Source organism: Vipera ursinii, assembly GCF_947247035.1.
Source record: "Vipera ursinii genome assembly, chromosome: Z".
Lineage (NCBI taxonomy): Eukaryota > Metazoa > Chordata > Lepidosauria > Squamata > Viperidae > Vipera > Vipera ursinii.
The window spans coordinates 65,978,609-66,050,697 of record NC_139517.1 but is presented as its reverse complement, the minus strand read 5'-3'; the positions used below and the strand labels follow the sequence as shown (position 1 = coordinate 66,050,697).

Genomic DNA, 72,089 nt, shown 5'->3' with positions numbered 1-72,089 from the left:
GGGGCCGGCAGGCTGTGGCTGCTGATAGAAACAGTTGGCTCCCATGCACTCACTGTGTGTAGGGGCCAATGGTGTCAGGCAGCAGCCACCCCAACCCTGCCTCGCCTTGCCTTGCGGCAATGGCAGCCCTGCCCTGCCGCCTACCTTGCCTCACCTCACCCCGTAGGATAAGCCTCCTGCACACTGTCCCACCTGCCAGAGACCCCCTGGATCTCCCCCAACCCTGCCCAGCTCCCACAGGCATCCCTCCCCATGAGCAACATCGAGGTGGCTTGCCTACCCTGGCCATGACCATCCAGTCTGCTATGACCACCACCACCATGCCTACCCAATGGGCCAGGCCCACCCAATGGGCCATGCCCACCCAGTACCCAGTGATACATAAGTGAGTTTTGGGTTGCAGTTTGGGCACTCGGTCTCTAAAAGGTTCGCCATCACTATACTATACAGTAAGTGACTTATGGATGTAAATGTGAAATAGCCTAAATAATCCTTTTCAGACAGTCCATGAGACCATTTCATAACCCAGATTGTTATGAAAGTGAGGTTGTGAGAATGGCTTCTTAGGTATCTTGATCAGGAAATGGAGAAAAACTTCAGTAAAATCAATGAATTTGCTCTTGTCTAAAAATGGGTGAAATTAAACAGATGTTTAAATGTATAATGCATGTGGCTAAACTACAAAAGTGTCTTGTCAATTTTTTGAAATTTGTTTAGAGGTTGAAAGACTTCTATTATAGTTAATTGCTGTCCCTGGAGTTTTCATGCAGGTAACTTCAAATAAAGATAGCATCTGGTTTTAAAATTGAATTAGTTTCCTGATAGTTTGCAGAACCAAGGTGTAAAGCAAAAGCGTGATTATTGTAGCCTCTTTGCTCCATGTCATCACCACTACTACCCCAGTACTTTGGATGGCATATAGGAGCATTCTGATTTTATCATTTTAACCACATTAAGTTAGTGAAAAAATGCTTGCATGCTTGTCAAAAATATGAGCTTACTCCTGCTTCTGCTTCTGCATTCATTTCATTACAATGTTCCATAGCAATACTAACAAGTAAAATTATTTCACTACAGGCAGCATTTTTTTATATTTAAAGACATTTTAATAACTTTCATGTAAATAATGGATTTATGCTACATTAAAACACTAAGAACAAGCTTTTGGTATTTTATTCCTATAGGCTATAATTTAAAATTTAGCTGATTTCAAGGTAATTTATGTGTTTTTTTTCAATGAGCCCTAAGATTTTCTCAAGACTGGAGTCATAAAGGCAGGCTTTAGAATTTTGCTGAGTAGTGAAACATTTCATTGCTCCTGAAATATGGAATTCTGTTTTAAAATATTTTGATCATAACATCTTTGTGTCTTGAAGGGATTCCCTCAGTTCCTGTTACCTTTCCAGAAAATATTTGGCTGAAACACTTAGAACTTTTATTTAGTTACCGTATTTTCCGGCGTATAAGATGACCCGGTGTATAAGACGACCCCTGACTTTTGAGAAGATTTTTAAGATTTTTCGTCTTATATGCCGGAAAATACTTACATGCCAGTTGCCAAGTGTCCGACACAAGCCCGATTCAGATTCAGCCCCGTCTGATGCAAATGGTACAAAGCCACGTGCTCTTCCAGGCCAAACTCTGCAAACAGCATGCCAGAAGCCGCAACCACCGCGGGAACTCTGAGTCCCCGCCTTTCGGCAGCCTGCACAGCCAAGCGCGATTCGGCTTTGAGATAGCATTTGCAGACGGAGCAGCCACCGCGTCTGGAGCCAAGCCCCACCCAGGAGACGTTTGGCCTGGCGGGCCCGGAAGACGCGCTAGAGAGCCGGGCTTGGGGCGGCTATGCCGAGGCCAGCTGGCGAGGCTGGCTGGCGGCCATGCCGAGGCCGGCTGGCAAGGGCCGCTGCATGGTCTGCGGGCAAGAGGGGTGCCAAGTACCGCTGTTCCGCACTCCGTGACCAGGCAAGCGATTCTTCCGGTCAGCGCGGGTAAAACGGTGCCTCGGCAGGAGCAAAGGTGCTCCCTTCCTATGCGCGTGACATTCAGCGGAGCCCCTCTTCGCAGCACACCACACGGGCCTCACCCTCACCCGTCTCCCCATGGACGTGCCTCCCTCGCTATGGGAGCCACCCCCGCCATCCCTGCACTCCACAGACGCAGGCCCACCTCGACTCGTCATGAGCCTGCCTTCCGTGCATCGGCTGCTTCCTCCGACTGTCCGATGCTGCCATGGAGATCTCCCGGCAGCTGGCCAGCACGCACACGTGCAGGACAACTCTGCCGGGTTTTGCCCGGTGCCAGTGGGCTCCGCGGCGTCCATCCGGGCTGCAACGTGCCTAGACACGGTGTGGGCTGGGAGGTTTGGCGCCGATATGCTAGCTGGGAGGCGGCTTCGGAGCGCGTTGCCGGGGACTGCAGATCAGAGAGGTGAATATTTCCAGCGTATAAGACGACCTGGCGTATAAGACGACCCCCAACTTTTGAGACGATTTTCATGGGTTAAAAAGTTGTCTTATACGCCGGAAAATACAGTAACTCTACCATATTACTGGTTTTTCCATTCTCCATTCATTCCCAATACACTTTCCTTTACCCAATATACAATTTTCTATAGCCTTCTAACCATCTAAGGTTCCAGACTCTTTCTGCATCCTGTTGTCTACAATGCTTCCAAGTCATAAGTTGACTTTCAGACAATCATTGCTTAGTTAGTAAATAGGCTGAAGACAGAGAAACCCACTCAGTCACCACAAGCTATTCACAGACAGTACAATCGCCAGAATTTCCAATGCTTTACAAATTAATGAACAGCCATCTTATTCTTCACAAAAGCAAAATCGATGAAGCTATGAGCTATGCCGTGCAGGGCCAGCCAAGATGGACAGGTCATAGCAGATAGTTCTGACAAAATGTGATCCAATGGAGAAGGAAATGGCAACCCACTCCAGTATCTTTGCCATGAAAACCCCATGGACAGTACCAAAAGGAAAAAAGATATGACACTGGAAGATGAGCCCCTCAGGTTGGAAGGCGTCCAATATGCTACTGGGAAAGAGCAGAGGGCTAGTACTAGTAGCGCCAGAAAGAATGAAGCGACTGGGCCAAAGTCAAAAGGACACTCAGCTGTGGATGTATCTGGTGGTGAAAGGAAAGTCCGATGCTGTAAAGATTTTTTCTCCATAGGAACCTGAAATATAAGATCCATGAATCAAGGAAAGCTGGAGGTGGTCAAACAAGAGGTGACAAGACTGTACATCGACATCTTAGGAATCAGCGAACTAAAATGGACAGGAATGGGTGAATTTAATTCAGATGACCATCAGGTATACTACTGCGGGCAAGAATCCCTCAGAAGAAATGGAGTAGCCTTCATAGTCAATAAAAGAGTAGGAAAAGCAACATTGGGATACAATCCCCAAAATGAAAGAATATTCTCAGTTCGAATCCAAGGCAAACCATTCAATATCACAGTAGTCCAAATCTATGCCCCAACCACCAGTGCTGAAGAGGATGAAATTGACCGGTTCTGTTGTGTCCGGACCGGCGACAGATAACACGGAGACGGATCTGGGTTAGAACTGTTTATTTAACTGCACGTGGAGAGAACTGGGCTGGCAAGCCCTGGGAAACCATATATGTCTGGCAGCCGCTGGATGCTAGCCAACCCCCTGGCTGGAATCTCCCGCCTTGCCTCAGGCACCCAACCCGGTGTCCAGGGATTCCCGCCAGTTGGATTAGCCAATCCGAGGCTGAGCAGCTATGTACAGAACACCCCTTCCCCCCCAATTGTGGAACCATTGTCCCCCCGGATTCCCGGGTCCTTTGATTATTTCCTTACATAGTCCCTTGGGTATGCCGGAAGCTTATGTTCCCTGACAGGGTATCTCCCAGGTGGACTGTCCAGCCTAGTACCACTCTCCAGGATTGGCCTAGTGGTCTATTGCTGTTCCCCCCCTTGCAGGTGGCCCTCTGGTTGGGGTGTTCCTGTGAGATCCCTCGGCACTGTCTCTGTGGCTGCCTCAATAGGTTCCGCCCTGCTCGGGGGTGACCTTGGGGGCCCGGCCACTGGTGGGTTGACCAGGCCCTATGGGTTAGGTTGGGTTGCCGGCGTCTGGTATGGAAGTGGTTCATATTGTGTGTTGTTTTGCAGTGATTGAGTCTCTCTGGGTGCCGGTGGGGTGTTCTCAGGGGCCCTTTTCCTGAGTTGGTCAATGTGCCTCCTGATCTGACGTCCCCCTTCCCCCTCTATGATGTACGATAGCGGCCCCAGCTTGTCTATTACCACTCCCTGTGTCCACTTGTCCCCTTGGCCATAGTTCCTGGCCCACACTAAGTCCCCGATGTTCAGCGATCTGGCTGAGCAGTCCTGTTCAGTTTCAACTGTCAACTTATCTGGGTGGAGCCTTTCTAATTTGGTTGTCAGCCTTCTGCCCCACCTCATTTCTGCTGGGGTTTTCCCAGTTGACGTGCACGGTGTTGTGTGCTGTGCCAGCAAAAACTGGGCCAGTCTTTGGTGCCAGTCCCCAACAATAATTCTTCGCAGTGCGTCCTTAGTTGTCTTCATATTCCTTTCAGACAATCCGTAGCTGGAGGGATGGAAGTGTGCCGATGTTGCGTGCCTAATCCAGTTGGCCTTGAGGAAATCCTGAATTTCATTAGATGTGAATTGAGGGCCATTGTCAGACACAACTACATCAGGTAACCCATGAGTGGCAAAGAGTCCCCTCAGGACCTGTATTGTCTTTGCAGACGTCATGCACTTAACAGGCACTACTTCTAACCACTGGGAATAGCTGTCTACAACTATTAAGAAGGTCTGGCCCTGGAAGGGTCCCGCGTTACAACCCCCGACACACAGGGGTTGTGTGTCGCCTCCCACCTGTGTACTGGTATGTGTGTTTGTTCTGGCCTAGACTTCTGGCATTGGTAACACCCTCCTACCCTATCCTTGATTGCCTTGTCTAGCCCTGGCCACCACAGGTGACTCCTGGCCAGAGCTTTCATGCGTACGATCCCTGGGTGCCCTTCGTGTAGCTCGTGGACGACCTTGTCCCTATGTTTCTCTGGCACCACTACCCTGTTTCCCCATAGTAGACACCCTAAGTGTGATGACATTTCATCCCTTCTCCTGTAGTATGGCAAGAATTGTGGGTCTGGGCTTTTCCTTGACCACCCCCCTTGGACCCATGCTGCTACTCTGCTTAGTACTGGATCCTTGCTGGTGGCAGTGGCAATGTCCTTGGCCGTTAGGGGGCATTCTGGGAGTTCTTGTAGTGTGAAGATCTGACCCGCTGGTGCTGGGTCCGTGTCTGTGACCGGTAGGGGTAGTCTGCTTAAAGCGTCTGCATGGCCCATTTCCTTTCCCGGTTTGTGTTTGATGGAAAATGTATATGCTGATAAGAAAATTGACCATCTCAACATCCTTGGTGACATTATCTGGGGGGTCTGTTTGTCGGTTGTGAACAGACCTAAGAGGGGTTTGTGGTCTGTGAATTTTGTGAAGTTCCTGCCATAAAGGTAATCATGGAACTTCTTTACACCTGCCACAATTGCTAGTGCTTCTTTGTCGATTTGCGCATAATTCCGCTCTGCCTTGGTCAGAGTTCTGGAATAATATGCAATCGGACTTTGCTCCCCATTGCTATCCATATGACTGATCACTGCCCCCACCCCATATGGTGATGCATCGCAAGCCAGGTATATTGGCTCCCCCTCGATGAAGTGGGTTTACTGTGGACCTGCTGGACAGTATCTCCTTCAGAGTTTGGAAACTCCGTTTGTGTTGTTCCTGCCACTGCCAGGTGTTGTTTTTTTGTCAAGTAGCCTGTGTAGTGGTTCAGCTATGGCCGCTTTATGTGGTAGGAATGTATGATAAAAGTTTATGAGACCTAGGAATGCTTGGAGTTCTGCTTTATTTTTGGGTTCTGGGGCTAATTTGATTGCTTTTATTTTCCCCTCAGTTGGATGTATGCCTTGAGCATCAATCCTGTATCCTAAAAATTCAGTGGATTTTACCCCAATGGAACATTTTTCCTTTTTTAATTTCAGCCCAGCAGCTCTAAATCTCCCCAGTACCTTTCCCAATCTCTCTGCTAGGACTCCCTCGGTTTTTCCTGCTATCAACTCCAGGTATGCCCTTTAAGGTCCTCTCCATCACTTCTTGGAAGATGCCTGGGGCTGCGGCAATGCCAAATTGCAAACAGTGGACTTGGAACGCCCCCTTGTGGGTAACTATCGTCTGTGCGTCTGCAGCTTCCCAGGAAACTGTGAGTTGCAAATACGCCTGCGCCAAGTCGAGCTTGGCAAAGATGGCGCCATCCTGGATCATTGCAAGGACCTGCTTCACTGTGGGGACTGGGTAAGCGTGCTGCTTCATTGCTCGGTTTAGTGTCGCTTTATAGTGGGCACAAATCCTCACGTCCCCATTAGGTTTAAGGGGGGGTGACGATGGGTGTCTCCCAGGGGCCCCCTTCTACCGGTTCCAGTACTCCCTGGCCTACTAGCTTGTCTAACTCTGCCTCAATTTTTTGTTTGAGTGCAAAGGGTACCCTTCTGGCCTTAAGCCTGATGGGGTTTACTGCTGGGTCCAGGTTAAAGTTAATGGGTGGCCCCCTGTACCTCCCCAATGAGCCATTGAAGACATCTGCATAGCTGTCGCAGACAGATTTTAGGGTTCGGTGTTGTATAGTGTTAATTCCCCCGACCCATATGCCTAAAGGACCGAACCAGTTGAGGCCGATTAAGCTGGTTCTCTGGCCCTCGGTGACTAGGAGGTCTGATGGCCCCTCAAGGTTGACTCAGCCTTCCATCCTTCCGAGGTAGGTAAAATGAGGACCCAGATTGTTGGGGGCAATAAGCTGGCTTTGTAATAATGCCGCTTGGGTTGTGTGTGAAAGCCCTAAAAAGCAGGCATATACATAGAATGAAGGCTACTGCTAAGCTTGTAAGCCGCCCTGAGTCTTCGGAGAAGGGCGGGATATAAATGTAATAAAAATAAAAAAATAAAATAAAATTAAACCCCTTAAAACAGACATCTATAGTGACCTTTCCCTTTACACTGATGGGTGTCCTCTGGAAATCTGCTAACTGTATTTGTGTGCGATTTATGGGTACACGCTGCCCGCTTCTAGCTTAGATGTATGCTAGCGTATCCCCCGAAATGATGGACACTGACACCCCTGAATCTACTTCCATTCTGCAGGGGATGCCCTGCAGTCTGACCTCGATTTTTAGTTTGGGGCTTAATAACTGGTTGATGACCACCCCCTTCCCCCGGCTAGGGCCCTGTGCCTGTGGCCTGTGGATCTCTTTGCCACTTTTGTGGGGGGTTACCTTACCTGTGGCCCAGGCATCGATGTCGTGGAGGTGATTGTCTCGCAGTCTGCCTCTGCAGATTATTTGAATGTGGCCGGTTTTCCCACAGTTCCGGCATTTTGTGTTTTGGAACCTACAGTTGGCACGGGGCTGGTTTCCCCCGCAGCTTCCACACTTGGCTTTGGGGTCTCTTTGTCTGTTCGGGCCCTCTCTCGGTGATCTGTGCGGTTGCGTTGGTGGTGGTCTTCTGGGGCGGTTGGCGCTGTCCGAATGGTTGGTCCTCGCTGGGATTTTTCCGAATCTCCGGGTGATTTTGTCAATGTCCATTTCCCACGGGTAGTCCTCCTCCCCACCGTCCACGTGGCACTCTTGGTTGATGGCTCCCACTGCGCCATTGCTGTTGTGGGGGGGTCGCGTTGCCCTGTGGCCTTGTACGTGAGTAATTCATCCAGAACTTCTTGTAAGTTTCCGGTGGGCTTTGCGATGATTCTGTTTTGTAATTGTTCATTGCGTAGCCCTAGGACCACTCTGTCCCTGATTTGCACCTCCAGATTGTCATATTTACAATGGAGTGCGGCTTCCCGTACTGCGGCCACAAATTCAGTTATGTATTCACCCGGCTTCTGGTTCCTTTTCTCAAAAATTCTCCTCCAGAAGAGCTCCAATCTTTTTGGGGTGAAGTGCTCTTTGAGTTTCGCTAAGAGCTTGGTGTAAGACACGCTGGCAACAGCGGCTGGTTGGCACAACCCGACGGCGATCCGGTAGACCGGTGTGCCACTGATCATTAGTAGTGCGGCAGCCTTCTTCCGGTCTTTGGTTATACTTCCTGCTCCATGCGCTTCTTGCTTACGTGCCTTTTTCTCCACTGTTTTGCCGTGATCCCACCTTCGTCGCCACTGTTGTGTCTGGACCGGCGACAGATAACACGGAGAGGGATCTGGGTTAGAACTGTTTATTTAACTGCACGTGGAGAGAACTGGGCTGGCAAGTCCTGGGAAACTATATACGTCCAGCAGCCGCTGGACACTAGCCAACCCCCTGGCTGGAATCTCCCGCCTTGCCTCAGGCACCCAACTCGGTGTCCAGGGATTCCCGCCAGTTGGATTAGCCAATCCGAGGCTGAGCAGCTATGTACAGAACAGGTTCAATGAAGCCCTATAGCACCTTATAGAACTAACACCAAAAAATGATGTCCTTATCATCATGGGGGATTGGAATGCTAAAGTAGGAAGCCAAAAGATAACCAGAATAACAAGCAAGTTTGGCCTTGGAGTACAAAATGAAGCAGGGCACAGGCTGAGAGAATTATGTCAAGAGAATATGATGGTCATAGCAAACAATCTTTTTCAATAACTCAAGAGATGGCTCTACACATGGACTTCACCAGACGGTCAACACAGAAATCAGACTGACTATGTGCTCTGCAGCCAAAGATGGAGAAGCTCTATACAGTCAGTAAAAACAAGACCAGGAGCTGACTGTGGCTCAGACCATGAACTTCTTGTTGCAAAATTTAGGCTTAAACTGAAGAAAGTAGGGAAAAGCACTAGGCTACTCAGGTATGGAATAAATCATATCCCTGATGAATATACAGTAGAGGTGACAAATAGATTTAAGGAATTAGATCTGATAGACAGAGTGCCTGAAGAACTATGGATGGAGGTTCGCAACATTGTATAAGAGGTAGCAACTAAAACCATCCCAAAGAAAAAGAAATGCAAGAAAGCAAAATGGCTGTCTGAGGAAGCTTTGCAAACAGCTGAGGAAAGGAGGGAAGTGAAAAACTAGGGAGAAAAAGAAAGATACATCCAATTGAATGCAGAATTCCAGAGAATAGCTAGAAGAGATAAGAATGCCTTCTTAAATGAACAATGCAAAGAAATAGAAGAAAACAATAGAATAGGGAGGACCAGAGATCTTTTCAAGAAAATTGGAGAGATGAAAGGAACGTTTCATGCAAAAATGGGCATGATAAAGGACCAAAATGGCAGGGACATAACAGAGGCAGAAGAGATTAAGAAGAGGTAGCAAAATTACACAGAAGAACTATACAAGAATTTGCTTAACGTCCCTGATAACCACAATGAGGTGGTCACTGATCTCAAGCCAGACAGCCTAGAATGTGAAGTAAAGTGTGCCTTAGGAAAGCTGAATAACAATAAAGCTAGTGGAGGTGACAGTATTCCAGCTTAGCTATTCAAAATCTTAAAAGATGATGCAGTAAAAGTGCTACACTCAATTTGCCAACAAATTTGGAAAACTCAACAGTGGCCACAGGATTGGAAAAGATCAGTTTACATTCCAATTCCAAAGAAAGGCAGTGCCAAAGAATGTTCAAGTAAAGTTATGCTTAAAATCCTACAAGCTACACTCCAGCAGTATGTAGATTGAGAACTACCGGAAGTATAGGCAGGATTTTGAAGAGGCAGAGCACATCATGAGAAAGGCAGGGCTAGATGAATCAAAAGTTGGAATTAAGGTTGCCAGGACAAATATCAACAACCTAAGACAGGGGTAGGCAACCTTGGCTCTTTTATGACTCATGGACTTCAACTCCCATAATTCCTGAGCCAGCATGGCTGGCTCGGGAATTCTGGGAGTTGAAGTCCATGAGTCATAAAAGAGCCAAGGTTGCCTACCCCTGACCTAAGATATGCAGATGATGCCACTCTAATGGCAGAAAGTGAAGAGCAACTAAAGAACCTCTTGTTGCGGGTAAAGAAGGAGAGTGCAAAAGTTGGCTTGAAACTTAACATTAAGAAAACCAAGATCATGGCATCCGGCCCTCTCATTTCCTGGCAAATAGATGGGGAGGAAATGGAGGTAGTGACAGATTTTATTTTCCTGGGCTCCAAGATCACTGCAGACGGGGACTGTAGCCAAGAAATTAAAAGACGCTTGCTCCTTGGTAGGAAAGCCATGGCAAATCTAGACAGCACACTAAAAAGCAGAGACATCACCCTGTCAACAAAGGTGTGTATAGTCAAGGCTACGGTCTTCCCAATTGCAATGTATGGCAGTGAAAGTTGGACCATAAGAAAGGCTGAGTGCCAAAGAATTGAGGCCTTTGAACTATGGTGCTGGAGAAGACTCCTGCGAGTCCCTTGGACTGCAAGGTGTTCAAACCGGTCAGTCCTACAGGAGATCAACCCTGACTGCTTTTTAGAAGGCCAGATCCTGAAGTTGAAACTCAAATACTTTGGCACCTAATGAGAAGGAAGGACTCACTGGAGAAGAGCCTAATGCTGGGAAAGATTGAGGGCAATAGAAGAAGGGGATGACAGAGAATGAAGTGGCTGGATAGAGTCACTGAAGCAGTAGGCCTGAGCTTAAATGGACTCCAGAAGATGGTAGAGGACAAGAAGGCCTGGAGGAACATTGTCCATGGGGTCACAATGGGTCGGACATGACTTTGCAACTAACAACAACTATCGCCAGAATTTCCAATGCTTTACAAATTAATGAACAGCCATCTCATTCTTCACAAAAGCAAAATTAAATTAATAAATATAAGGCAACTTCCCTGAATCCATGTATTTGTTTATAAGTATCTATGTAGATTTGACTACCAATACACAAAACCATATTTCTCAATAAGTTCCTGTAAGGATGGTTTCAAAAGAACTTCAGTTTTGAAAATTATTAATGAATCATTCAGAAGCTTCAAAAGTCACCACACTAAACTATATAAAAGTAGCATTTTAGCATTTTGTACAAATCTTATTAAATTTGAGAGTGTTGCTAGGCATCAAACCTGTGACAGTACATGTCGGCAAACTGAATACTGTATGAGAAATTTTCCTTTACATACACTGAGTGAAATGCTAACTAAAAGCTGGGCAAAACACATACTAGAAACAAAAAATAAAATAAGCAAGAAAATGGTAAGAGAACACCTATCCAACCTTGATGAATATAAATCACCGGGACCCAACAGATTACGTCCCAGAGTTCTGAAAGAGCTGGCAGATGTTATCTCAGAACCGTTGGACCACATCTTTCATAAATCCTGGAGCACCAGGAAAGTACCTGAATATTGAAAAAGGGCTGATGTGGTTCCCATTTTAATTTAATTTAATTTAATTTAATTTATTGAGATTTTTATACCGCCCTTCTCCCGAAGGGACTCAGGGCGGTTCACAGGGCATAAATATAAACACCAATACAAACATTAAAAAATAATTAAATTAATGCCCAAGTTAAAACCAGAATACTAAAACAAACCAATAAAAAACCCAAGTACCCCCATCAGGCCAGACCCGCTAGTTCAAATAAATGGGTCTTCAACCCGCGACGGAAGGATCGGAGGTCTGATGCCATCCGGAGCTCGACCGGCAGTTGATTCCATAACGCCGGAGCACCCACAGAGAAGGCCCTCCCCCTGGGGGCCACCAGTCGACATTCCTTGACAGGAGGCACCCTGAGGAGGCCCTCTCTGTGGGCGCGCACAGGGCGGAGGGGAGTCGACGCCGGCAGCAGGTGGTCCTCGAGGTATCGCGGACCCATGCCATGTAGGGACTTAAAGATCATAACCAAAACCTTGAACCTTACCCGGAAGACAACTGGCAACCAATGCAGCTCACGGAGCAAAGGTGTAACATGGGAGTACCGGGAAACTCCCAAGACAACTCTCGCGGCCGCATTCTGTACCAGTTGGAGCCTCCGAGTAGTCTTCAAGGGAAGTCCCATGTAGAGAGCGTTACAGTAGTCTAGGCGAGAGGTCACGAGCGCATGAGTGACCGTACACAAGGCCTCCCGATCCAGATAGGGCCGCAACTGGCGCACCAGGCGAATTTTCAAGAAAGGGAAAAAACTGACCCAGGAAACTACAGACCAATCAGTTTAACATCAATACCTGGGAAGATCTTAGAAAAGATAATAAAAAAACAGATCTGTGAACAACTAGAAGCAAACAAAGTCATAACCAGTAGCCAGCACGGATTTGTTAAAAACAGATCATGCTAAACCAATTTTATTTCATTCTTTGATAAAGTGACTAAACTAGTAGATCAGTGAAATGCTGTGGACATAGTATATTTAGATTTCAGCAAGGCATTTGATAGACCACAATCTACTCCTTGGTAAACTAAAGAAAGGTGGAATAGACAACATCACCACCAGATGGATCTGTAGCTGGCTGACAAACCATGCTCAATGAGTAGTCCTTAATGGCACTACATCCACAAGGAGAGAAGTAGTGGGGTACCACAAGGTTCCATCTTAGGCCCAGTGTCAACGCTGCTAACATCAGATGTTTTTGCATTGACAACAGATGGAGATACATCCATTTTCTTCTTTTTGCTTTTAGAGTTAGATGATACTAATCTCAAGAGCTAGTGGGAGAGAAAGAAAAATTTGACTTTTGAATATGTTTGGCTGCAGGGAGGTTGAACATTTTGAACACTTGGAATGTTATGGATTACAACCTTGCCTGAATGATAATTTTCAGGATACTTAAGACAAAGGATTACTATAAAATATTCCTATTAGGACTGGATTATAAAGACTATATATAAAGACCAGAAAACTAGGGGAAATTCTGTTCTACTCTTACTGAGACTGGTGATCTATCAGAGGGGGCAATATCTGTTTAATATACTTGTTTCAATATGATTAAAAGAATGGATGACCCTTAGATTTTCATAATGGAAGATATGATTTAGAATTAAAATAGCATTTTTATATGGGAAATTTGAAAATAAGGGGAGGACTGGTGTGAATAAAAAAATTTAGTTATATAAATGTAATTAATATTGAGGAAATCATAACTGACAAGGTACTTTAAATATTGATGGGAAATCAAACTTTAAAAAAACAGGATATTGATTTGTGAATTGATATTGTTATTTCTATATCAGTAAAATATGATGAAGATGTTTATACCTAATTTTATATATATCTATAGTATTAAGAATTGTAATTGTTTAATGAGGAGAAAAGGGAAAAAATATGGGGAAGAAAGGAAGATCAAGGAAAAAGTACTGGATTGTGCAGTAGTGAATAGATTTATATTGAAAAAGTTAATATTAAATATGTGAACCCAGACAACATGTTGTTTACTAAGTTTCAAAGATTGTAATTTTAAAAAATTAATAAAACCTATAAAAAAGAAGAGGGGGGTCAACCTATTCTCCAAAGCACCAGGAGGCAAGACAAGCAACAGATGGAAACTAATCAAGAAAATAAGCAACCTGGAATTAAGGAAAAACTTCCTAACAGTGAGGACAATCAACCACTGGAACAGTTGCCTTCAGAAGCTGTGGGTACTCCATCACTAGAAGCTTTTAAGAATAAACTGGATAGTTACTTGTCTGAAATGGTATAAATTCTCCTGCTTGAGCAGGGGGTTGGATTAGAAGACCTCCAAGATTCCTTCCAACTATGTTATTCTTTTACTAATTGTAACACTGTCAGGACCCACTTCAAGCCTACATCTTAAGAAAGCAGAACTCTTGGAAACAATTTCTTCCAAGCAGGAACTTTTATTAAGAGTAGGTGATAGCAGGCATAATAGACAAGATCTGAGATTTCCTGCCCAACACAGCAGATTATAGTGTCCCCAAGCAGGACTCCACTCCATAGATTGACTGCCTGATGTGGGATAGCTAATCCCCAAGTGTTAAGTCCATTGTGGGAACCTGGGAGATAACATCAGCCCATCTCCAGCTCATGCAGCAAGCTTTCTCTGAGAGCATAAACATAAACCGGGCACTGAGGTTACATTCCTTATTTCCTCCTTAGTTCTTAACTGACAGTTTAAAAGATAGAGTTCAGAGAGAGAGAGATAATGCAGGAAACAGGATACAGACCCAATAAACACAATAAAGGATTACATTTTAGTGAATGGAGGAAGTGAAAGTAATAGCCCTGCAGGCACATCCCCCCTCCCCCTTGGAAGTATGGCAAAACCCAGGAAAGGTGGGGTGAAATAGAAATGAAATAAAATAAAATAAAATAGGAATGGGTTTTGACAAACACTATGGAAAAGTGTAATTCTGTAATTCATTGTAATTCTGATCATGATGTTATTGCTCCAGCTGCTTGCTGCAAAAATCTCTCAATGCCTTTAAAAGCTGTAACTCTAATAGTTATTTACTTTGCATCAGTTTCTTCTATATATATATTTGTCTACATGAAAGTAAGAGAATTGTGTGACTTTGAAACTTACGATATGATTTGGAATATTTATATCATCAGTCATAGGAAATGTTAATGGTAAAAACAATTTTTAATGTTTTAATCTGGTGACAGGCAACATGGTGTAATTGTGAGATAGACTGATCTGGGAAATCCAGTTCCTTCATCCATCTACTCTCTCTCAGCCCAGTTTTTTCCACTGATTTGTTGTAGGGGATGGAAGAAGGAGTAGTAACTATGTTCCCCTGAGTTCCTGAACTAAAAGACAGGATGTAAACCCAATCAAACTATGAATAAGCTCTATACTATTGATTGTAACTTTCCTGCACACTATGAACTGTACATATTTCATAGTGTACAGGTGCCAAATGCTGAACAAATACTGAATTGCCAGGCTTATACAGGTGGTGATTATGGTAACAAACATTTGTTAGTGATCATTCAAAATTACAGTGGCACTGAACAAGGGAGGGGGAAGGGGATTTACAATAAGCTCCAAGCATTGCAGTATCCCCACAGTTACATGATCACAATTCAGGTGCTTGGCAACCAGCTCACAATTACAATGATCTCCATTTGCAACCTTTCCTGCCACTTCTGACAAGCAAAGTCAGTGGGGAAGCTGGCAGGACTTCCCAAAAGTTGCTTCTGCTCCACTGTTTCTTCTGAGGAGCCCCTGTTGGCATAGGGGTTGCCCACATCCCATAGTGTTTGCCTACAACACCTGCTGATCTGCACACACTTCATAGAACCAACCTGAAGCATCTGCAAGCCTGTCCACACTGCCTAGCACCCACCCACTAACCCACTTACTTCATCTGAAGTAAGTAAATTGATCACGCTATTTATATTTTGTTTTGTTTTTCTTTTTTTAAAAAAAGCATTGTTCAAGCAAATGTAGAGAAGGAGCTAAGGCAGTTATTGTTGTGTAGTGGGTTCTTCAGCACAGGAATGAAGATGAGGCAAGTGAGTTCAGGAAAGCTCATAGTTTATTGCTTGCAAGATCTGAACTGAGAATTGGGCTGTAACTAGCCACGATATATAGTCTAGCCCCTAGGCAGCAGCCAATAGGTATGAAGCAACCATTGCCACCTACGGACAGCCAATAGCAGCACTGGAGACTTGTAGTCTGGGTTGCTGGAGAGCCGTTAGCTGCTCCAGCAACCCACGTGGTATTACCATTGAGCCCAATACATAACAGTTATAATTATGTGTTTTTTGGTTGATGGATTCTGGTTGTCTTTTTTCATGAGAAATTGAAACCTGTTAAGGGCAGGCACTGTGACTGAATGAGATCTTCCATAAAATGTCTAATACACTAAAAGTCAAAGCTGCATATGTTTAAACAAGTAATTTCATTGTATACCTGTGAGTTTGATAAAAGAAATGAAAAATCTACTACTTGTTCTCATGAGAAAAATAACTGAAAAAGAGGACCAATTCTCAAGCATAAAAGAATTTGCTTGCACATTTAAATAAAATGAAAGCGTATATTTTGGTAATTTTAATTTTAAAACAGTGAATGTTAATAAAACCAATGCTTAACTGCAAATAAAAACAATTTTAATTTTAAAAATCATATGGATTATTAATTTTATATTTTCCTAGCATTGACACTGAAAATTAATAAAGCAAGAAGTAAAATGTCCTTTTTTGTGTGCTTCAATTGCAAATTAGAAATTAAATATGCTGCGCAAAATATTGCCTGTGAAACATTGGGATTTTTCTTACTACCTTATATGAAAAGTAGCTTGTTCCTCACCTCTTGTCTAAGATATATGTATGGCCTGTGCATTGAAGGACTATATTAACCTATTATGGCAGTCAAAGTACATTATATGAAACATGTTTAGCACATTCCTTCTAAATAATTTTTGAAGTATGTACTGTATAGCCTTACTATATAACTATGGAAGCATGTGTTAAATGTAGAGACTTTGGCATTTTGGGAATCATATCAAAGCAATCACTTCCAAATATAACCAAAACAAACAGAGCCTCAACAGTCAACAAAGTATAAGGTAAAGGTAAAGGTTCCCCCGCACATGCGTGCTAGTCGTTTCCGACTCTAGGGGCCAGTGCTCATCTCCATTTCAAAGCTGAAGAGCCAGCGTTTGTCCAAGGACGTCTCCGTGGTCATGTGGCTGGCATGACTAGATGCCAAAGGTGCACGGAATGCTGTTACCTTCCCACTGGAGTGGTCCCTATTTTTCTACTTGCATTTTTATGTGCTTTCGAACTGCTAGGTTGGCAGAAGCTGGGACGAGTAACAGGCGCTCACTCTGCTACGCAACACTCGGGATTCGACCCACCAAACTGCCAATCTTCTGATCGACAAGCTCAGCATCCTAACCCACTGAACCACCGCGTCCCTTGCATCTTAATTACTACTCTACAATCCCCTTACAACCAGTAAACTGGAATTTTATGAAGAGAAGGATGCAGGACAAAATTGAAAACCAAGGATCATATTTCTGTATATTTTTAACATAGTATATTTAATGCTAACTGAATTAGTGTGCTTAAATTATATCAGAGAGTTGCGTAGAGTCTAAAAGGTAAAGGTAAAGGTTCCCCCGCACATGCATGCTAGTCGTTTCCAACTCTAGGAGCCGGTGCTCATCTCTGTTTCAAAGCCAAAGAGCCAGCGCTTGTCTGAGGACGTCTCCGTGGTCATGTGGCCGGCATGACTAGACGCCAAAGGCGCACGGAACGCTGTTATACAAATGGGATAAATAAATATATGGAATAAATACATAAAAATAGTTATAGTTTGAATTTTATTCATTCCTTTTTTTAACTAATTGCCTCAATTTTCTACAATATATGCCAGCTGAACTGGCAAGAAATAATCTCCTGGATAGACATAACAGATGCCAGCTTAAGGTATATTATTAAAATTGTTTTCTGTTGTTAATTAAAGGGAACTGTTATATTGTCTGAATTAACATTCTTTCTTAAAAAAAACTTTTTTTTTCAAAAACTACCAGAAACCTCACTAACATTGTAGTAGTTTTACCACTCAACAGAACAAGAATCTATAAATCACCCTCTTAATTCATATATCAAAATATGAACTTTTTAAAAAATAAAAGCAGATTTAGAATATTTGCACAGTATTAGCTAGCAGTGAAAAATGAAACTATTCTTATAAACATCCACCAAAAGAAAAATATATTTCTGACAGCTGTATAATAAATGGTATAATAAAATTATAGGGTGAATAAAATAAACACAGAAGACATTGGCAAGAGAATGAAATATCCCACATAATTTCTCAGTTCATTAAAGAATATGCATTGGTCCCTTGACAGTGTAGCAGCACAAAAACATTCACTTCTGATCAATGCTATTTTCGCAAACTCTACGGTTTTATTTTCAAACAAGGTTTGTAAAAAAAATCTAGATACTGATGTACTCCACAGAGCCCCTTCAAGTGTCTGGGGTTTGGGCTCTATGCCAAAACATTTAAATAGGTCAATTTATAACTTTTGGTCCTCAGTGTGTGCCCCCAACTGTTTTGCAGAATGGTTTGTAGTGTTCAAACTAAACACTGTTTTATAAATCAACATGGATTTTATAGCAAGGTGGATTAACGCTATGTAATCTTGTATTAAGCTCATGGACATCAGAAATGGAAGATATTGTGCTATTATAGCCAGAAAAAAAGCAGTTAAGAGGTTGTTTTAATTGATCTCAGGGTCTCATAAAAATGGGGAATTTTGTTTTCTCCAAGCATGTTATTAATAACATCTGTAGAAGACCGATGTTGTTTCTCAATCCATCCTTTATACAGTTAGTTCAGCATTGTCCCTGAGGAAAGCAAATCCATCACTTGGGGACTCTCCTGCAGTTGCTCTTCATCCTGTATCGGTAGCCAAGAAGGTTTTTACTCGGAGGTTGCACTGGCTTTGGCCATGTGTGAAAGATCTTGCAATAATAAAGCCTAGTTACATCATCACCAGTCTTGTTTTGCGTAGGAATGATTTTAAAAATCATTTGAAAATTGCATTTGGTACAGGCACAGGGCCCTGCATGTTAATTGGTGGTAGATACCATGAATATATTGTAGTTTTGTTGTATCTCTTTCATATACTGGGACAGCACTGAAATAGCATTGATCACACTTGATAATGACCTTTGGAAGGTTTGGGGATGGGGATGGGGCACTATTCTGGTCCTCCTGGACCTCTCAGTGGCTTTAATACCACTGACTAGATATCCTGGTGCTGGGAAAGATTGAGGGCAATAGAAGAAGGGGACGACAGAGAATGAGGTGGCTGGATGGAGTCAGTGAACCAGTAGGCGTGAGCTTAAATGGACTCCAGAAGATGGTAGAGGACAGGAAGGCCTGGAAGAACGTTGTCCATAGGGTCGCAATGGGTGGGACACGACTTCACAGCTAACAACAACAGATATCCTGGACCAGGTTCAGGGACTGGGAGTAGGAGGCATTGTGTTCCTTCGTCTACAGCCATTTCCAGTTTTTGGTGGAAGGGGGGAAAAATCAAGATCCAGGCCTCTGCAGTACAGAGTTTCTTAAGGCTCTAGCCTTTCACCTCTCCTTTTTAATATCTGCATGAAACTGCTGGGGAAGGTCATTTGTCAGGATGAGGTGCAGTATCAGTATGCAGATGATACCCAATTATATATCTCCACCCCTAGCTGCTGTGGCTGTGCTGGTCGAGTCCTTGGAGGCTATATGGATCTGGATGGGGAGGAATTAGCTTCACTCTACCCTGGCAAGACAGATTGGGTCTGGGTTTGTGGTTCCCCAGGTCCATGTGATATTCCATCTCTGACTCTGACTGAGGCACTCTCCCAATTGTCAGTAATTTGGGGGTCTCCTAGATTTACAGTTTCTGCTCAAGAACCAATAAGGGTGCCTTTGCACAGATTTGTCTGGTGCATCAATTACACCCTTTCCTGGACGAGGAGGCCTTGCTCATGGTCAGTCATGCCTTGGTACATCCTATTTGGATTACTGCAATGTACTCTACATGGAGCTGCCCTTGAAGACCACCCAGTTATGGAGCACACAGTGATGAAAACCTCCAGTGATAGAGTACCACAACTTCTGGAGGCAAGCCATTCCACTGGTTAATTATTCTCACTGTTAGGAAGTTTCTCCTTAGTTCTAGGTTCCTTCTGTCCTTGATTAGTTTCCATCCATTATTTCTTGTCTTGCCTTCTGGTGCTTTGAAAAATAGGTTGACTCTCTTCTTCTTTCTGGTAGCCCCTCAAATATTGGAACACTGCTGTCATGTCTTCCCTACACTTTCTTATAATCAATAGAAGGGCACTATAAGAATTTTTATGCATTATTTTGGTTTTATGTTAATGATGCAAATTATGTTTTACTTACATTATTATTCTTTTTTTAAAGCTTTTATTAGTTCTTTTTTCCTTACATACATATGTTAGTTTTTCAACCAGCGTGCAGTCTGGATTCAAAAGCACTAATACATAGTCAAGTCCTAATCTTTGGTTCTTTCCTCTAGCCATTTGTAGAATGACTCCCAGGTTTGGTTGTATTCTGTTTCTTCTTTATCTTTCAGTCTCATAGTTAATCTGTCCATCTCTGCGCATTTCAATATTTTTTTAATTACTTCTTCCTCTAGTAGTATTCCTTTATTTTTCCAGTATTGCACAAAAGTTATTCTTGCTGCTGTTGTAATATGTAAACCCAAATATAAACTTTGTTTATTATTCTTTTCTGGTATTATACCTAATAAAAAAAGTTCAGGACTAAATGCTACATGTTCTCCCAGCATTTTTTTTAACCAAGCATGTATTTTTTTTCAATAAGCCTTTGCTTTACCACATGTCCACCAGATACATGCCTGACTTATGTTTATATTTCCAACATCTATCTGACATATATTTAAACATTTTTGCTAATCTTGCTGGTGGCAGGTGCCATCTATAAAACATTCTATATAAATTTTCTTTATATGCAGTTGACAGTGTCAATTTATAATTTCTCTCCCATAATTTTTGCCATTTTTCTAGTTCTATATTATAACCAGTTTTTCGCCCATCTTGTCATTGTTTCTTTAGTTTGTTCACTTTCCATCTCCAAAAATACATTATTATTCTTATCACTGTTGCTTTTTTCTGTAAAATGCTGAGAATCATGTGCTTACAGCTGTTTAGAAATCTAATAGACAGAGAGACTCTGAAACACAAATCCTACTTGTGCAGATTGCATATTATTAGCTAATTTTATCTGATTTTATTGTTTTTATTTTAAAATTTTAGGTGTGGTTGTGTCCATTTGTTTTCTATTTTCTCCTTCCCTCCACCCAGTCTCCAAGATAATTCTTTTTATATTTATAATATTTTATTAGTTTTCTAATTTTATAATTAAACATTTAAAAAGCAACAGACATACATCTTTAGTACAAATCTCAAGTTACAACATCAGATATTTCCTCTCTTTTTCCCTTAATATCTACTATCTCATATTAGGCTAATACAGTTCTTATTGTTATCAACTAAGTAAAACCATTTTTGTTACATTTATCAATAATTTTTAGCTTATACATATCTTAATTGTGTTTGCATTCAATCCTTATATACAATCAGTGTCCTGTTATTGCTTTTTTCCCAAGCTTTAATTTCCCTTCAATATTCAAATTAACATTTGGTATTTATAATTTCCAAGCTTTAGGTAACCATAGTTTCCCTTATTTCAACTTCCTCCTTTTTTATAACAAAATCTAATATTCTAAATACACATCTCAATTATTTACATATAGTCTTGTACTGTTTTCTAAAATTTATCTATTTTCCACCATATTAAACCAAAAGTCCATTAGTCTTGTCACACATCTTACCTATTCAATTATAATGTTACTTTATTTTCTAAAAATTATCTATTTTCCACCATATTCAACACTCTAATCAGTAATATGTAATCCCCTCTAATAGATCAAAATCCTAGTTTCCTTCAGCCTTGCTCTGGCTTTCTTCCTTTGCCAACTAACTTTCCATGTCAGTACTTCTGAATCATCAAACAATTCTCCCTATATTATTATATACATTATTTGAAATAACAAAGACCATTTGGTTACAGTTTTTTTGGAAGAACTAGACCATTTGTATTCATTAGATCGCCTCATTATTCCAATTTCCCACAATTATCCTGATAGGTTTATCTTCCATTCAATCTGTTCTTCCTTTTCCTCAAATTTCTTCTGATTTATGTAAAAAGTCATTTCCATTTTCAATGTTGTCACTCCCTTTTCTGATTTTTCTGTTGGCTGAATCTGTTGGTCAATTGAGTCCTCTGTCTTAGTGTTTAGTTGTTCCACTTCTCCTGTTATTTTCTGCATTGTTAGTTCTTTGGTTATAGTCAAGATCTGGGTTCATATATCTAAGCTGGCATCTTGTTCCTTTATGTTGCATTTTATTTTGTCACAAGCTGAAAGAATAGTTTTGTGTATTGATTTCAACATAGACAGGATTTTTTCCAGATCTTTATCCATGTTCTCTTGATAATGTATTAAGTTGAAGACTTTAAAATCAAACATTAAAAATAGTTTTTTTGTTTTTATAACTGGATATGGGACATTTATTTCATGTGTTGTAGGTAGTCTTTATAGTGGAAATTGTTTGCCAAGTAAGAATTTATAGTCCAAAGTGTTCCATCATCTAGTGTAATAACAGACACTTCTCATGTAAAGAATAGGAAAGCAATTCCCCACATATAACTCTGAAAATCAGTAAAGGTTTACATTAATAGTTCAAACAGGCCAGATATGCAGCCCAGAAGTTCCTTCTTTACAGCTGAGTTTTTCACAGGTGGCATCTGCCAAGGTCAAAAGAGTTTTTTGTAGAGTCTGGGCTTCAAGCCAAGTCTCTTTTAGGCAATAACAAGTTGTAATACCATACTTCACCACAAGATGTCAACAATGCCATTTAAAGCTTTTTAAGTCCCAAGTTTTTATGATAGTTTTTCAAGGTTTATTTTTTTTAGATACAAACAAACATCTCCAGTAAGAATAGGAAAACTTTTAGTCCCCAATTTTAATAATAAACCTTTATTGTCAAAGTACAACATGTGTACATTGAGATTAGCTGAGCCTCCCCCCAATTTTCAAAAGCATATACATCCAATTAGATTAAAATTGTTCGTATAGTTGCTCTGTTCCCCTGAGTAGTTAGTCGCCACTGTTCTTAGAGGGTGGAGTAGAAATTCCCTTCCCTCTCTCCTCACAGGGAGAAAATACTTTGGGCTGCTTTTACAGGAAAAAATACTTAAAGTCTTAAAGAGAAGATCAAATCTCACCCAGTTTCATTTTTTAAAATATTTTTATTAATTTTCTAATATTGCAATTAACATATTTGAAAAGCAACATGGCAGATGAGTACAATAATTCCATTACATTTAATGTATCAATACAAATCTCAAAATATTACAACAATTAATTCCCTCTCTTTCCCCTTTATTTTTACTGTCTCATATTCAAGCCAACAAAGTTCTTATTCTATCGATCAAACAGCAAACAGCTTTCTGATATTCATCAAAAATCTTCAATTTATGTATATCTTAATTAATTTAACATTTCATCTTTTAGACAGTCAATGACGTAATAATTTTTTAAATTCTGATTTCCCATTAATATTTTAAAATTAACATTTATTCTTCATCATTTCAAATTTTAAGTGACCCCAATTTTTATCACAATTCCCCTAGAGTATGAAGTTCTGAATACACTTCTTATCTATACAAACTTCTCACTGCCTAAATAACCAATTAATAATACAGATGCTATTCTTATTTTCTAGTAATTCTCAGGTTTCTTAAAATCTCCAATTTAATAGCCAAGACTACTTTTTCCACACTTATTTCATCACAATATCTTATATTGAAATCTTAATTGTTTTTAACATTCAACCTTTTAACACATCAGTGACCTAATAAGCCTTTCCCAGTTTTAATTTTCCCTTGATATTTAAATTTAACATTTAATATTTATTTTTTTCCAAATTTTTAATTATTCACAGTTCCTTTATCTCCATTCCTCACAAAATCTAGTATTTAAGATACACATCTAATACATAAATTCTTATCATCTACCTTAACAAATTAATAAAACAATATAAAATTCTTATTTTAATATTTATACTTCTGAATTTTGCATAACCAAAATTTTCTTTATCTAACACCACTACAATGTTTTATGTTCGGAATACATATTTTATCTATTTCTATATATTCTACTTTAGATCTCATGTGTAAATCAAAACCCTATTTCTTTTCAGTCTTATTCTAGCTTTTTTTTCTTTGCCAAATCATCTTCCATGTGTTTGCTTTTAAGTCATCAAGCAGATCTCCTTGTAGCTATTGTTTGGCATTGAAAGGACCATCCACTTGCCATTTTTTAAAGAGGCCTAGCTGATCTAGCAGGTCAGCAAGTCCACTAAATGAAAAAGAGAGCTGAATTTATTCCAGCTGGTGTTTCAAGGTTGAATATATCTTATCTCTTCTCTAAGTTGTCAACAAGTCGCTCTTAGACAATAACAGGTTAAAATCTCAAATTCAGCCAGCAGATGTCACCCCAGAGCTATTTTGATCTTTTCAGTTTTTTTCTTCTTTTTAAAAGGAAAAATCCCCAGATCGTCAGTAAAAATAGGAATAAAAATCAGAGAGCAGTATAAAATAGAAAATTAAAAATCTTATAATCCACCAATTTTAGGAAATACAGTTCCAATTAGGATCCTAGTATTTTTTCAACATTTTAAACTCCCCTGGGTAATTGATCACTATTTCTGGAGGGAGGGCTAAAATCCCCCTTCCCTCACCACAGGGGGAAAAATACTTTAGCAGCTTATGCAGGTAAATACATAATTAGGATGCAAGAGGGTTAGATCTCACCCAGTCTCTTCTACGCTGCTTTAAGAATGCCAGATGATGATGATGATGATGATGATGATGATGATGATGATGATGTTGGAAGGGACCTTGGAGGTAGCTGTGACTTTGGCTATCTGCAGCCTTGCGGCAGATTATATCTCTATGGTTGATATTTCATCTGCAGGTTTGGAGGGATTTGCTGGCTCTACCAGGAGAGTTGCCACTCTCCCATGATCCAGTGATGGCCTCTCCTTGATGGTCACCTCTACAGGGTGACTTTTGACCCTTTTCACAGTCCCCCAGCGATCCGAATCTGGACAGGGGAGATGGAGCTCATCTCCCAGGCATCCATGGTGGCTGTGTGGCAAGCCGGAAGCCAGATCTCACCCAGTTTCATCCATGTTGCTTTAAAAATGCTTGGTGGTGATTTTGACTTTAGCTGTCAGCAGCTTAGTGATGAGCCATATTGCTATGGCCGGTCTTTCCCCTGCTGGTTTGAGGGCTGCCCTGGATCAAGCAAAAGGGCTGCCACTCTCCCACAATCAACCGGAGGTACCCTTCTTGTTCGTCACCCCTGCAGGGCGACTTTTGACCCTTTCCAAGGTCCCCCAGCAGGACGGGTTTGGACGCAAAAGACGGAGCTCATCTTTCAGCATCTGTGGTGCTGTGATAGCAAACCGGAAGTCCCCTAGATAATTCTTTAATAACTGGATATGTGGCTATGTGGCTTTACTTAAACTTTCTTTACATAACATACATAACCACTTTGTTTATGGGGTTCTCTATAAGGTTTTACTTATATTCTGTGTTTTTGAGCTTTGGAGAAGAAAAAATAAAGATACCTATTACGTTTTCCTCCCCTCCCCCTAAAACTAAAGGGTTTTTCTACTGCACAGAAAAGAAGTGCTAAGAGTAGTGGGATTCTGCAGTAATTTGATTTCAGAAAAGAGACCTTAATAAAATATGAAATGTGACATTCAGTCACACAAAATGTTTAATATTGCAAATGAGAATGTTAAGTTAATATTTACTATATTTCGATTGGAGATAACAGCAAAAAGTATCTTCTATGAGTGTTGATTCCAAACAGAATTAAAATGATAAAAACATTACAATTTTTTTAAAAGAGAGAAAGGGAAGAAAGCGTTAAATTGTTCAAAAGTAAGAAACTTCTAGTTGTGATTAACCACAGTTTTAGTATACATTGTACATTTATAAGTGCATAAATCCTTACACTTTATAGAATATTGCATAATAATCTTACTACCCAAAAGCAGTTTCAGCAAAATAAATGAAAAATGGGGCTTTTAATGAAAAAGGCAACTGTAAGCAATGAGAATTACAAGGACAGTTTCTTTCTTTCTTTCTTTCTTTCTTTCTTTCTTTCTTTCTTTCTTTCTTTCTTTCTTTCTTTCTTTCTTCCTTCCTTCCTTCCTTCCTTCCTTTCTTTCTTTCTTTCTTTCTTTCTTTCTTTTTTTCTTTTTTTGATTGGTCTGCAAGCCAAGAAGAAATGCCCCATCTGGTTGTTTACGTTTTCTGAAGAGTGGTATGAGAACATTTTAAAACAAAATAAAACAAAAACCCTTGTCAAACAGTTTTAATAAATGAAATAGCCATGCTCATTATGTTTTTTAGACATTCATTAACATTGAAGAAAACTACACTGTTTAATGTTCATGCTGCAATCATAGGGCTGTGAGCATGAAGATATCTAGTACCTCAAAATATAAAGCTATGAATAAGCTTAGCGATCTTTACAGGGGTTCTAGAATGATAATAAGTCTAACATTTTGCAAAACTGGTGGAGTTATAGAAGATTCTTTCACTGCCAAGGGCAAGGTGAAGCAAAGCACTCTTGAACAGAGTTTTTGCCATGATTCATATCACATTATGGACAATTGAGGGATTTCTCTGGGCCAGGAAACCTGACATGCTGGAAGTCTGAGGAGGATTTATGTCTTGATTTCTCCCTAGTGGATTTCAGTGATAAAAAAAGGCATGACTCTAACTTTATCCACAGAGATAGGCTATTAATACTAAAGCACTTCTGTCCTACTGCCTTCAAAGAGTAATTATTTATTTTAACATTAATCTCAGTAGCAAAATATTTGTGTGCTATTTGAAAAAAAAGTTGATAAATAAAATACTGCAGTATGCATTTCCTCTATTTTATATTGCCCTGAGATAAGCAAGAAATGACATGTGACTGTAGAGGGATTCTTCTATCTATGAAAGGATTTTTTTTATCCCAAACTGGAGCCAAGACATGAATAACAGGAAGCTAAAACAGATACAAAGGTATTCATGTAATTAGCAACTTTGGGACAAGTTTTAATAACTAAAACATGTGGGAAAAATGAATTAGGTTATCCCACTGCCATCAAAATTGTCATTTTTACTCTGGATATGGAATTCAATACAAGTTCTTAGGATACACAATTTCAAGACTTTCAAGGAAAATAGACATTTTTTTCCTTTTCTCACCCTTTCTATCCTCTCCAATTGAAAAATGGAATATTTGTTCTGTTCAGCAAGATTCTCCCTAGAGAAGAAAATAATTTTATAAATGAGATTCCCTGGTGATCAGCTAGACTTGGAACTGCTCTTGATTAACCTTTTTGTTATGGTAGCTTGAATAGCACTTCCTGTGATGCTTTGTGCATCCAGTTTAATTCTTTCCTTCTGAACTCACCATGATTTATAAGTGTCTTTTTTCCCCTTTGTATGTCTGAAGTTATCCTTCTATTAGCTTTAATTGGAAAGGTATATTTTGTTCCCCCAGAGTAGTCTTGCACTAAGCACTGAACTCCCTAGTTTTAAATTTCTGGAGTAGCAAGTTTTCTGATAGCTAAAGGCTTAAAGATAGATAGATAGATAGATAGATAGATAGATAGATAGATAGATAGATAGATAGATAGATAGATAGATGATAGATAGATAGATAGATAGATAGATAGATAGATAGATAGATAGATAGATGATAGATAGATAGGCCAAAATTATGGAAAACCTTTGGGAAAAGTGTACATTTGAGGTTTGATGGCTAATAACATGACTTTTTTTGAAGTATATCCATAAAATTATATATCAGTGGAAAGATAATTTAATCAAGAATGTAAGGCAACAAAGTTTGTTCAGTTATCTGTATTCTATGAAAGGTTATAGCCAAATAACCAGAAAAAGGAAGCTTAGGTTGATATCAGGTAGCTTTCCTTCATCTGATTGTAGCCAATGAGCATGAGTGTTTAGAGAGCCAATCAGGTGTCATCTTGTTTTGGCAATGAGCCAATCAGATCACAGTAGGATTCAGTTATTGATATCATGTATTGAAGCTGAGAGGAGGACATTTGTTAGTGTGTTATGTGATCACTATCAAGTTGATTGGAGTTTTTTTGTGTTCTTTCATTTAGTGAACTTGTAAAATGTAATAAAATTAAAGTAATGGTGCAAAGAGTTCATTGGTCACCCAGAAAGTGATGTAAAATAGTATTATTAAGTGAACAAGGCTACAATTATAAAGAAATTAGAAGAAAAAATGGTGGAAACTTAACCAAAGGTGGCATTTCTAAGTTTTTGAAGAGGTATCAGGAGACTCAGTCACTACCAAACCACACTGGTAAAGGCAGGAAAAGGTGCACAACAGCAAGTGATGATAGAAGAATTAAGAGACTGTGCCTACATGACAGAAGAAAATCATCTGGGTGTATACAAGATGAAATGGTGCAATGCAATGTGAAGTTGAATGCAAGGACTGTTCAGCGCAGACTGCAGGAATTTGGCCTAAAATCTAGAATTCCATGAAAAAAGCCACTTTTATCTCTCAAACAAAGGTTGAAAAGATTAAACTGGGCTAAAACCCATGTTACCTGGACAGAGGAACAATGAGACAGTGTTATTTGGAGTGATGAGATCAAGATCTCCCTGTTTGGTAGCGATGGCATAAAATACATAAGGAGAATAAAAGGAGAAGATTTGCATACTGATTGTATTACGTGTACTGTGAAACACCCAGTCAGTGTTATGATCTGGGGTTGTATGACATCAAAAGGTGTGGGCAGAATTTGTGTGATTAATGGGAATATAAATGGCCAGAAATACATTAATGAAATACTTGAGCCCAAACTGAAGCCTTCCGCATATGATCTTTTCTTTTTCTTTCTTTTTTAATAAATCTTTATTTACATTTCGTGTTAAAAACACACCATACACCAACAAAGATAAAAAAACATTTACAATATACAGAAAATGAAGAAATCAAAAAATTGAAAACCATTTCAAAAATTTCAAATTATATCTACTTCTAAACAAACAATTATATTCCACTCAATAAGTCTCTTATAACTATCCAACTCCAAAGCTTATTCATTAAACAAAAACTATATTAAGTAACAACAGCTGCCTGCAATCAGTGCAGGTTCGCATCCCACCAGGCTCAAGGTTGACTCAGCCTTCCATCCTTCCAAGGTAGGTAAAATGAGGACCCAGATTGTTGGGGGCAATTAAGCTGACTTTGTAATAATGCCGCTTGGGGTGTGTGTGAAAGCCCAATAAGCAGGCATATACATAGAATGAAGGCTACTGCTAAGCTTGTAAGCCGCCCTGAGTCTTCGGAGAAGGGCGGGATATAAATGGAATTAAAATAAAAAAAATATATCACTTCATTTTTTACCAACCTCCAAGCCACCCTCATTTCTTTAATCTTTTATCCATCCAAATATACCATTTATTCCATCATAGAAATGCTGGTGTCTCTTCTTTACCCTTCAACGTCTTGGTCAATGTGTCTGCTTCTGCACAATCAAGTATTCTCCTAATTATAGCTTCATCCGGCGGAGTATGATTTGCCTTCCAAAACTGAGCATACACCATCCTTGCTGCCATTAAGATACGTAAAACCAAATACCATATTTCCTTCTTAATATTTCCAGGCCTGGAGCCAAGCAGATACATCTCTGGTTTAAGATCAACTAAACACCTTGTGATTTCCTCTATCCATTTTTGGATCCTCGTCCAATATCTAACCACTTCCGTACATGTCCACCATAAGTGATAATATGTGCCAATCCCTTTACCACACTTTCAACAATCAGCCGACAATCTGGGGAACATTTTGGAAAGTCTAGCCAGAGGGAGATGCCATCTATAAAGCATTTTGTATATGTTCTCCTTATATGACATGGAAACCACCAGCCTCATATTAATTCACCAAATCTCTTCCCATTTCTCAAGTGGAAGTGCATAACCAAAATTCTTCCCCCAGGCAATCATCGCGTCTTTTACCACCTCCTCCCCTACTACCCTTGTTAGCAACAATTTATAGCACATAGATATCATCCCTTTCTCCGGACCCAGTAGAATCTTATCTAATTCCTGCAGATTCAGATAAATACCCCTTCCTTTCTTATCCTTCTTATACCTTGACTGGATCTGCAGGTAGGCCCACCACTCCAGTTGAAACCCTTGCTGAGCCAGATTTTGTCGGGTTTTGAGTTCTCCCCCGCTATCTAAAAGTTCTTTGTAAGTTGGTCTTCTTCCCTTCTTGAGTAGGGTCGGATGGGTCAAGGCTTCCAAGGTTGATAACCAACACGGAATTTGCACATAGTACTTGGCCCTTATCTTATCCCAATTCCGAATCAGTATATCCCTCATGTAATGGCAAGTAAACTGTTTGCTTGGAGGAGTACCTTCCCACCAAAGAGCTGCATGCCATCCCTGCAGCAAATCAAATCCTTCCAAACTCAACAATCGATTATTCCTTAAACGTATCCATTCCTTGCCCCAAACTAAGAGGGCAGACTGATAGTAAACTTCCCAATTCTGTAGGCCAAGGCCCCCTCTTTCCTTAATTTCTTGCATCATTTTTTTCCCAATCCTGGGCCGTTTCCCCTGCCATATGAATCTAGAAACTACCCCCTCTAACTCTTTTAAAAATTTCATCGAAAGTTTAACTGGTGCTGTCTGGAAAAGAAAATTCCATTTAGGTAAAACATAAGATTTTACCATGGCTACCCTTCCTAATAATGACAACTGTATCCTACCCCATTTTCCCAAGTCCATTTTTGTTTGTATCAGTAATTTATAATAATTATCCTCCCTAATACTTGAACATCTTCCCGTCCACCAGATTCCTAAATATTTCACCTTCTTCACAATTTTAAACCCTGTAATGTCCTCTAACATCTGTTTACTTCTATTCAACAGATTTTTCGTTAATATATTCGTCTTATATTTATTTACTTGTAGACCAGCCACGTTTCCAAATTCCTCAATCCTTTTTAGTAATTCCGTGCTGGATTCCAGAGGGTTTTCCAAAACGAAGACCATATCATCTGCAAACACCTGCAGTTTATAAATTTGGTCTCTTATCTGAAGCCCAGTAATCTCCACATCTTTCCTTATTATTCTCAATAGGGGTTCTGCTGCTGGAATGGCCTGGGAATAGCCCAGACCTTAACCCAATTGAAAATCTATGGAGCCGACTAAAGAAACTTGTTAGTCAGAAGTGACCCAGCAATAAAACCCAGTTAATAGAAGCAATCATTCAATCTTGCTTTCACATTATAATAGGTGCAGAACTAAAGGACTTAGTTCACTCCATGGGAAGATATTGTAAGGCTGTAATTCATGCTAAAGGTTACCCAACTAAGTATTAACTGACATGGTGATAATTTTTGTATATCTAATTTTTTCTATGGTGATAATTTTTGTATATCTCATTTTTTCTATGTATTTCACTTCTTTATAACTGCTATTCTAATACCAAATCCTTCATAAAAGTTATTGCATTACATTCTTGATTAAATTATCTTTCCATTGATATATAATTTTATGGTACTACTCTAAAAACAAGTGGTGTTATTAGCCATCAAACCTCAAATGTACGCTTTTCCCAAAAGGTTTCCACAATTTTGGCCTCTACTGAAGATAGATTTATATGCAACTGTGTGTCTGTATGTAAAAACCTACAACTTAGAATTAGAAGTTCAAAGGATAGTATAGCTACAGATAAGCTTGCCAACTCTACTGGAGGTCACAGAATGAGCAGGAATAATTGAGAACTGATGGTATTGCATATATAGTGATTTGTCCCTGGGCAATAAAGGGCTTTCATAGGTGATAGAAAGGTGATCCAGAAGCCTATAGGAAACCAGTGAAGTTCATATACTGTATTTTCCGGCATATAAGACGACTGGGCGTATAAGATGACCCCCTACATTTCCTGTTAAATTATAGGGTTTGGGCTATACTCGCTGTATAAGACTACCCCTCTTCCAACGCACACCAAATAAAAATTAAAAAACATCAGATTTGATTTTAATATGGTAATTTTAATTCAAATGCTTATGACATGCAGGTACTTAGGAAAACTGTCACTTATAAACATAAGGCTGTTTGTCATCAAACATGTAAACATAAAATAGTGCAAGTGGATTAAACTTTAATAATAATAATAATAATAATAATAATAATAATAATAATAATAATAATAATAATAATTTGGAAGGGACGTTGGAGGTCATCTAGTCCAACCCCCTACTCAGGCAGGAAACCCTATACCATTTCAGACAAATGGCTGTCCAGTCTCTTCTTAAAAACTTCCAGTGTTGGAGCATTCACCACTTCTGGAGGCAGGTTGTTCCACTGGTTAATTGTTCTAACTGTCAGGAAGTTTCTCCTTAGTTCTAGGTTGCTTCTCTCCTTGACTAGTTTCCATCCATTGCTTCTTGTCTTGCTTTCAGGTGCTTTGGAGAATAGCTTGGCTCCCTCTTCTTTGTGGCAGCCCCTGAGATATAGGATCACTGCTATCATGTCACCCCTCACCCTTCTCTTCGTTAAACTACACATACCCAATTCCAGCAACCGTTTCCTATTTTCCTAATTCACTTTTTCACTTTTCCTAATTCACTCTAAAGCTTTCCCTGCGCAGAGCCTTAAGTAACACCAGCTGCCTGCAATTAGTGCAGGTTCTCATTCCACCAGGCTCAAGGTTGACTCAGCCTTCCATCCTTCCGAGGTAGGTAAAATGTGGACTCAGATTGTTGGGGGCAATAAGCTGACTTTGTAATAATGCTGCTTGGGGGGGTGAAAGCTCTAATAAGCAGGCATATACATAGAATGAAGGCTATTGCTAAGCACATTGATTTGTGCTTTAAATTGTAAGCCGCCCTGAGTCTTCGGAGAAGGGCAGGATATAAATGGGAATTTAAAAAAAAGACCAAATGGGAGATCCGCTCCAGGTTTTCAGCCAGCCCGCCCAGTTCCTGAGTCAAATGTGTCCTTAGAGCTAAGCAGCTGCTCTGGCTACAGCATTCCCCACCTGCCTTTCAAGTTGCTCTTGCATTCCCCACCTGCCTACAGCTGCTCTTCAACTTTAGAAGGAAAGACGCCCAGACCCCAGCCTGTAAAAAATCACAGACTGCAGCTTCTACTCCAATTGGTCCCGCTTTCCCTGCACAGACTAAATGGAAGATCCGCTCCAGCTTTTCCAGCCAGCCCTGTCCCTAAAGTTTCAGCACCCGGTGTATAAGACAACCCCTGACTTTTGAGAAGATTTTCATGGGTTAAAAAGTCGTCTTATACGCTGGAAACTACGGTATTTTGATGTTACATATCCAAACTGTATTATATCTATACTACTCACACCACTACATTCTGAATCCTACTTCTAAATAGTTTTAAGGTCACCCTCACAAAGAATGTTCTGCTGTAATTTAATTAGAAGGAGACCAGAGACACTCTTGGCCAAGGCTGCTACCAATCCTTCCAGCAAGAGCTCAGAGTCCAAGAGAACCCCCAAAATGTACACCCATTCTGTATTTGGGCATGAAACCCCATTCAAAAAACAATGGAGAACCTCCAAAACTTGAGGCTCCTGAAACCTATAGCCACTTAGCCTTGTTTAGGCTGGGCTGCATATAGGGTTTCTTGCCTGAGCAGGGGGTTGGACTAGATGACCTCCAAGGTTCCTTCCAACATCATCATCATCATCATCATCATCATCATCATCATCATCATTATTATTATTATTATTATTATTATTATTATTATTATTATTATTATATTGATCATTGCACACTCAGTCAGATGTTCAGACTGGATTTGGCATTTTTGTCTACCTATCGAGTCCTTACCAAGGACATGGAATAGGCAGATGTGGATGTTTGATGGTATTGCAAATATCATCACAGGATGGAAGCAGTTCCTAGTAAGGCCACCTTTTGCAATTGACTAATGGCAAATTTGTCAATGCCAATGATGTTCAAGTGGTGCTCCACTTGTTTTGGGATTGCACCCAAGGTGCCTATTACTATTGGTACTACCCTTGCTTGCCTTTGCCACAGTCTTTCTATTTCTATTTGTAGGTCTTTGTATTTTGTTATCTTCTCCAGTTCTTTCTCATCTATTCTGCTGTCTCCAGGCACTGCCACGTCCACTATCCAGATTTTTTTGTCTTATTGACAATTGTTAAGTCTGGGGTGTTATATTGCAGGTGTTTGTCTCTTTGAATTCTGAAGTTCCAGAGCAGTTTAACTTTATCATTTTCTATGACTTTCTCTATTTTATGATCCCACCAGTTCTTGTTTACAGGCAAATTATATTTCTTGCAGATCTTCCAGTGCACCATTGTTGCTACTTTGTCTTGCCGCTGTTTGTGGTCAGTCTGTGCGGTCTTCTTGCAGCAGCTTACCAGGTGGTCCATTGTTTCTTCAGCTTCTTTGCATAGGCGGCACTTACTGTCTGTTGCTGTCTTCTCAATTTTGACTTTGTATGCATTTATCCTTAAGGCTCAAGACCCCCTTGGTCTCTTTCTTCAACTTTCCTACTCTTAGCCATTGCCAGGTATCTGATTTTCCAGCTATTCTTTTAATGTACTGGCTATTTAGTGCTTTGTCTTCCCATGCCTCTATTCTGTCCGTCATTTGGGTCTTTCTTGTAGGCCAGTTATTATTATTATTATTATTATTATTATTATTATTATTATTATTATTATTATTATTATTCGCACAGTCAGCCAGATGTTCAGACTGGATTTGGCATTTTTGTCTACCTATCGAGTCCTTACCAAGGACCTGGGATAGGCAGATGTGGATGTTTGATGGTATTACAGATATCGTCACAGGATGGAAGCAGTTCCTCGTAAGGACGCCTTTTGCAATTGAATTATTATTATTATTATTATTATTGTTGTTGTTGTTGTTATTATTATTATTATTATTATTATTATTATTATTATTATTATTATTATTATTATTATGTTCAGCTCCGGTTCCCAAGTGCCCTTTTTTGTTGTAATGTATTTGTTTAGCAGTAACAGTTGTGTATAATTAGTCTTATTTGTTAAGAAAAATATATTTTTACAATGCCTTAAGGAAGTATACTTTCTTCTTTCGCAAGTATAGAAGCAAAGGCTTACAGGGTACAAAATTCACAAAAAAATTCCAACAGATGGCTTTGCAAGTGTAAATATTTAAAGAGAAGAACCCAGTAAATTACGTTTGCATACTATACTTGTTTTCTAAATCAAAAGTAGGTGCTGATGTAATTGAGTGAGATTCCTATTTGTAATGCTTCTCCTTTGGGCCCATAGCCTATTGAAAAGTAGTATGTGCAACATAGGATTTAATTTATTATTGTGAATGTTTTTGCATGAAAGGGGCCGTTTTGATAATAGCAACTATTTTAAGCTGAGAAACATGGCACATCTCAGTCTAAGATGCATAATGTTTTCCATATCTAAGGATTCTTTATTCTGAATAGTTTCATACAAGTTGCTTTCTTAATCTCTCCAGTAGATTCTGTATCTAACAGAAAGAGGCATAGCTTTTTTGAATAGATGCATTCTGTATTTTCTTTTGAAAAAGTCAACCGGGCACAGAGAAAAGAGAGGTTGAGGATTGCCTTAGCCTTTACTTTTTAAAGATTCTTCTTATGTATAAAGCATTTGGTTTTCATTTGTGTAAAACTGTTTGCAACTGTATAAAAGATCAAAAGAGTTTATATGAGGAAGTAGCTGGTTGTCTTTAAACAATAGAAGGCTTTTGCAGTTATTGCTGAGTTTTAAAGAACAATCTCATGCATCCAGTTAGAAAAGTAACATGGCACAGATTTTATTTAGATTTGAAAAACAAAAACAAAATCATAAGCAGTATTTTAAGCAAATTATTAGTACAAAAAGGTGGACTACACTGTATTTTACCATTATTCCAACACAGAGAGGAAAGAACTCTCTATAATCCATCAGCTGTTTAGAAACCATCGGATTTTTTGTACTCAAGATTTAAGGATACAATCTTCAAGTCTTCAAGTCTATTTAGCTTTCTTAGCTTTCTGTCTCATCTTGTGGGGAGTAAATTTACCAATCTAATCTCATCTTAGTCTCAAAATAAAAGGCGGATTGCCTACTATAATCACCATTTTGACAGAGTTTCAATAGTGGCAAATCTAAAAGCAGTCCTTAAATTTTGTAGTGAGAACTTTTACTTTCTTTACTTTTACTTTCTACAGCCCATTTACCTAAATTACAACCATGTTAATAATACTCCAAGAAACTATTCCATAAAATATAATGATATCCTTGAATATAGAATATGGCACCCTATTGTGTATATTATTGCAATGTGCAAATATGAGTAATTATTTAAATTATCTATTCCAACATTTATTTGAAAGTTTACATTCAAAAGTCAAATTACTCCAAAGTGTGTATACTGAAGAAACATGTTTTACACCTTTCAAGTATTTTGATAAACAATGGGCAGCTAGCTTATGATAAGGATAAATGTCATGCCAATAAATGTTGCTTCTTATTATTAAACCTATGACCATAAAAATCCAAAGGCTTTATTGAACTTTATTATAGGCCATTTAGTTCAGAAGTGCTTTGTGCAGAAAAAACTGCTTTACTCTCTTCATTGACCTGACAAAGGCACTTGACACAGTAAACAGGGATCAGATGTTATGAATGCCCCTGGAAATTCATGAAGTTGATTTAGTTACTCCACAACAACAAAATTACAGGAAAGGTTCTTTACAACAATAATATGTTAGCTGCATTTGCCATTTCCAAAGAGGCAAAAAAAGTTCTTTGCGAGTCCCTGTCAGACCCCTCAGATCCTTATCAGGATGCTGCCATTCTGTTGGGACGGGGGAATCTTTGAGCTCTCAGGGATGTGTTTATTTTGCTTTATTTTTCTGCTTTGATATATCTCTTTGGGTGGGAAAGGGGGAGGGATAGGCCTGGGGCCATCTGCCTTATCTCTACTCTGGTGAGGAGAGGATGTAATGTTTGGGAACAGTGCTTTATCGTTCTCTCAGCCTCCAGTTCCCATAACAACTTCGCACCTTTGAATTGGCTGGAAATAGACTGGGCATTTAGGCATTGGGGGGAGGGGTTGAAGAGAGGGGCTTAATGTAACATTTTTACATGGGAATATTCAGATCTTGTCTTGTCTCTCTGCTTTCACTATCTTTCAATAAACGTTCCTTTTGAAACAATGCCAGTTTCAAGGGAGAACTAGTTGAGGGAGGGCCTTACATTAGGCAAGATCTGCAAAGTGGTCAACCCAGAGTGGCAACAACTCTACCATGTGGGCCCTGCACACAATGTCCCACCAGGACAGTGAGCAGGAGTGCGGACAGCTGGGGGAAAACCTCCACCAAGACTCACCCCAATGAGTGCCTCTCCGAATGGATGGAGGAAGCTGCCTTCATGGAATATCCCTCAAAACCAAGATAGTCTGTTGGCATTGGGGAAAAGGATGACTGGGAAGGAAGAACCCAGAGGGTCACTCTCAGCCATGGCAATTGGAAGCAGGGCTGGAGGCACAAAATGGAACTACTCTATGACAACGACGAGCTGGGGGAAGAGCCAAACCAAGCTGACTGGTTCATGAAATGAGGCACACATTTCATGATGGAAGCCTTCCAGAACCTGAAGGTGCAAGAGATCATGGGTTGTGGGGAAAAGAGTGAAAAATGGCCAGAGGAAACTGCATGTGAAGGGAGGGAGTCCCCAATCCCAGAGACATCAGCGGGTGCTGTTGGTTCCACAGAGGGCAAAGATTGTACCAGCCATCCCACCTCAAGTTGCCCCAGCTGAGATGAATGCCCAAAGAGCTGGCAGAAGGGGAGCCCAGTGGCTGGAGTGGAAGGCACCACCCTGGGTGTTAAATTTGATGAGGACTGATAGCTGATAGCTGCAGTTTTTCCTCGCTGATGTCCTCATGTACATGCAATAATGCAGGAAGACCTCTCCAGTGAAAGAGCTAGGGTTAGGGTTGTCACCCTGGCCCTAGAAGGTGCCACGGCCAGGTGGATGGTGACCCTGCATAATGACGGTGCACTGGAGCTCTGAAACTTTAGTGCTGAGGCAGCACTTCAAAGACCCCCTGGCCAATTAGAAGGCATGAGACTGCATAAAAATGGTGAAGTAAGGCCGCTGCCCATTAGCCAAGTACATGGAAGATTTCCAAGACCTAGTCTGCCATTTCAACTGGCCAGAAGATATCCTGGTGAGTTGCTTTAAAGATGGGCTTAACAACAACCTGCACCATGCCTGAGGAGCCCTTGCTCACCTCCATGACTAATGCAACATAGCTGAAGAGGTGGAAATTGACCAGGCACAGAACCAGTACCACTCAGGCAGAATGTGGAGGCGATCCCCACCAGAGATGAAAAGGGAGGCAGCAAGACCCCTGGTGGCACCGCCACATGGAAGCACTTTCTTCAAATGTGGAAAGAAAGGCCACTGAGCTGTGGAATGCCACACGCAAACCCCCACAAAGAAAGGAGAGTGGCCATTGGGGGAAAACCACCCAAGCCTTTCCAATACCACAAAGACACAGCCCTAAAGAACACTGAAGTTGTAGAGTTTCGTCCCTCCCCAGAGATGGGATAGGGAACTCCGACTCCACCAAAAAGGACCAGGGGACATCTGACAGCAACTATGATGATGACGCCCTGGTAAGTGGGCCAATCAAGCCAGTAACCATGCCCATAGAACTGTTAGACCCAGGCATGGAGGAGAAAGTAGCCCTAAAGCCCTCATAAAGGACATGCTGGCACACCTCTTTAAGGGGAAGGTGTTTTCCAAGCTGGACTTATGGGAGGCTTATTACCAGGTCAGAATTATGGAAGGAGACGAATGGAAAACTGCTTTTAACTGTCCCCTAAGTTGCTTTCAATTTAAGGCGCTCCCATTTGAATTATAAGGAGCCCCTGCAGTGTTTATGCAGTTGATAAATGAAGTGCTCTATAAGGACCTATATAAAGGAGTTTTGGTGTACCTGGATGATATTTTAATCACTTGAAGATGATCTTGAAGTCCAATCTCAGTGGAGGAAATGCCAGAAAAATAATGAACACCTGGGCAATTCCGGTCACTAGATACACCGCTGAAATAATAGACTGAACCCAAGCAGAACTAAAAGCACTAGATAGGAAGAACAAAAAAATAATGCAAATGAATCATACTCTTCATCCATGAACTGATGTTGATAGATTCTACTTACAGTACCAAAGAGAATAAGTGGGGGTAGAATGTTGTAAATACACCAGACCAATGAAGAAATAAAAGGGCATTGGAAGAATATCTGAAAGACAATGAAAAAGATGCACTGAAGCTGGTATATCAAAAAGGCTTACTGAGTACTGGACAGACCAAAATGGTCTACAAGAAAGATCAAATAAAGAACCAAAAAGAAGAATGGCAAGACAAATATTACATGGCCAGTACATAAAAAAGTAAAGCCAATAATAATAAGACCTGGCAATGGCTAAGAGCAGAGAAGTAAAAAAAAAGAGACAGGCACTAATCCTGGCTGCACAAGATCAGGCCTTAAGAATAAATGCATACAGAATTGAGAAGACACAACAGACAGCAAGTGCTGCCTTTGCAAATAAGCTAAAGAAATTGTAATGTATTGGCTTGAATGCTGGGTTAATTTCACATGTATTTGTTAATTGCTGCTCCTTATTGTATGTATGGGATAACGGTTACTGTCTGGGCCAGATTGGCTGTCTACGAGGGCAGAGCCATAGGTTGAGGTGGGGAATGCCTCCTTCAAACTTATTGGCTGCCGCCTAGTGGCCAACTGCATAAATAGCTGCACAGCAGCTATTGCTTTGCTTCTGTTCCTGTTATCTTCTAAATAAACCAGTTCCTGTTTGAAACCACATCTCGCTTACTGCCTAAAGAACTGAATAAACAACATTGGTGATGAGGATGGGATCGTGCTGCTTCCTCTTAAGAGCCTGAAGTCACTAGCGGGTAAGGCCAGCACAGAGCCTGGCAGGAACCACATCCCCCCCAGTCTGCCTAGCAAGCCATGCTAGAGAGCACCCTGCCTAAAGGCCTACGCAGAAGCCAGCAGCACAAGGCAACGTGAGAGAAAAGAAACTAAGAAGGCTACTCACCATGGTGAAGATTGGCAAGCTGGAAGAATTTGATGTAACACACCCAGAGAGATGGGCGTCCTACATCTCATGTGTATAAAACTACCTCCATGCCAATCAGGTTGCCGAAGATGGACTGAAGGCTGCAACACTCCTCCGTGTGTGCGGCCCAGCCACTTTCAATATTTCTGAAAATTTGGTTGCACCAGCGCAGTTGGCGTCCGTAACTTACGCAGATCTGAAGAAGCAGCTAGGAGACCATTTTCAGCTGAAACTGTCCTTGATCATGTGGAGGCATGCTTTCAAACAATGTGAATAACAACCCGGTGAGTTGGCAACAAAGTTCATCACGGCGCTGCGGCAAGCATCTTGTCTGTGCCAATTCACCAATTTGGAAAACAGACTAAGAGACTGCTTGGTCTGTGGACTCCAGAGCAGAGAGCTCCAACAAAAACGTTTTGTGAAGGAGACTGCCTTGCTCCAGGAAGCGGTGAAAGAAGTTATGGCAGTTGAAGCCACTGGCGGGACCATTAAAGCATTGTGGCCCACCAAATACACATTGTACACTGAAACAGTCCACCACAAGGACGTTAAGTGATGGGAAGACACCAATTCTGACCACAAAGTTGACAAACTACAAAGGCACCAGGAAAAGGGGCCGAAAATCTCTGAGAAGGCAGTTCCATTCGTTAGATGTATGGGCTGCAGAGGCCGCCATCAACGTGTAGATTCCCATTTTAGGACAGCCACATGCCGGATGTGTGAAAAACCAGGCCACATTGCCATCATCTGTTGAGGTCACCAAAAGGATCGCTCACCAGACAAGCCAGTCAGGAGAGGTATGGGGGCCCCGGGGCAACTCCGAGTTGAGTTCTGCTCTAGCCATAGAAGTGTGTGCCGCACAGGAGCTCACCAGCCTTTAAAACAAAAATTTTGATTGCAAGTCGAGCTTCAAGTTATTCTGTGTAAAATGGAACTGGACACTGGTTCAGCTGTGTCTATTATTTCTATAGGAACCTTCCGGAATATTTGTAGCTGTAGCAACAAATGGGTCAAACTCTGACCATCTGACATTGTATTAACTGATTTTCAGAATTCCAGGGTGGGTGTCAATGGTGAGGTCACTTTGGCCGTGAAGTTCAAGGAGTTTTCAGGGCCTCTCAATGTTATTGTGGTGGAATGCCAGCGAATGAACCTTATTGGGCTTGATTGGTTTGATGCATTAGGTATTCAAGTAACCGGTATTCACCGGACTCAAGTGGCCAATTTGGCATCAGTCTGCAAGGAGTTTGCAGATGTTTTCAGTGCAAGCCTGGGAGAGTACAAAGGCCCTCTGATAGCTTTTAAACTTGACCCTTTGGTATCGCCAATCTGGGTTAAGTCCCGTCGTGTGCCTTTTGTGTTAAAGCACAAGATCAATGCAGAGCTGGATAAGATAGTCAGTCAGGGGGTATTACAGCCCATAGACAGTGGGGTGTGGAAGACCCCAATTGTAACGCCACTCAAGGCCAACTGTGTGGTGTGAATATGTACTGATTACAAGTGTACCATTAACCGGGCACTCCAACAGCACTCGTACCTCGTACCTGTTGTCAACCATATTTTGGCATCACTGCAAAGGGGCATTGTGTTCACTAAATTAGATTTGGCACAGGCCTATCAACAACTGCCAGTGGACAAGGAAACAGCAGCAGCCTAAATGATTGTAATGCACAGGGGGGCCTTTAAGGTCAAGCGCCTGCAATTCGGGGTTAGTGTAGCCCCAGGAATTTTTCAGGGAGTAATGGAGCATACGCTCAAGGGTATTCTGGGGGTCTGTCCCTACTTTGATGATGTGCTCTTCGCCAGAGAGTCCCCAGAGGTCCTGGTTGGGTGCCTTAGAGCCATTCTTCAGCGGTTCCTCACAACGGGCCTCAAACTGAGGAAGGATAAATGTAAGATTGGGGTCCCATTGACTGAATTCCTTGGGTTCCATATCGATGCCAGTGGCATCCACCTGGCAAAGTCAAAACTGAAAGCGATTCAGCAGGCCCCTAGTCCCAGGTCCAACGGAGAGCTCCAAGCCTTCTTGGGCCTCCTTAATTTTTATCACAACTTTCTCCCCAATAAGGCCACAGTGGCAGAGCCGTTACACTGGCTCTTAGACAAAAACACTTCTTGGAAGTGGATAAATGTTCAGGAGAAAAGTTTCAAGGCAGTAAAGTCTCTACTGTCCTCAAACTTAGTGTTCACGCACTTTAATGAAAACTTGCCAATTTGTATCCGCATGTAGGGGATATAGCTGTGGAAATGGCAGCAGACAAAACTTTAAGTCGGGTGTTGTCCTGGGATGGCTGGAAAATAGCCCAGGACCGGAGTTCCAAATCCATTTCCTGCATAGAAATGAGCTATCAGCTCATAAGGGGTGCATCCTTTGGGGCAGTAGGGTTATGGTTCCCAGTTCACTCAGGCCCAGAGTTCTCCAGTCTCTGCATGAAGGCCATCCAGGAATAGTCCGGATGAAAGTGTTGACAAGGAACTACCTAAGGTGGCCAGGGCTAGATAAGGCTATCAAGGCCCAAGTACACAGGTGTTACATATGTCAAAAATCCAGACTGGAGATGCTGCAGGCCCCTGTCCACCAATGGGAGGAGACTCATACACCGTGGTCTAGAATCCACATTGATTTCACTGGGCCCTTTCAGGGACAGCTATTTTTGATAGTGGTTGACAGCCACTCTTAATGGTTGGAAGTAATTCCCATTTCCACTATGACTACTGCTAGGACCATCCAGGTGCTTAGGAAACTTTTTGCTACACATGGGCTTCCAGACATCTTAGTCTCCAACGACAGAGCCCAGTTTCACTGCATCCGAATTTCAGGCCTTCCTATGGGCCAACCTCATAAGGCATGCCACATCAGCTCCCTTTCACCTCTAAATGAATGGGCAGGCAGAACACATGGTGCATACAGTGAAAGAATCCCTTAAACGCATTGTTTCAGGGGACTGGCACCACAGGCTGGCTGATTTCTTGCTATGCCAGCACACTACGCCATGTACAAGTACGGACAAAAGCCCAGCAGAGCTTCATTGGGGCAGAAGACTAATCACAAAACTGGACAGGCTGCACCCTGACTGCATTGCTGCAGACACCACACGCCCAAAGGCACCAAGGAGGATGCAAGTGCGTGATAAGCTATGGGCATGGGGCTTTGTGGGTGCCCGCTAAAATTCTCAAGGTTTCAGGATCCCTGAAACGAGGAGTCTTACAAGGTGGTCCTGGAAGGTGGGTGAGTCATTCACTGGCATATTGACCAGCTGCGGTGGCAGCTTGCAGAGCAGTCACTAACAGAGGACTCCCCAGAGGGTTAGCAACAAGGTCCACCAGTCAGCGGTCTAACAGAGCAGTTTGCACGTTCTGAAAACTCATTCAAACATTACAATGGGGACGTGGCCGTAGAAGTAACCCCCCCAGAAACTCAAAGTGTGTCCTCAGATGGGAAAGGACAGACTAAACTGTGTAGCAGCCCAGCTAACATTGCTACACAATTGGACTTTGGTTTGGGCCAACCGGGAATTGCCAGCCAAAGGGAGTCGAGTCACTTCAACTCAATGGAACCGACAAGTCCTGGTCTACCCAGTCTGGAAGGCAAGCAGGTAGACCGGGGACTCCCGGCAACCCCCAGGCGATCCAAATGGTCACGACAACCACCAAAATACCTCCAATAATATGTAAACAAATAATATATACTATCCAGGGGGAAGGGGTGTAATGTATTAGCTTGAATGCTGGGTTAATTTCACATGTATTTGTTAACTGCTACTCCTTATTGTATGTATGGGGTAACGGTTACTGTCTGGGCCAGACTGGCTGTCTACGAGGGCAGAGCCATAGGTTGAGGCAGGAAATGCCTCCTTCAAACCTATTGGCTGCCACTTAGTGGCCAACTGCATAAATAGCTGTGCAGCAGCTATTGCTTTGCTTCTGTTCCTGTTATCTTCTGAATAAACCAGTTCCTGTTTGAAACTATATCTCGCTTACTGCCTAAAGAACTGAATACGCAACAGAAATGGTGGACCACTTAGTTAGCTGCTGCAAGATGACTGCACAGACTACCTCTGTCTACAAACAATAGCATGACAAAGTAGCAACAGTGATGCACTGGAATATTTGCAAGAAATATAGTTTGCCTGTGAGGGACCACAATTTAATACTAAATAATAGAAAATGAAGCAACTCAACTCCTCTGAGACATAAGAATTCAGACAATAAGCACTTGCCACTCCAAAGTAAACACTGTCAATAAGAAAGACAAAAACAATCTGCATGGTGGATGTGGCAGTACCAGGAGACAGCAGAATAGAGCAGAAAGAACTGGAGATAATCACAAAATTTCCCAAATCACAAAAGACCTGCAAATAGAAATAGAATTATTGTGGCAAAAGAAAGTAAAGACAAAAATAATAGTAACAATCTCACACACCACTTGAATAACATCAGCATTGACAAAATCCGCATCAATCAATTACACAAGGCAGCTGTACTTGGAACAGCTTACAGCTTGTGACAATACCTCTAACACCATCAAACAACTTCTGCCTATCCCAATTTCTTGGAAAGGACTTGATAGATGAACAAAAATGGCAAATCCAGCCTAAATAAATGGCTGACAGTGCGACAACCATAATAATAATATGCTTACAGGCAATGAAATTCAGAGTAAGAATTTATTGGGGGGGTGTCTAATCTTCTATCTTGTTTTAATAAATTGCGCCCTCTGCTGGATTTTTGTTTAATTTCACTTGTTGAAAAAATATAAATTGCTAAAGTAGACAGTTTAAATTTGAGTTCACATTGCATGTATAGGGAGATTCTGACAAGATTTGCTGCAGAAGTTGCCACTGAATAAATCTTAGCATTCCTAAATCATCTTAGGCACATTATAAATTTAGATTCGTGTTTGGATCTTTTGCAACTTTTGATGACATTTAAAAGAACTTTATTCTCAATGGGCCATTAAATGAATGATTTGAAAGAGCATGCAGTGAATGATTTGAAAGCAAAAAAGTGAAGGGAAATATCTTAATTCATACTGATTTCAGCAGAAAAAATACATACAACTAACTAAGCCTTGATAGAGCCCATATTATTCTTTCATAAACATTTCTGTTTAACATTTTCAAATGTCAGAATTCTTAGACCAATAGCTGGCTTTAGAGATACAAAAAATATTCATATAGATGCATAAATTTTTAGTGACCAGTTTGGAATCCTCAAATCTCACAAGATGTCAGTGTGTCCATTTGAAATGTTATAGGATCAAAAAAAAGCAGTGCTAATATTTCATGAAATCTTAAACATGAATATTTATTTATTTATTATATTTGTATACCGCCCTTCTCCCGAAGTAGAATGAGAAACCTGGGTGATTTGTTAATTGTATGGTTAGGTTGTTGTTCAGTTGCTAAGTCATGTACAATTCTTCGCAATACGCCATAGTACACCAGGCTCCTCCACTGTCTCCCAGAGTTTGCCCAAATTAATGTTCAACTGTATGGTACATATTATTTATTTATTTTAAATTTATATGCTTCCTAAATAATAATAATAATAATAATAATAATAATAATAATAATAATAATAATAATAACAACCACAATAATAATAATAATAATAATAATAATAATAATAATAATAATAATAATAATAATAATAATAATAATAATAATAAAGTTGGAAGGGACCTTAGAGGTCATCTAGTCCAACCCCCTACTCAGGCAGGAAACCCTATACCATTTCAGACAAATGGCTGTCCAGTCTCTTCTTAAAAACTTCCAGTGTTGGAACATTCACCACTTCTGGAGGAAGGTTGTTCCACTGATTAATTATTCTAACTGTCGGAAAGTTTCTCTTTAGTTCTAGGTTGCTTCTCTCCTTGACTAGTTTCCATCTGTTGCTTCTTGTCCTGCCTTCAGGTGCTTTGGAGAATAGCTTGATTCCCTCTTCTCCATGGCAGCCCCCTGAGATATTGGAACACTGCTATCATGTCACCCCTCGCCCTTCTCTTCATTAAACTAGACATACCCAATTCCAGCAGCTGTTCCTTATGTTTTAGCCTCCAGTCCCCTAATCATCTTTGTTGCTCTTCTCTGTACTCTTTCTAGAGTCTCAACATCTTTTTTACATCATGGTGACCAAAACTGGATGCAGTATTCCAAGTGTGGCCTTACCAAGGCATTGTAAAGTGGTATTAATACTTCACGTTATCTTGATTCTATCCCTCTGTTAATGCAGCCTAGCACTGTGTTGGCTTTTTTGGCAGCTACAGCACACTGCTGGCTCATATTTAAGTGATTGTCCACTAAGACTCCGAGATCCCTCTCACAGTTACTAGTATTGAGCAAGGTACCACCTATACTATGCCTGTGCATTTGGTTTTTTCTGCCTAAATGTAGAACCTTACCTTTACTCTGTTGCAATTACTCTTGGCATAAAAAGATAAAAAAAATCATACAGAACTATTAAAATTATGAAACATTATATAATGACTAAAAACCAAGAAGATATGTGACATGCGGGTGGGGATCTTCTCTCTATCCCGTTAGCCATCTCCAGTATAGAGCAGCCTTATTGGAGCTCCAGGCCATATGGTAAGGCCAGATTTTAAGGCTCTTCTGGAATACCAGGAGTGTGGGGGTTAACCTCACCTCTAATAGGAGAATATTCTAAAGGTTGGGGGGCACAGGAGAAAAAGTTCTTCTCTTGACTCCACCTGCCAAAAACTTTTGGCAGATGGGATCCAGAATAGGCCTCTTCCATTGGAGCAAGTGGGACAGGTCACTTCTGCTGGGCAAGATAGCCTTGTACCTATTCCATAAAGGACTTTAAAGTAATAACTAACACCTTGAAATGGGCCTGGACCTGGACTGGTAACCAGTGCAGCTTGCACAATAGTGATGTTACATGTGCCAGCCCAGAAGCCTCCAGAACTATCTTCACTGTTGCATTCTGTACCAGTTGTACATTCCAAGTACTCTTCAAGGAAAGCCCATGAAAAACGTATTACAGTTATCCAACAAGAGATGACCAGAATATAAGTATCTGCACACAGGGTCTCACAATCCAGGAAAGAGTGCAACTGGCACACAAGAAGTTGGGCAAAGGCTGTAAAAATACACATACACACATGCACATTATGCATATACCTGTACTGGGAATCAGCTCTAATATTTTTTAGAGCCAGTCTGATTTAGAAATTAAGACACCAAGCTGGAAAGCAGAAGACCATGAGTTTAAGTACTGCTCTAGTCAACTGGGTGACCTTGGGTCAGTCACTCTCTCTCAGTCCAACTCACCTCATGGGGTTGTGATTGGACGAAAAATAGGAGAAATATGCATTGAGTATGTTCGCACTTTGAGTTATTTGTAAAAATAATAAAGGTGGGATACTAATATATATACATACGTACGTACGTACGTACATACGTACATACTGTACATACATACATAAATACATACATACATACATACATACATACCATGAACAATCATTCAGAGTCCTTGAACAAGAGATTAGGAACTACTGGCATAATGGATTTCCTTCTATAGTGAAACTTCAATATTCATTTTTGTTTGCAATGGAACAGCAGTGAACCAAAGCTAGATTAGCTATCAGCCTTGATTTGTATTTTTGCTTTATATATTTCATGCAACCACATGGATTTTAATTAGTCTAATTATAGAAGGGAAAAAGTTTCCAAGAATGTATAGGAAGTGAAATCTCTTGGCTATATCAAATGTATATCATCCAGTTTAAGTTACATGCAGCTGAAGGTTACTGAAGGTTATCAATATTTCTTTTTTCTTCTTTTGCTTGAACCTTTGAAGAATGATTAATTTAAAGTGAAGACTGAAGTGACAGTGGCTTTTTTAAAATATTACAACTTAAGCTATATGTCCTTGAACTGCTTCTTCAGGCATTAAGGATGAGCATTATATCTACCTGATGTGCAGGAGCAACCTTATAGTTATCTGTCTCTGGCTTTATATCTCTTTCAGGCAAGAGTCACATCAGGTCTTCTAAAAATGTAACAAATACTGTGCACAAACAGCAGAACTGCCACAAGTGGATTATCATAGTAGTAGAATGTCCCTTCTCGTACCGCCTATTTCTTAACTAAGTCCCACTCCAGGTGTGTCTTCCTGAGGCAAGGTGGCAAGATGCTGTTCGGGAAAGAGACACTGGTACTTCCAACTTCAGAGTGCATTCTCACCAAACAACGTTGGTGCTATATTATGGCTTTTTAGGAACTCAGTGAAACTATTTTTATTTTCCTAGGAAGTTAATATTAATATGTTGATGTTGTATGTGCATGTGTATGTGGAATAGAGGCTAAGCAGTTTTCTGCTGTTCTTTATTACAATCTATTTTAATATTTTAAATCTATTTTAAAATTTAATTTTTAATCACCTTTTAGACTTTTTTAAAAAATAACATTTTAATGTGTTACATATATCACCCTGAAAGACTTTATTTTGAATTTTGGTAGTATTCACAATTTTAAAGCAAAAAATAAATGGCAGAAAAATAGTGACAGAATTTATGTAGATCAATATGAAACAACCAAAGGTGATAATACTATCACACCATATAAATTTTTTTGAATTTTTGAATGTCAGCCTTCCCAGGTAGAACAGACCAGATAAACAAGGATAAACCCAGGAAACACAACCAGATAAACTAATTCTACTTCATGGAAAGACTACATTAAAAGAATCTTGCAAAACTGAGTACGAATCTCTTGTCATCACTTTTAGAGCTGGAGAAGTTATAGAGGTTCTTTTCTGGGTGTCTTTGCCTGCTCATTACGCAGCTGTGGGTTCTACCCTCTCTTCTGTAATCATCCTCTAGCCACTATCCTTCCCTCCTCTTCTCCCAATGCCATTCCTACATACCATTACACTGAGACAAATAAAGAAAATTATTGGAATTTTAAAGCTATATAATGCAGAAAAATAAGCTCTTGGAATATTGTATGGCTCTGTCCTTGGAAGCATGTTCTTAGACTGAAGAGATGCACTGCAAAGACAATGTCACCATCAACAAGAGCCAGTTAATGGACTCAGATTATGTAACTAAATGACAATATTTATAAATTTAACCTATTCTCTATTAGTTTCTCCAATCTAGTTTGGCTTAGGTTCATTTGGATGAGTTAGCATACTATTGTGAATTCATTTTTTTCACAATGCAATAATCTATGTAGCTGATGTTTTTCTCAAGCAATAAATTCATCACAGTTCATTTGTTTGTTCTTCTGTTAAACAAGTAGCAGTGACTCAACAGTGACTCATTAGTAATACTGCATTCTGACTTTGAAAATTATGAACAGAATTGCTTTCAGTTAAAGGATTCTCACACAATTCCTCATTATAATCTTAGAATGATTTAGTGCTTAATATAAACTGCAACAGCAAGCATTTGAAGTCAGTGTAATGATGTTGTTGGACTGAAAAATAATTCAGAACAGTATGGAAACTTCTTTTCATTGCAGTTTAGTTGGTTAGGTTTATATCCTGATTTTATCCTCTAGTAGCTCAAGGCTGCATTCATAACATTCTCCTTTTCTAACTTTTCACAATGTCCATTTGAATAAGTTGGAATGAAAGAGAGTGACTGGTTTAACCTGTCCCACAGAGGTTTCATGAATGAATTGAAGCTAGATGTCCTTGATCCTGTTCTAATATCTTAATTGCAACACAAAAGACTGCAATTTCTCTTCTGTGCACCAGATTACTGGGGATCTGATGTTCATGATAATTCATCATCTGAACTGCCTATGATAAAGTGCTGCTGCCACTGTGCCTATAATAAAACTCTTCTTCTAGTGAATTGATAATATAAAATACAAATAGGAGATCAAAGAAAGAGAGTAGTCTATAGCAGGCCCCAGGCCATGGCTCACTATCATGGTCTCAGTGGTGGGATTCAGCCAGTTCACACCAGTTCGGTAGAACCTGTAGCTAAATTTTGCTGAGTTCGGAGAACCGGCTTAATGCACAGTGCTTCCAGTTTAGTTTAGTTTAGGCCTTGGAGGTCTGGAGAAGGCCTCCCAAGCCTCGAACAGCCTGCTGGAAGTGCATGGATGCCACTTCCAGAACTCCATTCTAGGCCTCAGAGGCCTGGAGGCCTTCCAAGCCTAGAATGGCACACCAGAAGTCAAATGCATGCCACTTCTGGAAGTCCATTCCAGGCCTTGGAGGCCCTGGCCTGCATCCAATAAGAGAATCAGTTGTTCAGGTATTTGAATCCCACCATTGCATGGTCAATTTGCAACTAGGCCGCACAAGCAGCGGGCTGCCACACTCACATATGCGCAATTCGACATGCAAGTGGTACTGGCACACGTGCACATGTGCACACAGCTCAGCTCGTGAAAGTTGAGCTGCACGTACATTTGCATGTGTGCCAGCCTGCCACTCACATGGCTCAGTTCCCCTCTCCCTCCCTGCCCAACCACCAAGCCACAAAGGTTGAAAACCACTGGTGTATAGATCCTAGCAATAGAAAAGAAATGAAAACAGCAAGATATGGAATACAATAGGATAACTCAGGTCCTCTGAGTTCCTAGGAAGAGAGTCAGGATCCCTAACTAAAAATATTGTGTTTCTTGGAAAACAATATCAAAATTTATATTTCTTTCAAGTCTGATTCATTTACTATCCTTTACTGCTTTCTTGTCTTGTTTCTTCACCATAAGATTTGTAGTTTAGTAAACTACATTAATATATTAATTATTGCACTATACTATCTATTCAGTAAATGAGCCTGTTATGTCAGTAGATAGTTGCAAACATGTAAATAGCAGGTTGCAAAGAAGGTTCTTTGAAGCGGGAGATTCTGGTGCAACTATTGGTTAAAGTTGTAAAGAAGCGGGAAAATAGTGACTGATGATTGGATACAGTTTAAACAGTTCTAGTATAAAAGCCTGAAACATTTGACAGTTGTCAGTTGACTTATGTGTATTGAATAAACTCTTTCCGTTGTGAACCACTCTGAGTCATTGTCTACCTGAACCAAACAACTGGCGACGAAGGTGGGATAGACGGAGGACCAGAGAAGGTTCAGCAGAACAGCTGCGCGTAGGCGGCAAATTTGAAAAGAAGTCACAGTCAACCACAAGCGGCCGCGGCGGAATCAACAATCCTCCGAATGGCGCAAATCGGGTCCGTGAAAGAATTCGACCCAAACTTCCCAGAGGACTGGGAAGAATATGTTGGACAGGTCGAAGGGTTCCTGCTTGTTAACGGGATAACAGATGACCAAAAAAAGGCGGCAGCTTTACTGACCATATGCGGCACACCGGTGTATCGGATCGCTGTAGGACTTTGTCAACCACAGCCGGTCTCAAGCGTTCCATATGCCGATCTGTTAGCCAAATTAAAAATGCATTTCACGCCAAGGAGATCAGAACTCTTTTGGCATCGCATTTTCGAAAAAAGAAATCAGAGACCGGGCGAATCGATCCAAAGATTCGTTGCTGCAGTCAGAGAAGCCGCAGTACGATGCAAATATGACAACTTGGAAATAAGGATCCGGGACCGAGTGGTACTAGGCTTGCGAGATGAGCAACTACAAAATAGAATTATCGCCAAGCCCACCGGCGATTTGCAAGAAGTACTGGACGAACTCTTGACTTATGAATCCACCGGGTATCGCGACCCCCCCCCACAATAGCATGGCTGCGTCTGCCGAAATTAATCAAGAAGGCCTTGTGGACTGCGGGGAGGTGGACCAGCAATGGGAAGCTGACATCGCCGAAGTCACCAGACGGCTTGGAAAAATGGCAGCAAAACCATCCCGAAGCGACGGCCCTGAACCAAACCGCCGATTCCAAACCACAACACCGCAATGACAAGCAACCGCAACCCAACGACAACTGAGAGACACTGCAACGAGACCGCGCGACAACGACAACCGATGTGGCAGCTGCGGGGGCAATCATCCCCGTGCAACTTGCAGATTCCGTACCGCCAGATGCAGATTGTGTGGGAAGACCGGCCACATTCAAGCCATTTGCAGGGGTCGTGCACGCGACAATCGCTTACATGAAGTCGACGTTTGGCCCGAAGGTAAGGTAACCCCTTACTATAGTGGCAAAGAGACCCCTAGACCGAGGGCTAAATTCCCGAACCGCGGGGAGGTGGCGCGAGTCAATCATACTAGGAAGGGAAAAATTAACAATTTTCCGGGTGAAAAATTAAAAATTATAGTCCAATTGCAAGGGATTCCTTACAAAATGGAAATAGATTCTGGGGCCTCAGTGTCCATAATATCTAGTGAAACCCTTAAAAAAATTGAACAAAAAAGTGGCAGAAAGATTCCACTTAGTTCAACCAAAATCCAATTGACCGACTTCCAAAAAACCCCAATAAAAATTAAAGGGAAAATTACCCTTAGTGTTAAATATAAGGGGTTTAAGGGAGCATTAGATTTAATAGTTACTGAAGGCCATAGAACTAGTTTAATAGGCCTTAACTGGTTCCCTGCCCTGGGAATTTGGATAGGGGGAATAAACACAGTTATTAAAAATAAGACCCTCGAATCAGTCTGCGATGAATTCACAGACGTATTCGATGGGTCTTTAGGTAAATACAAAGGGCCCCCAATTAAATTTAATTTAGATCCGTCGGTTAAACCCATCAGGCTTAAGGCCCGAAGGGTGCCTTTTGCCCTTAAGCAAAAAATCGAGGCTGAGCTCGATAAGCTTGTAGGCCAAGGCGTCCTAGAACCAGTCGAGGGTGGTTTGTGGGAAATGCCGATCGTCACACCCCTTAAACCTAATGGGGATGTGAGGATCTGCGCTGACTACAAAGCCACCCTGAACCTTGGAATGAAAAAACACGCTTACCCGGTCCCGACGGTGAAGCAGGTCCTCGCCACGATACAGGATGGCGCCATATTTGCCAAGTTAGACTTGGCGCAGGCGTATTTGCAATTAACTGTTTCTGAAGAGGCTGCTGAAGCTCAGACTATAGTTACCCACAAGGGGGCATTCCGAGTTCACAGACTGCAATTTGGTATTGCAGCAGCTCCAGGCATCTTCCAAGAAGTGATGGAGAGGACCTTAAAGGGCATACCTGGTGTATGCCCTTATTTTGATGATGTTCTTATAGCTGGAAGAAATGAAGAAATATTAGCTGAGCGTCTGGAACAGGTATTGGAAAGGTTTAGGAGGGCTGGACTAAAATTAAAAAAGGAGAAATGCTGTATTGGGGTTAAATCCACTGAATTTTTAGGATTTAGGATAGACAAAAATGGAATTCATCCTACCCCTGATAAAATCAAGGCAATTAAATTGGCACCAGAACCAAAAAACAAGGCTGAATTACAAGCCTTCCTTGGATTAGTTAATTTTTACCACACATTCGTGCCACACAAAGCTGCTATAGCAGAACCTCTACATAGACTTTTAGATAAAAAAACCCCGTGGCAGTGGCTTGACAAACATAGAGTCAGTTTCCAAACATTAAAAAATATTCTTTCTAGCCAATCAACAGTAACCCATTTTATTGAAAATAAACCAATTTATTTAGCATGCGATGCTTCACCTTATGGTGTGGGGGCTGTTATCAGCCACTTGGACAGTCATGGTATTCAAATTATTCCAGGACGCTTACTAAAGCAGAGCGGAATTATGCACAGATCGATAGGGAAGCATTAGCAATCGTGGCAGGAGTAAAAAAGTTCCATGATTACCTTTATGGTAGGAACTTTACCATACTCACTGACCATAAACCATTATTGGGACTGTTTACCACTGATAAACAGACACCCCAAATAATGTCGCCCAGGATGCTGAGGTGGTCAATTTTCCTCTCAGCATATTCATTTTCCCTTCAACACAGACCTGGCAAGGAAATGGGACATGCAGATGCCCTTAGCAGACTGCCATTAAACAACACTGAGGAAGACCCTGCTCCTGTGGGACAAATTATGTCTTTACAGGACATTGCTGAATGCCCCTTAACTGCTAAAAAGATAGCTGAGGCCACCAATAAAGACAATATCCTAAAAAGAATCATGGCCTGGGTCCTTAGTGGGTGGCTAAGTACTAACCCGGATGCCAAGTACGTTCCATATTTTAGAAGGAAGGATGAACTATCATCCCATTTGGGATGTATTCTCTGGGGCAACCGTGTTGTCATTCCTGAAATCCACAGATCTACAATTTTATTAGAGTTACATGAGGGCCACCCTGGAATAGTACGTATGAAGGCATTGGCTAGAAGTCACTTATGGTGGCCTGGACTTGACAAGGACATAGAAGAATGTGTTTCTGGATGTTATTTGTGTCAGCGTTCTAGACCTGAGCTGCAACACACACATACTCATAAGTGGGAATTGGCCAGGAATCCTTGGTCTAGGATTCATATTGATTTTGCTGGACCCTTCCAAGGGTTAACCTTTCTAGTAGTGGTGGACAGTTTCTCTAGATGGCTAGAGGTAATACCTGTCAGTTCAATGACTTCAGGTAAAACAATACAAGTCTTAACGGGCCTCTTTGCCACTCATGGGTTACCTGATGTAATTGTGTCAGATAATGGGCCCCAATTCACCTCTGTTGAATTCCAGGATTTCCTCAGGGCCAACTCGATTAGACACGCAACATCAGCACCCTTCCACCCGTCCACCAACGGCTTGGCTGAACGCAACGTGAGAACCACCAAAGATGCATTAAAGAGAATCATCCGTGGCGATTGGCACCAAAGACTGGCAGAATTCTTGCTGACCCAACATACGACCCCTTGCACGGCTACCGGAAAAAGCCTGGCAGAGATGAGGTGGGGGAAAAGGCTAACCACCAAACTGGACAGGTTACATCCTGACAGACTACCATCAAGTGCTGAACCGGACATTCCCAACAGATCATTCAAAATTGGAGATCTAGTCTGGGCCAGGAATTATGCACAGGGGGACAAATGGGTCCCAGGGGTGGTCACTGATATAATGGGGCCTTTGTCTTACACTATTGAGGGGGAAGGGAATAGGGTAAGCAAAAGACATATAGATCAGCTAAGGAAGAGAACTATTGGTAGCATGCCAGTTGAGGAGGATCAAAGTATACACGGGGGGAACATTGCATCACGGCTTAATTATAACAACCTGCCAGTTAGTGGGGAAGCAGAAATTCAAACCAGTGCGTCCACAGCTAACCAACAACACAGTCAAATTGACTGGGAGCTGCCCCCTTTGAGCAGGCCCGCATTAGCTGAACATCAACATCAAACACAACAACAGTCACAACTTGTTAGCAGAGAAGCATCTGAGCCAACAATTCTAGAGTCCGGATCCACCAGTGTAAGCCAACCAAGCAGACAATATGATAGCGATGACTTAGGTATTCAAAGCAGTAGATATCCATCAAGGGTCCATAGGCCACCCAAATACTTAAGAGACTATGTCAATAAATAACAACAACTGGGGGGTAAGGGGTGTTATGTCAGTAGATAGTTGCAAACATGTAAATAGCAGGTTGCAAAGAAGGTTCTTTGAAGCGGGAGATTCTGGTGCAACTATTGGTTAAAGTTGTAAAGAAGCGGGAAAATAGTGACTGATGATTGGATACAGTTTAAACAGTTCTAGTATAAAAGCCTGAAACATTTGACAGTTGTCAGTTGACTTATGTGTATTGAATAAACTCTTTCCGTTGTGAACCACTCTGAGTCATTGTCTACCTGAACCAAACAGAGCCTTAGTGCTTTTAGAAGAAAACAGCTTGAAAAGGCAACAATAAATGTGCTAAATTATATACAGTTGGCACAAACAGTTTAGAGAAGTCATAAAATATGAGAAGTCAAAAATCCTGATCTCACTTATTTGGCAAAAGATTTGTTGAATTCTCATGATTTATAGTATGGCACTGTTGAACTAGTGAGATTTACTACTTCAAAAAGCCTGGCTACAGTACTATTTAATTATGCTATGATTAAGACTCAGATTTATGATTTCAAAGTTTACCCAAAAGGAAATAACTATAATCAAAATCAAGTTATGTAATTTTGTGGAAACTTTAGAAATTGTAACATATATTAAGAATGTACAAAGTCAAATAAGAGAGAGGGGGGAAGGGGAGGGAGAGAAAGGGGGGGAAGACAAAGAGAGAAAGAGTTCTTGCTGGAATGATCTTGCAGAATTTAGTATTAATACTTTGTTATGTTAGTGTAAGGTTTTCCACTTAGCCTCACAATTGTCCCAGCATTACTCAGGAATTTAAGAGCCAAAAGAAACTTCTGAGCTGAGGTTTATTTTGATCAAAACAGAGAGGGGTTGCCCAATTCCTCTTCATGGCTGGTAAAGGAATAAAGGCAACAACCAGGAAAGATGTCTTCCACCTTTTATACATTTCCAGAACAAAAAGATCAGGTCTTTGTACCAGGCATAAGATAGCACCAAAAAACAATTCCAAGATAATGACTCATACACAACAACCCAGGCTCCATCCATAATTCCTTTCCCTCTCCCCTTACCATGCTCTTTTCATGTATACCAGGGGGCAGAAAATGCCTCCAAATCTCAAGCCAAAACAGAAGCAAAAGCAGTAGGACTGTTCTTCTAGCCCTGGGGGAGCTTTGTCCATGTCAATTGTCCCTTTCCTCTGTCTCTGGATACTCCCACTCAAATGTAAAGTAGTCTTGACACTCAGGGGCCAAAGGTATACAGAAGAAAGCATCCTTTAAGTCAAATTACAGTATGCCATCGTTGTTTTTGGCTGAGAGTGGTGAGTAAAGTATAAGGATTTGCCACCACAGGATGCAAGGATTCGCTAATTGGCTTCTCTTAAGTTGTGAACCAATCTCCAAGACCCATCAGGCTTGGGAACTGGGAAGATTGGAGTGGACCAGGGAGACTGAGTGGCTCATAAAATCCCATTCTTTAAAAAGGCTTGGATGAACCCATGGATGCCAATTCGGAGGCCCATAAGGAAAGAGATTGGGCCCCTAGGTGAAGATCAGCTCAGTGAGGGACAGCATAATGAGCAAATCCTGGGATTCCATGAGACCAAACCTCAGGGGAAATGTAATCCGGAAAAGAAGCAGGAGGTGCACTAGCATCAAATAACAAATATAAGCTTGCAAAGCTGGAAAATCCAAAGTAATACCCTGGGGTTGACAAGTGATTGTTGTCCCCAGCAAATATCTGCCCAGCAAATTAATAGGGCATTGGGGTAAAACCAGAAATGAATGTTGAACTTTGAGTCCTTGGCTTGGAGTCACACACAAAGGGATGGCGCAGGGAGCCATTTCAGTTTGCCCACTGACACCAACAATAGGAGTGGTCTGAGAACTCAAACAGTCTTTAGGAGCATGCTGCAAGACACTGTAAGTTGCTCCAGTATCTACAAGAAAAACCTCTTTCCTCCCCACTACCTGCAACTCTAAGAGAGGTTTGGGGGAGGAAACGAGACCTCTGGAGCCACATCAGTATTGGGAGGGATAGCCATCATTAGCAAACATCTGCATTTTAGCAGGTTCCCTGCTATTGGATGGAAATCCTCCCCGTCCCCTCCAGGACAATTGGCCTCGTCCCTGTCCATGGCCCTGATTCTTTGGACATATATTTTCCACTGACCTTGTTCTTTGCAAAAGGCACACTGGTCTCACTGGAGGGTAGCCTGGTGAGGCTGGAGAGTGACGGCCAAAAGTTGGGCATGCTTCTTCATATTGTCTTCCTCATTCCCCTCTGCAGCCTCCTCCCTCTGGACATAAACTCCGAAAGCAGTTTGTATTAAGAGTTCAAAAGTTTGGGCACTGGGTGAAGCACGTTTTTGCAATTTGCGCCGAATATCAGGGGCACTTTGTGGTTCACTGGCTGGGCTATCAGGATCAATGTCTGTATAACAACAAAATCCATCTTTTAATCAGTTGATAAAATCAGTAAGGCTCTCTTGTGCTGTCTGGAAAATCTGATTCACTCTATAATAATTATCACTCTTGGGGACCCCAGTTCTAATGCCATGGAGAATGGCTTTGTGAAAATTCAGTAAGGCACCATATCCTCCATCAGTGTTAATATAACATTCAAAACTTGGAAAAACCAACTTCAGGTGCTGGGCACTGTTCAATGTCTCTTTGACCATCAATGGTGGCTTCCTTCCATCCCTTAGTATATTCCTCCAAGGCTTTTTTCAAAACCTGATGTTTGTCCTCATCCCCCAACAATCCAGATAACAAAGTGTCTATATCAGGGACCGTTGGCTTCTGGGTGGCAAAAATCCTTTGAAATAAATCAACGTACTGCTGGGGGGATTCTTTAAATGGTAGCAAGTTAGTGTTCCAGTTAAAAAGGTCATGGTGGTGAATGGGGTGTGAACCAGGACCATTTTTCCACTCGCTGCTGGCACCTGTCACAGCGGGCATATTTTCTTCTCCTCCAAGTGATTTTGTTTAGCATAGACTTTGCCCTGTCTCATGTGAGAAGGGCTTTGAATCCACACAGCAGATGACGATCCCTCATCAAGATCTTCATCTTCAGACATAGAGATAAGGGAGGCTGTGGGGGAATCAGCAGATGAACTCAGGGACAGAGAAGATACAGAAGGGGCTGTGGAGAAAGCAGCAGCTGAACTCAGGGGTGGAGCTTCAGATGCAGCAGGAGCAGTTGGGATCACATAAGGCAGTGGGTAATTTTCAGGTTCAGGACAAGTTTGAATTGCTTTCTTTTGAAACTGAGTGGACCAGGCAGACCAAAATCAAAACCTCTGGAGGGACTAACAGGCCACGTTGTTTTAAAATGTCCTGTCGAATACTCAAATTAAAGAAAAAGCCTGCATATAATTCTTCATCCATCCGCCTTTGTATAGCAAGAACATCTGTAAGCTTATTAATAATTTTCAAGTTCACAGACTCTTTCCTTGGCCAAGGCTGTTGCCCCATACAATAAGTTGGCCACACATCAACACAAAGCACCACCAGACATTGTCTGACAGGGTGAAACTTAACAGCCACTTGAGGTTTCAAGACATCCCAATTTTTCAAAACACATTGATTTAATTTGTTTCTTTAAATTACTCTGACAATTTTCTATTTTTTTATTTCAAGATAGTTTCTCAGCTTCCTCCCTTTTCAAGTAATGAATTTGGAATTTTGTTTTTATTTGTTTGTTTGGAGGACTAGTCAGAGAGATCAGCCTACTATCTTATTTCAGAATTACCAAAACCTCTCCAAAAAAAATACATTCCAATTTAATTACTTTCTTTAAATCACTCGATCCTGTATTAGAAGACAGTTGCTCGGCTACCTCTTTTCTTACATTTAATCATTTATTTTTTATTTCTTATCTATAGAGGACTAGTAGGAGAGATCAACCTCCTGCCTTATTCCAAGATTACCAAAGCTTTTTTTTACTCACCAAGGTGCCTGTTGCAATTTCTCCCATCATTGGAGAAGCATGAAACTTTGTTGATTTCAAGCATTCAGGTTCCTCAGACACCGATCCCACTGCCGACGCTGAAGCACAGGAGTCTTCCAGGTCAAACACCTAGGAGTGCTCTAAGACTCATGATTCAGTCATCATCAGTTTCATCCTCCAAGAATTGAAGGCTCACCAGGACCTTAACACGGGTCTCTAGATGTGGGGGGAGAGCTGGTGTGACACCAATTTGTAAGGGTTTCCACTTAGCCTCACAATTGTCCCAGCATTACTCAGGAATTTAAAAGAGCCAAAAGAAACTCCTGAGCTGAGGTTTCAGCAAAGAATTACAACTTTATTTTGATCAAGGCATAAGATAGCACCAAAAAACAATTATTCCAAGATAATTGGAATACACATACACAACAACCCAGGCTCCATCCATAATTCCTTTTCCCCCTCCCCTTACTGTGCTCTTTTCATGTAAGCAATCTCCTGTATGTTTAACATGAGACTTTTACTTTTCCAACATACATAAAGCATCTGCTCAAGCAGTTGGCTACAAAATAATGATTACAAAATAACAAAACAATGATTACATAATAACACTACAAGTATCAATATAAAATGGTTACTATATATAAAATAGCTGCTAATGTCAAACTTAAACATACTAAAATCATAAGCAGAATAAAATCCCTTCATTAGTATTAATACTTTTTTTAAAAAAAGTCATTGGGGCAAATACGAGTCCTGCTGATTTCTTGGACACATCCATGTAGTTTTCTTGGCACTTGTAAATAAGTGACCAATCTTGTCACCTTCTGGATACTTTTGATTTCCCATTTTGGAATATACCATTTACTACTGTTAGGTTCATCATAAAGATATTTCACAAAAACCAAAAAGTTGTATTGTGTTTGTATGAATACAATGTGTTCTGTGATCAGAAACTCTAAATACAAATACGAAGACTTTTAGAATCCAGACACAAACTGAAGTTCCTAGTCAGACCGCTTAGATCATGATTTAATATGTTACATCAAGACAAGGGCATCCAGCTACTGCCTTAAAATGCTGTGGATGGTGGTAAAAATGTTTTATATGTTTAGCTTGGGTACAACATATACTATTCCACAATTGCTAGCCTTCACTAGGTGTCAAGGAATAATTCTTCCTATCAAAGGGCGATGGACCGTGCTTCAGATGATGCATAATGTGTGTGGGTGAAGGAAAACAAAGCCCGATGCATATTCTATTTAAAACCTTTAATCACAAAAGAAAAAATATATAAACAAAGAAAGCTAACCGACTACATCCTCTCTCATCAGACAGTAAAAGAAAATGTAAAAAAAACCTAGAAAACTTTTTACGCTTGCGCACACAGCAAAACTAATTCATAACATAGCTAGACCACATGACATTCACTATGGTTACCAGATAGGTTATCAACACAGGTGCAGAACAGAAGGAAATGTACAAATAGAATTGAGCTTTTCAGACAAACTAAAAAAATGTGCAGTGAGATCCCCTTCTTTCGTCAGCAAAGCGAAGATTCAGGTAAGGCATATCGCGCAGATACTCGTGTTGGGCTGCAGGTAGTGGTTTGTTTAACATATCAGCAATTTGATCACATGTAGGCACATACTGCAGTTTCACAAAACCTTGTTTAACTACTTGTCTTATGTTTTGATAATGGATGTCAATGTGTCTGGACCTGGAACCTGTAAATCGATTCTCAGATATGTAAACCACAGATTCGCTGTCTTCCATCAGAGTGATCGGTCGAATTGGAGGTGTCCAGATATCTGTGGCTAAAGCATCAAACCAGGTTAAGGAATTGCATGCATCAGAAACACAAGCATACTCAACTTCTGTAGAGGAACAAGAAACAAAAGTCTGTTTACGCACATGCCATTAAACAGGACATCCGTTTAGAAACATCATGTAACCTGAGGTGCTTTTCTGTGATTTCTTATCACTTGCCCAATCTGAATCTGCATAACAACATAACTCTGCATAGTCAGTATGTGTAGGTTCTAACAATAACTTCATGTCTTTGGTGTGTTTTAGGTATCTCAATAATTTCTTAACACATGTCCAATGAAACTGTTTTGCTTTGCCTATGTGTCGTGATAGGAGATTAACACTAAGTGCAATGTCGGGTCCAGTCCAACTACTGATATACAGCAGCGACCCAATGACTGAGTGATAAAGTGTTTGATCTTCAAACTCAGGACTCGGTTCATGTGTCAAGTTGTGAAAATCGGTTTGTATGGGTGTACTCACTGGTTTAGCATCCTCCATGTTGCAGTGATGCAATAGTTGTTCAATCTTATCTTCTTGTGTGAGGGTAAACCCCTTCTGGTTTTTGGCAACTTGAACACCCAAATAAGTGTTAATGTGTCCTAAAGACTTCAATGTGAAAAACTGCTGTAAAGCATCAGCAAAAATCTCACTCATCTGCTTATTTGGCCCAATATAAACAATATCATCAACATAAACAAGAATTATTTCATACCCATTATCAGATCTTTTCGTGAACACACATTCATCTGTTGCGGACTTAATAAAGCCCATTGAATTTAGTTTGTCAGAAAGACATAAGTACCACATTAAACCAGACTGTTTCAGACCATAAAGACTTTTGTGTAGAAACCAGGTATCCCCTTCTTGCTGTCGAAAACCTGGAGGAACCTGTCTTCATCTAGGTCAGCGTGTAGATAAGCCGTCTCAACATCTAACTGGAAAACCTTCAAACCAAGGATAGTTGCAGTGGCTAAGGCAATTTTCACGCTCTCAGTCCGCACTGTGGGTGAGTATATATTTGTATAGTCCTCAGGATAACATTGTGCGAAACCCTGGGCTACAAGTCTGGCCTTGTACAACAATTCACCATTTGGCTTCTTTTTAATCCTGTAAACCCATTGAGTGCCAATAACTTTCTTGTTTGCTGGAGGACTTGCAGGTGTAAACACTTGAAGTTTCTTTAGACTGTCCATTTCAGCTTGCATTGCCTCATACCATTTATCTTGCTCTGCTTCAGGAAGATGTTTGATTTGTGTGAACTTCTCAGGCGGAAGTGTAACATTACAAATCAATGGTAAAGGTGCTTTTGTTACTTGCCACGAATATCGTTTTGGAGGAATCCCCTTTGTGGCCCTCTTGGAACGTCTCAGAACAACCGTCCACTCATCTTCCGTGTCGTTCTCATCTTCATCATCACCAGCAGCTGCATCGGCGGCTTGCGAAGACGGAACAGTAGGTTGAGAAGAACTCGTGGAAGGAACATCCTCCTGTGGATCTTGATCATCAGGCTGCGAGATATTGGCAGCATCATCTCTAGGAAAATAAACTCCAGGATCATTAGAATGAATCCTGGACCAGTCAGCATCTTCCTCAAAAGCAGCAGATTGTGAAATCACTATTACATGATGAGAGTCAATATATTTTCTCCATTTTAAATTATGATCAATACCCATAAATCTCATTCTTTTTACCGCAGGACCCCCTTTCTTTCTTTGGGCCAAGGGAATATTCACCATAGCATATGAATCAAAAATATGGAGATGAGAGAGGTCAGGCTTGTGTCCATATAACATGAAATAAAGGGTCTGATTTATTACACTACTCCACGTATGGTTGATGATATGATTAGTGTATTTAATAGCTTCACCCCAGTATGGGAGGCCGAGGTTAGCATCTTCAAGTAGGCAATGCATCATAGTTTGCAGAACCCCATTTCTGCATTCTGCCACTCCATTTTCTGCTGGAGTGTAAGGAGCTAAAATTTGATGTACTATCCCATTCTTACGCATCCAGTCCTGGAAATGCTGAGACATGAATTCAGCACTGCAATCACTCTGAATTCTGGCGATGTTGACTTCAAATGGGTGTAGACAAGATTGGCAAAGTCTTTAAAGATCTGAAAGGTCTCAGATTTTTCTCTCATAGCAAATACATATCCATATCTAGAGTAATTATCAACAATTGTCAAGAAATATCTTTTACCACCAATTGTTGGTGTAAAAGGACCCACTATGTCAGTGTGTACCAAATCAAAAATGCGTGTTGACAGGCGTGTAGCACGTTTTGGAATTGCTGCTGCTTTGGATTTGGCTTTCTTGCAGACAGCACAGTCCAAGAACACCTTACACCCCTTTAGATCCAAACCTCTTGTGAACTCTGGCATCTTCTTCAGAACACGGAAACTGGCATGACCCAATCTTCTATGCCACTTATGGATACACCTGGAATGCAAAGGTTTACCTGTTAGTGAATTCTCAACATTAGCATGTTTATTAGGAACCCCAGGCTTGCCATGAGCAACCTGTGTCTTATTTGTTCTCCTATTAGCTTTAGGAGCCTTTGGAGTAGCAACAGGATCTCTCTCTGGGACATCTCTCACTGGGCCTGTGCTCTCCCTTTTTGGAGCTTGTATACTTGCCTGCTCTTGTGGCTTAGACTTTGGCTTTATATAATAAACACCACCAATCAACATGGTTTCAGCAACAATATCTCCATCTTTAACTACATAACTTGCTTTTTCAAGGTGATGGACCTGAAATTTAGAAACCCTAGACAAATGACTCTGACTAAGCAAATTACTATTGGCAGATGGAACATAGTAAACGTTGGGAATGGATGCACCGAGCTCTTCAATATAAACAGTTCCTTTTCCCATGACCTGAACAGGATGATTTGAAAAAGAGTAAAGTTCATGAAATTCAGGTTCAGGCTTGTGCATCTCTGTGTACAGCTCTTTTCTGTAGGTAACCTGTAATGCTGCTCCACTATCCAAAGTCCAAAGAAGTCGTCTGTCGTACTCTGGTTGAGGCTGTGGATCGTTGGTTACAACAATGTGGCAAGTGGAGCTTGCGGATTATGTCTGGGACCTTGTCGTCCGCCTCTACCTCTGCCTCCTCTGGAATCTGTTCCTCTGGGCTGGTACGTGACGGGCGCTGAAAATCGTTGGGGACCGGGTGGCATGTCCCACACGATTGCAAATGTAGCATCTTGGCATCCTTGGAACGTAGGCCCTTCCACAGAAGGGACGCCTCGCTGAAGCTTTTGATGCAGGTGGTTCCCTTAAATGTGGCGCGGCTTGCATAAGTGCCTCTTCTTCAGTTAAAATCCTGCATACATGATCCACTGTGTGTTGAGCAATAGGCACTTGATTAATCTTAGTAATAGCATCTTTCCACTCGTAATTCAATGAATTGATGATAATGCTGATCATTTGAAAATCATCAATAGGATAACCTTTTTCACCCAGCTCTTTTCTAATTCCTTTCATTTTAGTCAAATGTTCTCCGATACGTTCACCAAGTTTTAATCGGGAACCATGGAACTCAGACAAAAGTAAAAGTGTTGACTCAATTGACGTAGGCCGATAACATGTCTCTAATTGAGTCCAAATTTGTTGGGCAGTTGAATCTTGTGAAAATGTGAGCTGCAGCTCAGTGTCCATTGACATCAATAATGTTGTACATGCTTTATTATCCAAGTCCCATATGTCAGGAGTCCATGGCTGGACAGGAGGATTAAACACCATTATATGAGTACCTTCTGTTAATAAGAAAAAAAATTAGAATGTGCAGAATGCCTTATACAAGGCTTGCAATGCACAAAGGAAACTGTACTGGGACCTTTAAGAAGCAAACAGTAAAAGGCAAACTAACTTGAGTTGTATCATAACAATATTTTTACTCAGACAATATAACACAAAACAAAAAAAACCAATTACATATAGTTCAGTTTTCAATCCAAGGTCAGTAACGAAGAATCACCATTGAATAACAGTTCAGGAGTAAACAAAGTCAAAGTCAAAAATCCTTACAAGTTAAAAGTCAAATATCAATACACACAGTAACAAGTCAGTCATAGAAAAAACACTAGGGAGAGTGAGCATAACTCTAACATCTGAAATTCATTTATGCTGAATAGAATTAGTCACACTCTTAGGCCATTTCTCTTCTTAAAGGTACACAACCATATTATATGTATTTCACCCAAACCAGGTTAGGACTTTAATTCCTAACACCTTCTCTGCGTAGCAATAGGCCAACTTCACTGACCCATGCCCTATAATTCTGTCCTGACCGCTTTAATTTTAGGTCGCCAGCCAGTGGTACAATAGAGGGTGTCTGTTGAGGAACATGCAGTTGAGGTACATGCTGTGCAGGTTGTGCAATCCGACCATAACCTGCAGGGGGCATCAGTGGAGTCTGTGCCTGTGCCCGGACATACGGCAGTTGCATTGGAGCTGCCGGTGGTACAGGTGCTGGCTGTGACTGTATTTGAGCCGCCAGTCCACCCTGGCCAGCAGGAGGCACTGGCGCTGGGGCTGGTGCATTAGCATGACCTGTAGAAGGCACTGGCCTTTGCAATTGAGAACCCAGTGGCAATTGCGTGTGGGCTAAATATGGATGTGCTCTGCCAGGTAGAGGGACTTGCATAGAAGCAATATTAACAGGAATACTAGCACCATCGGGGGCTGGAGCCTCAGGTAACTGTAGAAACTTTGCGTCTCTGAGCAATGATTCCTGCATGGACATTTGTGAGAGTGAGAGCTCCAGGCTTTGCAATTCATGTCTTAATGCAGCTTCACCAGCAGATGGTGCTCTAATTTTAGATTCAGGCATCATTGTGACTCTGTGTGTAGACATTCGAGACTACCCATAGTCATGTGACTGTAACATAGGAGCTTCCAGTTCCCATTTGTCCGACATGACACTCAATGGTAGGTGTGACTTTAGCTTTGGAGAAGAAGGAGGAGGTGAAGGCAACATGGCCGACACCGGCCTTTGAATCACAGCAGAGCCCCCCTCATGCTGCTGAATCATTGATACATATTCTTTTGCCTGCTGCAATCGCTTTTCAAAAACACCAATTTGTTCACAGTAGTCTTGCACAGCCCTCTCTCGCATAGTTGGCTCAGGGCTTGGAGGAGCATGAGGAATGTTCTCCAGCCTGACTTTAGGTTTCACTCCAAGCCTTTGGAATTCATCATGAGCCACTGGAGTATGAACATTTTCAAGGGCAGCTGCCAGGGAGCTTGGAAAAGCAGAAAAAAGAGTGACTGACCTTACATCGTTGACAGGAGCAGGTGCATCTTCTCCAAGTCGTGTGGCTGAAGCGAGCGGAGTCTGTAAACTCAAAGGAAGATGCCCCAGAGACAGGCTCCGAGCCTCCCTTTTTATCTGTGCCTTCCTTCCCAACATGTTTCAGCAGTTAATCACAGCTTCCTCAGTCGCCAGAACTAACTAACTGATAACAGTCTCAGAAATATGCATCGTCTAAAACATAAATCAAACCATCCTCTGCTACCAATGTCAAGGAATAATTCTTCCTACCAGAGGGCGATGGACCGTGCTTCAGATGATGCATAATATGTGTGGGTGAAGGAAAACAAAGCCTGATGCATATTCTATTTAAAACCTTTAATCACAAAAGAAAAAAAATATACAAACAAAGAAAGCTAACTGACTACATCCTCTCTCATCAGACAGTAAAAGAAAATGTAAAAAAAAACTAGAAAACTTTTTATGCTTGCGCACACAGCAAAACTAACTCATAACATAGCTAGACCACATTACATTCACTATGGTTACCAGATAGGTTATCAACACAGGTGCAGAACAGAAGGAAATGTACAATTAGAATTAAGCTTTTCAGACAAACTAAAAAAAAACGTGCAGTGACACTAGGATCATCCATAGTTTATTTTCCTAAATCTGGTTTCTATCCCTCTGCTATTTATTTTTAAAATAAAGACACAAAGTGTAAAAATATATTTAAAAATATAGCATTCAATCAAAGATGTAGACATTTAAATAAAAAAAGATGAGATCACTATACCTATTCTCATTTCCTTTCCCTCCTATTTTGTTCTTGATCTTAAAGTTGGAGTGATGTCAACATTCAAAACTCTTACTTAATTTGGGAACTATCATGTCAGTTGGCACTGGAAATGGAAAGGGTGAGCTTTCAGTTATTTAGTTGTTACCTAAGGATTCCTTGCTGTTTTCTTGAGCCCATAGAGCTCTTGCTTCCTTAGTAGTCAGAGAGAGCATTTCGTACTGATTTAGAAAAAGAAGGAAAGGCATCAAATTAAAAAAAACCTTCTGACTAATAATATAAGGACTCAAGCCAAACCTGAAAGGCATTTAATAATCACCCATCCATAGTTGAAGATGTACTTGCCTATATGATAGACTGTAATGCAAAATTCTACTACAAAGATTTTCTTAATTGGAAAGAGTTGTCATAACTCGCTTTCTCACTTTCTACAGAGACTATTTCTCTCACTTTAGGAAGCCCAAATGCTATTCCACTTATATTCTTAATATTAAATATTGTAGTCTACCTAGAAAACATGAAAAGCTTTCTCTAACTTTTTGATTGCTGAGAATTCTGCAATTTCAAGTCATCTAAAGAATACCAGCTTCTTTAAGATTAAGCTACCTAGTTCACGATAGTTGTTATTTTTATGTATGCCTTTCCTTTCCCCCAGACAGGGCTAAATTCTTTCTCTAACATTACATGATAACATTGTAAGTTTGAAATGTTGCAGGTATTCAATACCTTTTATAAGCTGCGATTTCAATATGTTCCAATTTTATTGTGGAATCTTAGCATTTAAAAATAGAAAAGTATGCTGATGTTACACTGGTGGATGACCTCTAATTTACTTCTGTGAGCAAGATAATAACTCTAGGGCCATGCTGGTGAACCTATGGCATGCGTGCCACAGGAGGCAGGCAGAGCCCTCTCTTTGGGCACACGTGCCGTCGCCCCAGTCCTAGGCCTTCAGTCCTGTCTATGAACAACCTGCATCAAAATCTCCCCAGGCAAGTAGCTTTTTAAGCTGGGTTTTATAAAACCTTTTCACTTTAGGCCTCTGCCACCGTGTGCAAAAAAAAAGTTCAATCAATCAATTTCAACTTCTTGTGGGGAAAAAAAAAGATCTTGCAAAGTTGGAATTGATTGATTGAACTTTATTTTTAATCCCACAGCAGCGGAGGAAGTGACAGGTCGGAGCTGGAAAGAAGGTTCTGCATGGGTGTGGGATGGTGTGCTCCATGCGTGGGGTGGGGCGGGGCCTGTGTATGGGGTGGAGAAGCAACATGGTGGTGCTAGCATGGTGGTAGACCAGTTGCTTCTCTCCCCCTGCCAGACACCTGCCAAAGCTGCACAGGGTAAGGTTGCTACGCCCACCCACCACCAAGATCCCTCACCTGCCCCAAGCGTTTTTTTACTAACCTGCCTTTCAGCTGCATTCTGTTTCTCTGTTCACTTCTCAGCCTTCACCGAGTGTTTGTGGGACTATCAGTAAAAAAAAAAAGTTCCATCAGACTTTCTAACTTCTTATGAGATCTCAACAAGTTAGAAAGTCTAATGGAACTTTTTTTTTTACTGATAGTCCCACAAACACCCGGCACCTGACAATAAATACTGTAAGTGGGGTTTGGGTTGCAGTTTGGGCACTTGGTCTCTATAAGGTTCTCCATCACTGCTCTAGGGAACGGATGAATCCAACTGGAAAGAGAGTCAGAAACCTAGGCAGGCAGAAAGTGACCAGTTGGTTGGTATCTGCAATATTGACTTGGGAGAGCAACTTGAAACAGAAATTACCTAACACTGACAGAAGTTCTGAACCAGCCTTCCAAGGAAACATTTTCTTTTCCTAATTACAGAAACACTCTGGCATTGGAGGCTAGAAATGCAGACAACTGCTCCTTTGAAGCAAAGCAGATGGAAATAATATCCTGTAGGAATACAGGATACAAATGATTGTCACTCCTTACTTAACTAGTAACAACAGTAAAAGAAAATTTTGAAACTTGATTAATAATGAAGCAATAACTCTTGCCATGCAAGAAAGTTTCTCAGGACTTTATTCTGCTGACCAATTTAAGTGCCCATCTCATAAGCAGGAGATGTTTGAAACAGCCAAGGAGGAACACTAGCTAGGAGGCAGTTAAAAGGACAGTTCCTAAGGAGAACAACTTAATTAAATGCTAAGAGAAGTACAAACTTTAACTAAACCCTTGTCTGGCAAAAAAAGAAAAGAAAGAAATGAAGTAACTTCCATAAGTTCCATTCTTAAAGTGATTAAAAGAGAAGCACTCTGTTTAGGAACATGTGCATACACACTTTATTAGTGAGCAAAGCAATGAAGATTATTCCCTAAACAGCATATGTTTAAAAATTCCTTTTTTTCCTTTTTTGCACAAGAGTGTAAACTTCTAGATTCAAATATAATTGATTGTTTTTTGTATACTAACATGAACTAAAAAATCCTTTTCATCCAAAATGAGTGCATATGAAAAGCAATTGCATAATAATCTGTTTATAATATAGCCATAACTATATGGATGGATGCAAACAGAGAATTGGGACATTTACATCACAGTACTTTCTATAACAACAATGTTTTAACACACTTTCAGATCAGTAAGGGGAAGACAGAAGAAAATCATGTGTTCATAATTATTAAGAAGTTGCAGCTCCTGTTTCAGCCATGTCACTTCGTTTAAAGCTTCTGAATTTGTGACATCTGTATTCTGACTGATTACATACTACCTGCTTGATTTTGTGTATGTATCTAAATGTTGATTACTGGAGATTGATTCTAAGAAAGAGAAAGGTTTTATTTAAAAAAAAACAGGAACAATAACTATTTACAAATAAAACGTATTGGTCCTACTTGCTTTTCAGGCACTTTTAGACTTTAAAAAAAATTTGTCCTAAAAATGAACATAGGATAACATTCAGCATATTCCTACATTCAAAATATTGAACATTAAATACAGAAATGATAGGCCTGAAAGTGGGGTTTCTATGGGGTGTCGAAATAGTAATTTCTGCAATCAAAGCCCTGCGCATATTTTAGAACACAACATTTAAAAGGAGCAAGGCTTCTACTGTGCAATTATAGTCGCATTCTTTACTTTTTTCCCATGGATGCACTACTCAAAAAAAGTGGTTTTCTATAGTAAACACAGATAACAGTTGCCTGGATTAAAAATAAAAATTGAGAAATATACATCTTTAGCCCAGTTTTTAATAGATCTGAGTGCAGAATATACATATCTATAATTCTATTTACAGTCCTCTGTTGAAGCCTATCTATAGGAAACCTGATTTTCTGTTATTACAAACTTGGATTTAAAAGTGACATCCAAATGTTCTCTTCCATACTCTTAAGAGAACAGAAACAGAAATCACAAGAATGAAAGGAGAGAATTGCAGAATAAATATTTCATTATAACTTGTCTTTTCTGTTATTTTTAACAGTATCACTGACCAGCTGAAATCTGATCTTAGTTCATAAACTATTTGAGGAGAGTAACTGAAATCTCTTTTGCCCTAGCCATTTTAACCCTACAGCGGATGTTTTGGGCTGATTACTGTCCACAACTGATAAGGAATTATATGCTGTCATCACCTCTCTCACCTTTCCAGAAAAGCTGGCTGGTACTGCTGAATGGGTTAGCCCTGCTTGTCTTCCCTACCCAGGCACTTCTCTTGTGACAACATCCAAACAAATCTTTGTACAAACGTAGACCCAAGTTGATTGATTGTCTTGCAGAAGTGGGTGATTTGTTCCCCACTTAATGGAACAAATGAGCAAGCTGTGTCTTGTGAGTGTTTGGGAGAATAGACTATTCCTAAATTTCTTTGTTGCACAATATACAGTGATATTGTGAGCAGGAAGTATAAAATATATTTTCTATAGATACAATTACACAGTGCTTTTTTTGGGGGGGAAAGGTGCCAGAACTCACATACGTCATACAACCCGCCTTGCCTACCTTACAAGGTTCCATCCATTCTGGGCATTCTATGACAAAAAAAGCCCTGCAATTACACATCATAAGATGTGTTTCTAAACAGAAAGGAACAATCAGTAAACTTTCATATATTAATATTAAATATACACATTCAGTGCTTTCCAAAATTAACTATTCCAAGCTGACCCACAAGATAATATAAGCTCATTATTTTTAAACCAGAAAAGTAGAATACAAAAATACTATTTCAGCAATCAAATGGTATTTACTAGATGTAGGGGCGTGGAAGTCACCATAAAACATAAAATGAAACTTAAAACTAAAACTAAACTAAACTAAACCCACAGACAATTAAATACAGAACACTACAATATATTTTAAAGCAGTTCAAAGGAAAATAATATTGAGGTTTTTTTTTAAATTATCCAGTGAAATACCTATTCATAGAGTTATCATAGTTTAGCTGCAATGAACCAGCAACTACAAGTTTTATTGTGCTTTGCTGCCATTTAGTGATTGTCCAGATTTCTGCAGCCCATCCTGTTAGGGAAATTTCCTGCCAGAAACATCTGTAGAAAAATCCAATTCACTAGTTTTACTGGTATGACAGTTTTTTATGTCAGGTACACAATGAGCATTCCTGTATTAAAAATGTAATATGTGACGCAGTTATAATGTAGTAAAACATAACTTTTTGTTGTTCTAGCAATGACTGAAAGATGCTATAAATTATCAGTGTAATGGGTTATATTCTTAAGAGGCAGGAAAGTTGGTGAAGATGCACCTCATTCAGGAGAAGAAAGAAAGAAAGAAAGAAAGAAAGAAAGAAAGAAAGAAAGAAAGAAAGAAAGAAAGAAAGAAAGAAGATTGTGAGATAAAAGGAAATCTAACTATATGTCAGTTCTCTGCATGTCCCTCCTAGCTGAGCAGTAAGGACAACACCAGTACATTGGCTTGCAAAGTAGCATAGAATAGGGTAAATAGAATAGCATGAGCTTGCTTAGAAAAAATATGAAGGTAGAGTGGCCTGGACATGCTTACATAGAAAACCAGGTTTAGATTTGGGGGCATATTTGCCAAAACATACATAATAATTAGTACTGTCCTTACTGTAGGTAGACAAAGGATGGTAACTTAGTTTATTATTTTCCTATTGTAATGAAAATTGTGTTATGAAAGCAGGTAAGAA

General features: G+C 40.7%; 1 long non-coding RNA gene across 1 annotated transcript; it reads right to left on the bottom strand.

Moving 5' to 3' along the window:
- Window positions 1-25,828: 25,828 nt before the first annotated feature.
- LOC310649678 lies at window positions 25,829-57,585 on the bottom strand. The gene is made up of 3 exons (XR_014494285.1): window positions 57,324-57,585; window positions 26,801-26,858; window positions 25,829-25,852 (listed from the first exon to the last, which is right to left on the bottom strand). It is a non-coding gene; the product is annotated as an uncharacterized lncRNA (long non-coding RNA).
- Between the last annotated feature and the right edge of the window lie 14,504 nt (window positions 57,586-72,089).